Here is a 51,375-nt window from a genome sequence, read left to right as displayed (position 1 = left end):
TTTCCGCTAATTCTCCACGCTGGCCTACACCTCGTTGTCTGTGTCAAAATGTTGTCTTCAAAGACAGCGGTTCATGTGACCAGAGATGAAACTCAGGGGGAGACAATTGCGGACTGTATTGTGGGTAATCTCACATTTCCATTTGAAAACGATGCAGGAGCATCTTCATTGCCCCTGCAGAATGCGGCCTAGAATTGTCTTGAAGAAGAAACAGCACGACAGTTATGTAATGTTAGCTGCATAGCTTCAGGCGAAATTTCTCACCAGGCCCTCGTACTTGGCGGCAGACACTATTTTCTAGACATCTTTACGCACTCACTGCGAGCTCAGAAATGAGAAGAGCGACGTGATACTAACTGGGGTTATACTAGAGACACTCCCCAACACATCTGTGCAAAGCTTTATTGGATTTTCATAGTCGTTTCCATTTCGCGACCGATCGGAGCTTACTTTCTGAACGCCCCTCGTATATTTGTCCAATGAATACCCGTTTATCATCTGCATTTCTTCTTGGTGTAGCAATTTTAATGGCTAGGAGTGTATGTTTTTCTGGAGTGACAGAAACCAATTCACGACTCGAACAGTGATGTTACTTGCATACGCTAATCTGTCACTATTCTGGCGGAATCAGGCAATCGCTGTGTGTCCATCCCAGATTTGTCTTTCTATACATCATTCGTCGAATACGGTTTTATCCCATACGCCTAAAGTATGTGGTTTTTGTCATGACAGTTAAGTGTTAGATTAGATGTCTCCCTTGTTAAAAATTGTCAGTTTCTGTGTTCTCTGCCTTCCTTTAGACAGAATAGATCTTGTAATAACTTCTTATTTGTATATATGTTAGCACTGGGGTTAATGTGGACCATTGTTTCATTTAATAGTTAGATGATGCATCTGTTTGTTGTCTTTTGCGAGATACAACACCCATGCCTGACACTAGCTAGGGCCACCAGCTGCGTGATACCTTTCATTAAAGCATGTGAGCCCGTGGAGTGTGATCTGACTGTCGGCCAGTCCAACCGATGGGCATCATTCTGACTTTCAGAGAGATATGTCAATAACTCACCTGCACCCTCGCAGTACAAATGAACATCTGAAACGCAGAATTGTGTGGAAGTGGACTGTGGACCATAGGAAATCTAATGAAGTAGAAACTGTACGCATGTAAAACGTGATGCTGTCCATGAATGTAAAAAATAGATGGCCAGATAAGGCACGAAGTGAAGCATTAAAAATAATTCGCAAGGAAAGGATTTTTATGGAATAATCTTACCAGAAGTGGTTAAGGTGGAGGAGTGGAGGAGAAAAGTAGCCAGGGAAAACAGATCATACATGATACTGAGTGCAGTATTTATGCAGAGACGAATGGAAAACAATAGGAAGACAAAGATAGTATCAAATCAGTCAAAGGACTGACGACTTAAAAAAAAGGATATCATAGGAACACATTTATCGTCCATGTCTTTTTTTCCATTTTGTTTCAAGGCGTTTATTTTGCTTCAAGTTGTTTCAAGTTGCTGATTTTCTTCAAGGAAACCAGTGTAGTACTAGTGCGATAGAAGATAGGAAAACAACAAATTGCACTGTTTTAGAGACGTAAGCTGTAAATTAGTTGCATGTGATATTACAAATCCTAAGAAATAGTGTCATATCTGTAGACAATGAATAAATTCTCTGTCACTATTGTCAAAATCTTTTGTGTATGAATAATGTAAAGAGTTGTAAACCAGATAATGTCGTACGAACGTACGAGTAATGAGTATTCCTATGGCTGAAGGTCACATATAATGTCTCGTAATAAATTATATATAACGATTAATCAGTTCGTTGTACAACAGACGCAGTATCAGCCAAATTGCGCTTCATATCTGAAACGGCACTGTGTGGAAGATAGCAGTCAATTGGGTGCAGAGGTCGCCCGCCATCAGATATAAAAGGCTTTGTGGACTCTGGTTTGTTGGTCACCGATAATTTCTGTGCGGTAAGTTATTCAGTACATCCTCATGCACGTCCTGGTCTAGTTTACATTCATTATCATAGTCAATTACTTTCGCTCGTAGTCTCGTAAACACTAATTCTAGCCCAACTGTGAAAATCTATTAATCGACTGTGACCGAACTTGAGGCTTTGGTAAAATCATAATTAGAAACATAAATACTGTAGCACCGTTTGAAAATATTACATATAGCTATAAATGGTTAAACAATTTCGTATGTATTGTCTCTTGAGAAATCTGTAGGCAAGCTCTTTGTTTAATCTGTCTCTCATTGATACACATTATCTCTTTAGCGACATGGTGTAATGCTCCTGTGACAGTTGTCAGCAGAAGAAGCTAATAAGCAAGTTCTTAATGTTTGATCATTATGATGAATATAGATTCCCTCTAACGTCTCCAGTAGACGGCCTGGCTGCAGTAAACAGGTGTCTTCCCACTATAAGACATTACAGACAAGTCTCAAAGGCTACAGTTATCAGGAAACTATCTCCCTCTTGTCTTCCTGGACATAGACTGATAAATTATCTTCTGTCTATGAAAACGCCTTCAAATATTACGTAGAGCTTCTAACGAAATACACACCATAATTTTTCACTGTCAACAGTACATTAGGAACAGCGAAGAACAATTTTGATATTGTAATTTTTATAATATATGTTACGCTAATCCGGAAATACGGCTATCGGAATTATCTTGGATTTTCACGTGCCACCTCATTCAAAATTGAAGAGAATGTGCCTAATTTATTGGAGTATATATTTGCACCGAGAAACCTTGCGCAATTGTTTGAAGCCAAGCACAATATACTTGTCAAAAATCGTTGTTTCCGTTTCTCACTGAGCACTGTGTTCGTCTGCTAAACGTTTACCTATCATATTGACAATGAGATTAGGTTCTTAATTGTCATTTGAGTTCACCACACCGTAGACGACTTGGCTGCAGTAAACAGGTGTCTTCCCACTACAAGACATTACAGACAAGTCTCAAAGGCTACAGTTATCAGGAAACTATCCCCCTCTTGTCTTCCTGGACATAGACTGATAAATTATCTCCTGTCTATGAAAACGCCTTCAAATAGTATGTAGAGCTTCTAGCGAAATACACACCATAATAACTCACTGTCAACAGTACATTAGGAACAGCGAAGAACAATTTTGATATTGTAATTTTTATAATATATGTTACGCTAATCCGGAAATACGGCTATCAGAATTATCATGGATTTTCACGTCCAACCGCATTCAAAATTGAAGAGAATGTGCCTAATTTATTGGAGTATATATTTGTACCGAGAAATCTTGCGTAATTGTTTGAAGCCAAGCACAATATACTTGTAAAAAGATCGTTGTTTCAGTTTCTTATTGAGCACTGTGTTCGTCTGCTAAACGTTCACCCATCATATTGGCAATGAGATCAGGTTCTTAATTGTCATTTGAGTTCACCACACCGTAGACGACTTGGCTGCAGTAAACAGGTGTCTTCCCACTACAAGACATTACAGACAAGTCTCAAAGGCTACAGTTATCAGGAAACTATCCCCCTCTTGTCTTCCTGGACATAGACTGATAAATTATCTCCTGTCTATGAAAACGCCTTCAAATAGTATGTAGAGCTTCTAGCGAAATACACACCATAATAACTCACTGTCAACAGTACATTAGGAACAGCGAAGAACAATTTTGATATTGTAATTTTTATAATATATGTTACGCTAATCCGGAAATACGGCTATCAGAATTATCATGGATTTTCACGTCCAACCGCATTCAAAATTGAAGAGAATGTGCCTAATTTATTGGAGTATATATTTGTACCGAGAAATCTTGCGTAATTGTTTGAAGCCAAGCACAATATACTTGTAAAAAGATCGTTGTTTCAGTTTCTTATTGAGCACTGTGTTCGTCTGCTAAACGTTCACCCATCATATTGGCAATGAGATCAGGTTCTTAATTGTCATTTGAGTTCACCACACAGTAAGACGTCAGATTTCCTGATTATGGTTCCGTGTCAAATATTTTACGTTCCTAGACAACTGTTGAGGCGAAGCGCGAGTCTTTTTATGAATAAATTATTTTGGAGTTTCCATGCATTTTAATGACAAGCTAGTTAAACATCTGCATTATTTTAATTTATATCGAATATTTTTTAGTTGCGTATTAATAACATTTCACAGTTTTTTCTGTGTGTGCTACTTTGTAAAAGCTGAGCGCCTTAACACTCTGCCCCCGGCTCTGGAGAAATTATTCTACGTCTTTTCATTCCCCTCTCATTTATCATAGGTAGTTTAACTATTTGATTTTCTGAAAGGACAGTTTTTTTCACCTCTGAAGGTCCCCCTTGTGGCTTATTGTAGCTGAACAATAATTTAATGTATGAAACGAACTTTTTGGGGTTATGTATTACGAATTATTTTCAAACTGTTAGTTAATACTTTCAGACCCGAATTTTTATGGAGGAATAAAATTTTTTCTTTATGTGGTGAGGCTCTTAGGCGATTTTTAAACGATTTTAAAAGGTAAGATTTATACCGAAATATGTATCTGTTTTCGAAATATACTTTGTACACTTGGCTTCATTTTGTGGACTAAAATAACTAATTGTGAAATATTCCCTATTGTAATAAACAAAATTATCATTCAATAATTACCATGCAAATTAACAATATCACTATTCAGTTATACGGTGGAATACAGTCAGCCAACTACAACCGTATATTCTGGTGGTCATGGACTATTGCTCACTGTTACAATGACTTTCTGATATTTTCAGAGTCATGCCAAACAGCTGGCAGCACCTGCACATGGCAAAAAGGTTGAACATTCACAAATGTGCACCTCAGGTTCCCATTGGGGAAAAATACACTGATGAGCCAAAACATTATGACCATTGCCCACTGCCCACAGTGGCGTTGGAAGTCACCTGGTAGCGCTGTGGGCAAGTGACGGGGCAACAAAAGAGTGTAAGCGGAGCAGACACGGATGGGGGATCACCCTAAAGAAGATATGGGTTGCAAATGGGGAAATTGGTTGAGCTACGCGATTTTGACAAGGGGCTTATTATTATTATTATTATTATTATTATTATTATTCTGAGCCTGTGAACGAGTATTTCGAAAACGGTGAAGCTGGTCGAATGTTTACGTGCTACTATCGTGAATATCTACAGAAAGAGGTAGAAAGTTATTGAAACAACCACTAGGTGCTAAATGGTTGGACGTCCACGATCATTCACAGAACGTAGGATTCGGAAGCATTTCCGCTCTGCTGAGTAGGATAGATGGTGATCTGTGGCATCTGTGCCTCTTGTGCACACTCAAGTGTTTCGGTTCACACCGTTCATCATACATTCTTGAACATGGAGCTCCGCAGCAGATCACACCTATGTGTTCACATTGAGACCCAACGACATCGTCAGTTACGATTGCAGTGTGCACGGGACCGTTGGGATTCGACAATCGATCAATGTGTCGGCTCTTTGTGTGAATCAAATTTTTGCTACACTATGTCGATGGTCGTCTCCGTAAACGCCGTCATCGAGACGAACGGCCGGCTGGTGTGGCCGAGCGGTTCTAGGCGCTACTGTCTGGAACCGTGCGATCGTTACGGTCGCACGTTCGAATCCTGCCTCGGACATGGATGTGTGTGATGTCCTTAGGTTAGTTAGGTTTAAGTAGTTCTAAGTTTTAGGGGACTGATGACCTCAGCAGTTAAGTCCCATAGTGCTCAGAGCCATTTGAACCATTTGAACGAGACGAACGGCGGCTCGAAACGTGCAGCGCGGCGCGGACACAGGCTGGCGAGTACAGTATTATGCTATGGGAACATTCTCCTGCGCTTGCGTGGGATCTGTGGTAGCTGACAGGTGCGTTCACGCTTGATTGATGTCATCTTTCAGCAGTATAATTGTCCGTGTCTCGGAGTCAGCACCGTGCTACAGTGGATTGAGGAGCATTATAGTGAACTCACGTTGATGTCTCGACCACCAAATTCGTCTGATGCAAATCCTATGGAACTCATCTGGATCGCTATCGGGAGCCATCACCGCGTACGCAAATCAGTGTCCCGTTATTTACGCGAATTACATGACCTTTGCGTGGACATCTAATGTCACATACCTCCAAAACCTACCAAAAAACTGTGGTATGCCTGACACGCAGAAACAGTTATGTATTTCATTTCAAAGACAGACAAATAAGCTAAACAGGTGGTCATAATTTTTGGCTTATCAGTGTATTTCTGTTGCAGCTGAAACAGTGAAAGTTAATGAACATAACTGTAGCCAATGGGTCTTAAAGGATTAAGAAAGTTTGCAATAAAATACAAGTATGTGAAAATGAAAGTTACCTCTGTAACCTAGAGATCGCGGTGATCGACGTCAACATGGAGGATCTGGGATCGATTTCTAATGTTGTAACAGAGACGGACAGCGTTCTTTCAACCTGAAAACAAAGAATCTATCTGCAGGAAATGTTATCTTTGATTTCGTAAGGCAATATTAACTACTAGGCAGCCGTTGTACTGCCTATATACATCTTCGGTAGCGCCATCTAATGTAGCAATCAGAGGTCGGTGCTCAGACCACGATCCTCTACAGCAGTTACACAAAAGATTTTCTTGTATAAACATTTGGTGTGTCAATGTAAGGCGAGTGTTACTTTACTGTGAATGATTGGAAATTGTTTTATTCCTCATCTATTTCACTGGACAAGTGTAACAAATTCCTATTATCACTGTAGCCGCAACATTTACTGAAACGACCGCCAGTTACGGAAACTAATGTGGTACAGTACAGTAAGCTTTTCGTGATAGGCGAATCAAATAAATTCAAATCATATCCTATTCACTGCTGCACTAGTCAATGTCCCCTTTGTATTTTCTTCTCCCCCCCCCCCCCCACAACCCGATCTCCTTAAAAATTACTATTCTACTATTCCTCCCCCCCCCCCCCCCCCCTTGCCCACCAAACCTTCCTATGTCCCTCTATGTATATGTTATTTCTTCCGCTCAGAAATCTCGACATTTTTCCTTGAATTACTAGACAGATTATGCTATTATCTAGCATTCATATCAGATTAGAAGACTGCTGACACTGAAAGAGGAGTTAAGTATTATTGTAGAAAGATAATCAGTTTCTGCAGCTACACAAGGCGTAACTGGTATGGATGAATTAATACCACCCTCTATTAATTGTGAGTATTCTTTAAGCGGGTTGGGATGTCAAACCGGCCGACTGGGAGCAGGAGGGGCATCACAGAATATTTTAATTTCGAGTGTCCTGAATATAGGATTGATGGCTTCCACTATAAAATATAAACGTTTGAATTGCACAGAGCAAAATACAGTGACGTGCGACAGAAAAATGCTGTGTGAAGAGTGTGGTGCTGCACTTCGGCACACTTAAGACTGAATAACATGCCGTACACTTACTCGAACATATATGTTTTATATACCAAACTCTTCAGAAAGATGTGCGCTACAAAATGGACATATTCTGAAAAATCGATTTTTTTGTTAAATTTTTGATCCCCTTTCTCAAACCCTTGAGGGTGGGGTGGGGGGGGCGCCACTATCAAGTTTCTGTCCCATTTCGGAAATATCGTAGATCCGGGGCTGTATGGGAGTAGGACTTCTGCGCCTAATTGTGCGAAATGGTATGGATGTTGATGGTATTAATTTTTTGACAGGAGAGACGGCAGCCATGTTAGGGTACCTGAGAACTTCGCTGGTAGTGGCAGCTGTGCTGTTGGCGAGCGCCACGGCTGACACGCCTGCCAACTGTCTATACAGCGACGTGCAGGGTAGCTGGACGTTCCACGAAGGTGAAAGAAACCTCGACAACAGCGCCACTTGCGACTCGTTCGGTGAGTAACTTATTCAAACAGGGACTCCTGGCTTACACATAAATTAATGTCAGCAGCATGGTGTCAGTTACAGTTCCTAACTTTCAAGAAAGATTTTGTTCTTTAGTGGACCACTTTATACAGTAACGAGTAACACGTTTGTCACAATATCAAGGAAAACCAAAAAATGTAAGTGCAGAAACAAATAGATCTGTTTTACTGAGTATCACAAAATTTCAGAAATGTTGACAGCTTCTATATTCATTTCTGAAAAATATGTAATTTATGGACGATAGTTAAAGTCTTCTGTGTAATCACCAACTGTCTCCTTTTCAAAAAGATATTTAATGTTGCTATGTGCAACCGTATTGTTCGAATAATCAGGAAGAAACTTGCAATTGCAGCAGTTGTCGAAAGACTTGCTTGTTTCTATGCGCGTACAGTCACTGTGAAGATATACACCATGTACTAAGGAGACCATAATGCAAAAGGATGATATATCTCACCTAAAAATTAGTACATGGAAGTTATCGACATCGCTGATAATGGCTGTCAAGTCTGCTTTTATGAAAAATTTTGTAAGACTAAGGAAAACACGAAAAGTATTCCATTTTCCCAAAATTCTGTTTATAATAGGTCCACCTCTGATCTCAAGTAGAAAACTGCCTATTACATAAAGCTTAAAAACAGAATTATTTTTAATAAAAATGTAGTAAGATGTGTTTTCGCTCCCTACTGTTTATTTGACTGATCACTAGCAGTCATCGATTTAAGTGAATAACAGCGGAATTACTGTAAAAGTGGTATTTCCTGTTGAAGCATGCGTGTCTAAGATCGAGCCTCGTTGTAACCAAATCATCAACTTCTTCCACATCTCAAAATTTCAAGACCCAAGGACGAGAACTAGGCACCAAGAACTGAAAGAATGGATATTACTTATATTACTTGTAGTGGCTCAAGTTCTGGTGCGCTTGGAGCACTGAATCTGAAGTTAACGTAAAGAACACGTGGAATCTGACACATTTGCATCGGAAAGCAGATCGCAAGCTCATCCGAGTTTAAAAATTAGTCGTCACGTAAAAGACCAGTTGCCCTACATCTCATAATCTTCAGCCTGAAAGTCCTTAACTTCATTGCTGAATAGCATAAACTACTTTATAGTCAGAGAATCGTTTCAAGAAATACATCACGAGTACCTTAGCAACACCTCAAAATTTGTTCATGTTTGCATTGTTTGGCAAAGACTTTGCCAGCATTGAACAAATAATAATTTTCTAGGAACCATCTTGGCCTATGACTAAAATAAATTTTGATGAGCAGACTATTAGCTCATGAAACACATCTCAGGAAACTAAATATTAGATGGTCCCCTACGCCTTTCACAAATTTCAAGGTCTTTTGGAATATTACGCGAAGAGAATGTTGCTTTTCAACCTTAAGGAACAAGTATTACTGTATTCAAATCTTTCTGGAAATACTGTCGCGTCATCTCCTTCTTCTGGATATCCCTTAATGGATACAGACGAGCACACGATGCATCTTTATTCTATGAATTGCAGTATGTATCAGCTGATCTGCACTTGGTAGTCGTATACACTGCTTCGTGTTAGCTAATCAATATATTTTTCTTCGTCATTTTCTTCTTTTGCTCTCGATCTTCCCTTCTATGATCACTAGTAGAAGTAGGCCTAAACATTTGGAGTTTCGTAGGTAGGTCCTAAATATACAGACTTTCTTCTTTTAAAGTGGCTAACATTTCTCGCTCGTCGTAATACCTCGGTGGCAGTTGTTCTAGCTGTCTGCAGTGTTTTAAACATCCTGCGGTAAATCTACATTTCAAAGGCTCCGATGTTCTTTCGTATTGGCATGTTTAGTGTCCATCCTTCAGACCCGTGTAGACGTATAGGCCAGATGTAGCATTTACAATCCGAACTCTATAGTGTAAGCCTAAATTTGTACCTGTAAGATTTTTTTTAATTTTATGAAAGTATTACGGACGTTCTCTATGCTACGTTTTATCTCCATGTCACATCTCCAGTCTTCACAGAGCCACATTCGAAGGTACTCAAATTCGTCTACTCTTCGTATTACAGAGCCACTGAAACGCAGATTTGCTTTAGTAAAGGAGTCGGGATGTCTTGTGACAATCACAAAATCCATCTTTTTGGTGTTGATATTTAGGTATTCAGGCCTAGATTCTTGTCGTAATATCCGACTATGTTGATGAGATGCTGAATGTCATCTAAATTATCAGTTTTCAGTACTGTATCATTAGGATGGCGAACGTTGTTTGTAAAAACTGCCTTAACATTTATGCCTTTTTCTAATACCACCAAGGGCTTCCTGAAATATACTCTCTGATGCAAATTGAATAACAGAGGTGACAGTATGCATCTTTGTAGGTCCTCTCTACAGATGTTAACCAAGTCGGTGACTGTTATCAAAGTTACCTGCACTGTCTGATTCCTATACAAATTCTCTATACAGCGAAAGTATTCCTGATCAATATCCATTCTTTTGAGAATTTCCATCTTAGAGACTAGTTCAAATGCTATAAACATTACAGTAACCCGAAGTTCTGACTTGCGGCGGCGGCCTTCCTCCACGCATGGACTCCCAAAACGTCGGTTATTTTAATGTTTTTAGCATTTTTATTTCATAAAATGACGCGGTAGTGCATCCGGAAAGATTTTAATGAGATTTTCTGAGACTGACGTCGGCCGCTGTAACTTACGTATTAGCGCCTGTGTTGCTGTACTATCAGTGGTTTCGGAGAGCTGTTTTATTTGTGTATTTCTCTTTCGGTCTGGCGTGAAGAACCTGTGCAGACTGTGACAGTGGAGCTGTCGTACCCTAACGTGGCCACGGACCAGTACGGCAACGTGGGCACCTGGACGTTGATATACAACCAGGGCTTTGAAGTGACCGTCAACGGCAGGAGCTACTTCGCATTCTCCTACTACATATCGGTAAGCGTGGCTTGCGTTCACTCGTTTACCTCATGCAGTTGGCTACAGCGGCGGCGGTGTACACTGACTGGTGCTTTTGATGTCTCTAGGACAACGGCACCGTGACCAGCATTTGCGACCGCACGTTCAACGGCTGGTCGCATGACGTCACGCTGAGACACTGGTCCTGCTACTACGGCGTCAAGAACTCGCCGGTGGCCAGAAAGGTCCACGAGGATCCTTTCACCGCAAAGAAGCAGCTGGTGAGTGGGCACATACGGCTTTCTTGGCTTTATAGCGTACAGACAGCTTCCACGTATGTGCAAGATAGGGCTAAGTTTCAATGCAACTTTTTCTCGCGTTGCTGGATTCAGCCGCAGGCTCATGCTAAAACAATTTCAAGTTTACGATTGAAAAAAATATACTAATTGCGACTGTTCTACCCTTATTTAACTAATTCTTTTACGAACTGAGTTTCAGATTGTTAAGTCATCAACAATAATTGCTGTCATGGATTAGAGAAGCTTTGTTCTTCAGAGTGCGACTTTCTCAGCGCACTGACTTCCACAGCTCTCGCAACCCCAGAGGGTGAAAATCACAGGAGCTTATCTCAGTTTCTACATATCTACATACATACTCCGCTAGCCACCAAGCGGTGTGTGGCGGAGGGCACAATTCGCGCCAAAGTCATATCCCCCCCTCCCCCCTCTGTTCACTCGCGGATCGCGCAAGGGAAAAACGACTGTCTGAACTCCTCAGTACGAGCTCTTCTTTCCCTTATCTTTGAATGGTGATCATTGCGTGATCTTTGGTGGTAATAATATATGCTCTACATCCTTGGCGAAGATCGGATTTCGGAATTTAGTGAGCAGCCCCTTCCGTTTAGCGCGTGGTCTATCTGTAACTGTGTCCCACTTCAAACTTTCTGTGAGACTTGTAACGCTCTCGCGGTGGCTAAATGTTCCAGTCACGAGTCTTGTCGCTCTTCTTTGGACCTCCTCAATCTCTTGAATCAGACCCAACTGGTAAGGGTCCCATACAGACGAACAATACTCTACGACTGGACGAACTAACGTATTGTAAGCTATTTCCTTTGTTGAAGGACTGCATCTCTTCAGGATTCTACCAATAAACCGCAATCTAGAGCTCGCCTTGCCCGTTACTTGTGTAATCTGATCAATCCATTTGAGATCATTTCGAATAGTCACACCCAGATACTTGACGGATGTTACAGCTTCCAAAGACTGGGCATTTATTTTGTACTCGTACATTAATGGGGATTTTCGCCTTGTTATACGCAGCAGTAGGTTACGCTTACTAATATTGAGAGATAACTGCCAGTCATTACACCACGTATTTACTTTCTGCAAATTCTCATTGATTTGTTCACAACTTTCGTGTGATACTACTTTCCTGCAGACTACAGCATCATCGGCAAACAGTCTAATGCCGCTGTCAATACCATCAACCAGATCGTTTATGTAAATCGTAAAAAGCAACGGACCTATTGCGCTGCCCTGAGGCACACCTGAAGTTACGCTTGTATCTGTTGAGGTCACCCCATTCAGGGCGACATATTGCTCTCTGTCTGTTAGAAAACTTTCTATCCAACCGCATATGTTATCGGATAGACCGTTTGCGAGCGCTGTATATGTTACCCGGCCTCCGGGTTCTTAAATTGATAACATGATCGATTGATTAATTTGACCATGTAGGACAATGCTCTTACTTGTAAGGGATCACTGATTTGCTGGATACTGTGAAAGTTGGGTAGATGTCGCAGCTCAGTTTGCCCTTTTTGCTCGTGATATGCTGCGGACTATGAATGACGGGCAACATGCAGATTCCATATTTCTAGATTTCCTAAAAGCATTTAACACGATGCCACATAGCAGTCTATTAACGAAGATACGAGCGTATGGAATGGGTTCGCAGGTATGTGAATGGCTCGAAGACTTCTTAACTAATAGAACCCAGTATGTTATCCTCGAAGGTAAACGTTCATTAGAGACAAGGGGTTTGTCAAGAGAGTCCCAGGGAAATGTGATAGGACCGCTATTATTTTTGATACACGTAATGATCTGGCGGACAGGATGGGTAGCAATTTGCGATTTTTTGCTGATGACGCTGTGGTGTACGGGAAGGTGTCGTAGCTGAGTGACTGTAGGAGGATAAAAAATGACTTAGACCAAATATATAGTTGCTACGATGAATGGCAGCTAGCTCTAAATGTACTAAATGTAAGTTAAGCTAGTTCTCAAGTAAGCTAGTTCTCAAAGCAGAAAAATTTAAGTTAGTACGGATGAATAGGAAAAGCAAACTTGTAATGTTCGGATACAGCATTAGCAGTGTCCTGCTTGATAGAGTCAAATTGTTTAAATATCTGGGCGTAACGTTGCAAAGCGATGTGAAATGGAAGGAGCATATAACGACTTGTGTAGGGTAGGAGAATGATCGGTTTCGGTTTATCGAGCGAATTTTAGGAAAGTGTGGCTCATCTGTTAAAGAAACCGCGTATAGGACGCTAGTGCGACCTATTATTGAATACTGCTTGAGTGTGTGGGGTCCGTACTAACTCGGATTAAAGAGAGACATCGCAGCATTTCAGAGGCGGGCTGCTAGACTTGTTAGCGGTAGGTTCGAACGTCTTGCAAGTGTTACGGAGAAGCCTCGGGAACTCAAATGGGAATCCCTGGTTGGAAGACAACGTTCTTATCGCGGAAAACTCTTGAGAAAATTTAGAGATCGACATTTGAAGCTGACTTCAGAACGATTGTGTGTGAATTCCTAAGGGACCAAACTGTTGAGGTCCTCGGTCCATAGACTTACACACTACTTAAACTAATTTATACTAAGAACAACACACACACCCACGCCCGAGGGAGAACTCGAACCTCCAGCGGGAGGGGCCGCGCAGTCCGTGACATGACGCCTCGAAGCGCGCGGCCACTCCGCGCGGCTGAGAATCATTCTGTTGCCTCCAACATACATTTCGCGAAGATAAGCTACGAGAAATTAGGCCTCATACGGAGCCATACAGATGGTCGTTTCTCCCTCGTTCGTTTTTGGAACAGGTAAAGAAATTACTAGTAGTAGTACGGGGTACCCTCCGCCACGCACCGTACGGTGGCTTTCGGTGCATGTATGTAGATGTAGATGTAGAAGTCTAATAAGAAAGTCACAAGGAGTAGCAAAAATATTAATATATTCTGAAATCAGAGTCAAGCAAACTGTAATATTGAGTTCAGAGCAGCCTTCACTGACGTCGCACAATGGTAAACGACACACAGCACATGTATTGAAATCATAGATAGATACGCATACGTATGATCAAGCCATAGAGTACTGAACGAAGAGAGCAGGTCAAAGGACAACGGGGGATATTCAGGTGAATCTTACCACACGGCGGGTACCGTTGGTTTGAGCTCTTAGCGCTAGAAACTTGCGCTGGCCGAGCGAACGAAACGGGTAGCGTATTCACGCAACATTGCTATTCCCTGTTCAAGATGATGAACAGTTATACGGCCACTAACTGCAAGGCAGTAAATGATTATAGCAAGACGCGTCCGTGCTGGTGATGAAGCTGGTCCGTCTCGAAGCGGAAACTGAATGGGTAGGACGTGGCGACAACCAGACCTTTTATGGCTTGGCTGTCCCCGCACACTGCAAAGTTCTGAACTCAGAAACTAGAGTTGTTGCCAACCTCCTGGGAGGGTAGGGGCCAACGCCTCCCTGCTGGGACGTACGGGATGAACACATCCTTTTCCCAAGACAGGTTTCCTAGTCTGACTCAGTTCCAGTCATCGGAAAGGTTGTTGTCACTGTGTCTCTACACCACCACGACGAAAAAAAAAACCTTTAAAACTTGAGCCCTTTTTAACTGTTGCGCTATTTTGAGTAAATTTCAGCTCGTCTCGAAATGATGTCAGCCGAAATCTGTTTTCCGATTTAGGTTCCTCTGTATGTTGCGGGTTATTAACATGCTGTTTCTTTCCTTTCGGAAATTTCGTTAACGGTTTAAGACGCGACTGAATTTTCAAGGACCCTTAAATAAAATTAACAAGGTAATTATAGATGCACTAGTGGGTTGTTCGTTACCAAAGGGCCCTGAACGTGTTACCCGATTGGTTGCTTGTTAATCCCTAGTTGACTCGTTACTTGTTTGCAGCCTTCTGTGGCCGCCGACACGCGTGTCCTGCCACACGGCGATCCTGGGAAGGTCCGACGTGTTACAGAGGGAAAGGCCATGACCTGTAGCAAACCACTTGAGGTCTATCAACACTGGACACAGAACCTTCTCCTCACCCTAAATGATCAGATACATATGAGCACATCACCAGTCTTTTCTCGTCTGATGCAGCCAAGAACTCACTTCACCTCCTAAGGTCCTCTTTGTTGTAAAGAACAGAGACTTCTCTTACTACTTTTCTTCCACTCAAGTGACTTAATTATTTTTTTTTGTAGTCGATTTAAAAGCACCTGCAGCTTCATCGTCAGGCGTTGTTGTTGCTTCAATATCATATGCAAATAATTTAAAATAGTAATGACAGCTGAGCTGAAGATGGTAGTAAAATAGCCTTTGTTTCCCGCAATAAAATGTTTCACACTCGAAGTTTCCAATTACCAGTGCTGTGGAAGCAATAGATCCTGTGATTCATTTATTTTTTTAGATATCAAAACGTGTACTGAAACGCGTCAGTAAATGTTGGTATGATACGCTTAATATGTTATTGCTGATGATTCACTTTAGTGTAATCTATATGGTGTTTCTATCGATTTGTGCATATTTGTTGGTGATAATAAGGGTATATCTGTGATTGTGAAGATTGAGCCGCTAGCGCATGTCCTAATTTTCCTCTTTTCTGTAGTTAACTCTGTGTCCTATACTTGTTGTGCCGTATGAATCTGATGGAGTGCTGGATGGGCCACGTGGTAGGAGGGAACGCGGGTCACTAGCGACTAGGACCAGGTCTCCCTAGGGACAACAGCCGGCTTCTAAGGAGGACTAGGCTGCTTGGAGAGTGGCAGTGACCTAGACGCTGACTGTTAGGTGGTCGTTCGTGGGGCCCTGTACTGCCGTGTTCGGCGCCGGCAGGGTACGAGTGGTCAACACTACAGTTTGTGGGCAGGCACGGTGCAGTCCCGGATTCTGCTTAGAAACAACAAGTATGATGAACTGTGTTGGACACTCAGCCAGTGCCGAATAAATTGTTTTTATAAATCGGTCTCTCTGCTCAAAGAACAGGTTGCTGGAATGTTATCATTTTCCGTGGGTGCCTGACTGGTCAGGAGATGTTCATCTCTGCTTTCTCATGGGAAGCCCGGCGGCTGTTTATTGTTAAAAGATTTTGCTTCTTCCCCTGTGGAGGCGGAAGAGCGACAGCCAGACGGCATTCCACATGGAGTGAGAACTTTTCTCTTGCAGGGCGAAAATGTAGCTCACTAGGTGACGTAAAAAGAAAATCTGTAAATGGTAGATCAGGACACCGTTTTCTAGATATCTGAGATGTGATAAAACAGCCCATTGGGTGACATAAAAAGATCTAAGAAGTGGAAGTTTGGAGCTCAGTTTTCTCAGAATTGTATGCACAGGAAGGTGATTCTTTGGGCAACTTCTAAAACTGAAATGATAATTAAATGGACACCCTAGCTGCAAACAGGCGTTGATGTACTTCATTGGGGACATGTTGAAAATGTGTGCCCCGACTGGGGCTCGAAGCCGGGGAGCGTGCAAGGAATAAATCCCTGCAGGCGCACTGTTCTCTGTGCCCTCGGTGGCCCAGATGGTTAGAGCGTCTGCCATGGAAGCAGGAGATCCCGGGTTCGAATCCCGGTCGGGGCACACATTTTCAATATGTCCCCAATGAAGTACATCAACACCTGTTTGCAGCTAAGGTGTCCATTTAATTATCATTTCATTTATAGCAAAGCTGCACGGTCATCAACAATAATTGTTCTTTCGAGAGCAGGTACTACTCTCTTATACACTCCTGGAAATTGAAATAAGAACACCGTGAATTCATTGTCCCAGGAAGGGGAAACTTTATTGACACATTCCTGGGGTCAGATACATCACATGATCACACTGACAGAACCACAGGCACATAGACACAGGCAACAGAGCATGCACAATGTCGGCACTAGTACAGTGTATATCCACCTTTCGCAGCAATGCAGGCTGCTATTCTCCCATGGAGACGATCGTAGAGATGCTGGATGTAGTCCTGCAGAACGGCTTGCCATGCCATTTCCACCTGGCGCCTCAGTTGGACCAGCGTTCGCGCTGGACGTGCAGACCGCGTGAGACGACGCTTCATCCAGTCCCAAACATGCTCAATGGGGGACAGATCCGGAGATCTTGCTGGCCAGGGTAGTTGACTTACACCTTCTAGAGCACGTTGGGTGGCACGGGATACATGCGGACGTGCATTGTCCTGTTGGAACAGCAAGTTCCCTTGCCGGTCTAGGAATGGTAGAACGATGGGTTCGATGACGGTTTGGATGTACCGTGCACTATTCAGTGTCCCCTCGACGATCACCAGTGGTGTACGGCCAGTGTAGGAGATCGCTCCCCACACCATGATGCCGGGTGTTGGCCCTGTGTGCCTCGGTCGTATGCAGTCCTGATTGTGGCGCTCACCTGCACGGCGCCAAACACGCATACGACCATCATTTGCACCAAGGCAGAAGCGACTCTCATCGCTGAAGACGACACGTCTCCATTCGTCCCTCCATTCACGCCTGTCGCGACACCACTGGAGGCGGGCTGCACGATGTTGGGGCGTGAGTGGAAGACGGCCTAACGGTGTGCGGGACCGTAGCCCAGCTTCATGGAGACGGTTGCGAATGGTCCTCGCCGATACCCCAGGAGCAACAGTGTCCCTAATTTGCTGGGAAGTGGCGGTGCGGTCCCCTACGGCACTGCGTAGGATCCTACGGTCTTGGCGTGCATCCGTGCGTCGCTGCGGTCCGGTCCCAGGTCGACGGGCACGTGCACCTTCCGCCGACCACTGGCGCCAACATCGATGTACTGTGGAGACCTCACGCCCCACGTGTTGAGCAATTCGGCGGTACGTCCACCCGGCCTCCCGCATGCCCACTATACGCCCTCGCTCAAAGTCCGTCAACTGCACATACGGTTCACGTCCACGCTGTCGCGGCATGCTACCAGTGTTAAAGACTGCGATGGAGCTCCGTACGCCACGGCAAACTGGCTGACACTGACGGCGGCGGTGCACAAATGTTGCGCAGCTAGCGCCATTCGACGGCCAACACCGCGGTTCCTGGTGTGTCCGCTGTGCCGTGCGTGTGATCATTGCTTGTACAGCCCTCTCGCAGTGTCCGGAGCAAGTATGGTGGGTCTGACACACCGGTGTCAATGTGTTCTTTTTTCCATTTCCAGGAGTGTATAACTTCTAAAACATTTGCCAGGTGGAACATTAGTCCTCTGTTTTAAACAAATATCTCACTGGCCAATATTTAGTGTGTCCATCTGATTGGTGGAGTACTCGTATTCTTTTGAACACTTTTTGTGCGGAGCAGAGAGGAAGATACAATTTTATGGATAATCTGGATGGAGACGAGGAAGCGGACGCTGGGGCTTTAGGGAAATGGAAAAGCGGACATTCTTACGTCGGAGACACGGCAGGAGCTGGTCTTCCATTTCTGAGGGCCAACCCATAACACATGCATTGACGTATATCGGCTGGTAGGAGGTTACACCGTATGTGGGACTTGGCTCTCTGATTCATCACCTATGGTCAGATTGTCGTGCAGCACAAGGTACTGGGGAGAAATTGCATTTCTAACGATTACAAATATGATATACGGGCTGTGTGGCACCACTCTTAAAATATTTTACAAATATTATTTGTATTTGGTGGTAGTAGCAGACAGCGGAAAAAGTCTTCTATGTAATAAATTGTTCTCCTCAGTTAATAGTGATATGTTGAGTGTACAATTACGTGAGTATGGAAGAAATTTATTACAACGAATCGCCACAAGAAAGTTCTAGAACAGCATTGTGATGATATCAGTTTCACTGCAACAATTCTAAGAACTTATTATCGGTACGGTAAGGAGCACTTGTACTGTGATATTTTGTTGCAGATGGAGCAGGAAGTCAGCTTCGTACAGCAGACGCGTCTGGTAAATGAGATAAACAGTGCACAGAAGCTGTGGAAAGCGAAAGTCTACGAGGAATACCTGGGACTGACCAATGAGGAGCTCATTAACATGGCTGGCGGCAAGAGGTGAGTGAATAACAAATTCCGGAAAGCAAACAACAGCAGAGAAAAAATCGAAGAGTAGGAAAAAGAGATAATACTTCCTTTTTTTTACTGTAGAATTCGCGAAGAAATAAAAGAAAATAACGTACGCATCGATGATCACAAGGTACAAAATGAGAAATTCATTAAAATGGTGGTTTAATGACTGGCCAAAAGGTTTAAAAGACACAGTTCTTGTGTTGCGAATATTGGGTTACTTCCAGTACTGCCGGTCGGAGTGGCTATGCGGTTCTAGGCGCTACAGTCTGGAGCCGAGCGACCGCTACGGTCGCAGGTTCGAATCCTGCCTCGGGCATGGATGTGTGTGGTGTCCTTAGGTTAGTTAGGTTTAATTAGTTCTAAGTTCTAGGCGACTGATGACCTCAGAAGTTAAGTCGCATAGCGCTCAGAGCCATTTGAACCAACCACTTCCAGTACTGGCCTGCTAAGCGTGCCTTGCGTATTTTATGGCGGTATTAACGCCGCGATTTAGGTTTCTACTGCCTAACTAGGCATATTGCTCTTAAACCAGATTCATACTTTCACGATGTAGATGAATGAAGATCATTTGCTCCGCGTCCTTGTATCACATCACATATTCCTCGTCGTTAGCATGTTTCCAAATTTAGTGTATGAGACAAAGAGGGAATCTTTAATTATATTGCCTGATATATTACACACTCAGCAGCTGAAAAACCGTGGCTTCTGTCCTGCTGCAGGAATTAAATACTTACAAATAATTTTCATTATAGCACATTTCGTTTCAATTAGAATGTTTTAGGTTCAATTGTGTCTGTTATCAAAGCAGACAGTAAATTATTCAATATACGTTATTGTACACAGTCATTTGATACAATTTTTGAAAACAGTGGGAATGGCCCAGAAATTTGTTGCTATCAACATGTCGTACTCCCGTTTTCCGGTTTTCGCATCTGTTGGTTCGTTGCTCATCATAGGTCCGGTATTTATGTGGCTTTATGTCCATGATAATGGTGCAACGCCATCTTAATCTAGGGGAGAGACCGCCTCCTCCGCTATCTGTCTGTGAATCGTGTAAATGGTTTCCGTGAAGTATTGAAAGCTGGAAGAGTTGTTGGCAGTGTAGAAGCTTTGAAGATATATGTGAGTGAGTGAGTGTGTAGCTCATCAGGCAAGAACATGACACGTGAAAGTCAGGGACCTGGCTTGGGCGTCCTGTCAAGCACACATCCGTAATCTGTCAGGACGTTGCTTGTGCGTTATATAGTAAAGAACGGAAGGAAAAGCGGTAATACATTCTCCAGAGCAGTTTCGAGGCCTCTTCTAGAAGCCGCACCCTGACTGGTTTGCGCACCAGACCAACGGTCTTCGGTCCGAATTGTCGATTCGATCAACTTTAGCTCATCTCACTGTCATGAAAGCTATCTCTATGATTAAGTTTATTGTTAGTACGTGTCATATGCCTCTTTTAAGTAACAAAGCATGGAGAATACGAGCAATGATTGCAGAAATCGTTCTCCTCGGTAAGTTTGACAAAGGTATGTTAATGTTATTTTATCCAAGATAATGATAGTTGATCTCTGTAGTTTTAGATTAAATTACTTGATAAAACACAACAAGAAGTAACTTTTTAAATTTCGTCTAAGACAAGATGTATTTAAGGCTTTCACTCAGCTTCAGCTGGTTCAGTGCAGCTGGGTTATCACAGAACTTTAAATACAGAAGCAGTTTTTTAGTCTACATACAGCAACCAAAAACATTCATCCGATTTCACATAATTATATGTTCTGCACGAAAAAAGATACAAACTTGACGTAAATTTTAACTTTAAGAATGGGACTAAAATACACTCCTGGAAATGGAAAAAAGAACACATTGACACCGGTGTGTCAGACCCACCATACTTGCTCCGGACACTGCGAGAGGGCTGTACAAGCAATGATCACACGCACGGCACAGCGGACACACCAGGAACCGCGGTGTTGGCCGTCGAATGGCGCTAGCTCCGCAGCATTTGTGCACCGCCGCCGTCAGTGTCAGCCAGTATGCCGTGGCATACGGAGCTCCATCGCAGCCTTTAACACTGGTAGCATCCCGCGGCAGCGTGGACGTGAACCGTATGTGCAGTTGACGGACTTTGAGCGAGGGCGTATAGTGGGCATGCGGGAGGCCGGGTGGACGTACCGCCGAATTGCTCAACACGTGGGGCGTGAGGTCTCCACAGTACATCGATGTTGTCGCCAGTGGTCGGCGGAAGGTGCACGTGCCCGTCGACCTGGGACCGGACCGCAGCGACGCACGGATGCACGCCAAGACCGTAGGATCCTACGCAGTGCCGTAGGGGACCGCACCGCCACTTCCCAGCAAATTAGGGACACTGTTGCTCCTGGGGTATCGGCGAGGACCATTCGCAACCGTCTCCATGAAGCTGGGCTACGGTCCCGCACACCGTTAGGCCGTCTTCCGCTCACGCCCCAACATCGTGCAGCCCGCCTCCAGTGGTGTCGCGACAGGCGTGAATGGAGGGACGAATGGAGACGTGTCGTCTTCAGCGATGAGAGTCGCTTCTGCCTTGGTGCCAATATGGTCGTATGCGTGTTTGGCGCCGTGCAGGTGAGCGCCACAATCAGGACTGCATACGACCGAGGCACACAGGGCCAACACCCGGCATCATGGTGTGGGGAGCGATCTCCTACACTGGCCGTACACCACTGGTGATCGTCGAGGGGACACTGAATAGTGCACGGTACATCCAAACCGTCATCGAACCCATCGTTCTACCATTCCTAGACCGGCAAGGGAACTTGCTGTTCCAACAGGACAATGCACGTCCGCATGTATCCCGTGCCACCCAACGTGCTCTAGAAGGTGTAAGTCAACTACCCTGGCCAGCAAGATCTCCGGATCTGTCCCCCATTGAGCATGTTTGGGACTGGATGAAGCGTCGTCTCACGCGGTCTGCACGTCCAGCGCGAACGCTGGTCCAACTGAGGCGCCAGGTGGAAATGGCACGGCAAGCCGTTCCACAGGACTACATCCAGCATCTCTACGATCGTCTCCATGGGAGTAGCGCCTTATCGAAGGTTTATACAACGTACAGGGAAAACGGAAAAATGTTATCCGCTGAGTCACAGCGTGGACGAAAAGGTGTGTTGAATCATCGTGATGGGCCGTCATTGAAGAGTATTGTGGTGAAAAATAAGGCGATGACATCTGTAGAAGTCACTGCTGAACTGAATGTCGCACTCACGAACCATGTCAGCACCAAAAGAACAAGAAGGAAGCTGCATAAACAGGGAATTTGAAGGCGAACTGGAATTCCAAAACCACTTATCGGTGATCAAGGACTATGTGACCATTTTAGCTGATGTGGTCCATTTCATGGTAAGATATTTTTCCCCAGCGGTGATGCCTCGTTTCAAGACGACAGGCCTCCTCTTCATACAGTTCGCATCATACAGGATGAATTGTCGCATCTCCCCTGGCTACAACAGTCACCAGATGTCAGTATTATTTAGTGGAGATCTCAATATTACTTCGGAGGGACGGGAGCATGATCGGTGTCCACCTCCATCATCGTTACCCGAACTTGCCACTATTTTGCAGGAATGAGGGCATAAATTTCCCTTAGGAATCATTCAAGTGCCGTATTTGTTCATTCCAAGGCGACCGAAAGCTGTTTTGAACGTCAACGACTCTCCTACAGCGGTGTTTCCATATTTTTGTCCAACACTGTTTCTGTACCTTGAACAGGTGACTTACAACTAGCGACAAAGTACATTTTTCATTTCGATCCGTAAATTAAAATTTAGAATTCGTTTCTTCAATTCTAGTATGTGGTCACGAAAGTTGTCGTTGGACTGTCGATTTTGGTCTGTAGTAACAATCTTCAGAGCTGTTTAAAATATTTCCTAATGTAACAAAGACAAAGTGGCATATTAGGATATGTTATAAAATGATTTGAAGACGGTGACTACAGGCTGAAATCGATAATCTGGCAGCATTTTTTTTTTTTTACACAGACTGGAATTAAAAGAAACTTCCTGTATTATTGTTGTTGCTCCCGACTATAACCCAGCTTTCAAAGTTTTCTATAGGCTTCCATTTTAATTCGTATAGAATAAATACTCGTGTGAAATCGGACCAACCTTTTCGAAACACCCTGTATTATGTGCACAGCGTATACAACTTCAAATACTTTTGTACTTAACTTGGGCAAATGCTCATTAACATTTTATTGGGCACGACACATCATTGTCCTCATTTGCAGCTACCAGCACAATTTGCACGAAAATACATCTCATCGTTGATTACGAGCGTATAAGAATTGCAGAAATACACATAGGGACACTGATAGAGTATACAATCTCACAACAAAAGTTTGAGATTTTAAAGGGAATATTGACGGATCATGGAAACGTGCAACATTTATGAAGTTTGATATTCTAAAGGGAATATTGACGGATCATGGCAACGAGCAACATTTATGCCCGTTTTAAATTCCATCGGTTGTGAAATACTGCCTCTCCTTTCTCTCGGCTTCTGCAGGATTTCTTCACGTAATTTGATCTTGTTAAATTTAGTTCTTATTATAGGACATCGGAAAAATGACTTGTGTTTGTAGCTTATTGTGATCTTCATGTGCTATAAGACATTTTAAAGATTGTTAACTGCTGCCCACTGAAGCAAAGGGTGAAGCGCAGAGGTTAGCACACTGAACACGCATTCGGGAGAACGACAGTTGAAATGCGCGTCTTACCATACAGATTTAGGTTTTCCGTGATTTCTCTAAATCGCTCCACGCAAATGCCGGGAAGATTCCATTGCAATGGGACGATTGATTTCCGTCCACAACCTTGAAACTTTTTCAGCTTGTGCTCCGTCTCTTGTGACTTCGACGGGACCTGAGCGCTAATATTTCTTCCTTCCACCAGCAGTTAAATGTTGTAGAGTTGGGAACAACTATCACGAAGGTAAAGCGTCTAGTAGGGAACAGGTGCATCAAAGAAATGCATTATTAATTTCTGTTTACAGTTATAGCAGGAAATGAATCAATTGATCATTATGACTCACCATATTTGGCCTAAGGTGAAGATTTATTGGACAATAATTGTTCCAGGACGGCTAATGAATACAGGAACTCTCCTAGCTTCGTTAGACACAGTGGATGGTGGATGTGGTACGTTGCGTTGTCCACTCGACGACATCAGCACATCCGATAACCAGTTGTGAACTGGCTGCTTGGTGTCTCAGATCCATAAGAGCCAACGAAGGACCGTCACTGTATAAAGATGCGTGTCAACATCCTAAAATGATCAAAATATCAGCAGCGACAGACAAAATAGAGATCACTGATTTCCTGTGCTTGAACTCTTGTTTGATTACTTAGTTTTCTTTCTTCTACGGTCACATTTGGCACGTTTTTGCCGTAGAGGATTCTTGAGCAAACTACATTAGCTAGAGAGGTAAACAGTCAGTGCTCGCGCAAATATATTGTATTATAGATAAACCAGTCTCCACACTAATGTCTTCCTAAGTAGCCCATATTACTTCATAGCTGGTTGATGAGTCAGTATGTAGTAGGAGTGGACATCTCCTCAGGTGAGCTACTCGAGGCCTGTAGAAAAACAGCGAATCTCCTCAGGTGTCCTACTACATGACTGTTGTAGGACATGCATTGCCTCAGATCTCCCATTAGAGTCCTACAGTAGAAGTGTGTATCTCCTCACGTCCCGACCTATATGCATAAAACAGGAGTGTGAATCTCCTCAGATCTTCTACTATAGAACTGTAGTAGGAGCAAGCATCGATTCAGTTTTTTTACTAGGGGACTGTAGTAGGAATGTATACCTCCCAGGTCTCCTACAAGAGGACTAGAATAGGAGTGTGCATCTCCTCAGATCTCCTGCTTCAGGACTGCAGTGGCAGTGTGCAGCTGCCCAGGTTCTGTACTAGACGATTGTAGTAGGAGTGAACATATCCTGAGGTTTCCTGTTACAGGAATTTAGAAGGATAGTACTGGTAAATCTCCCCAGCTCTGCTGCTAGATGATTGTAGTGGGAGCTTGCATCTCGTCAGTTCTCCTACTACAGGACTGTAATATGAGTGTGCATCTCCCCAAATGTCCTACCAGAGGAATATAGTGGGAGCATTGATCCCCTCAGATCTCTTACTAGAGGACTATTGTGGTAGTGCGCATATCCTAAGTTCTCCTACTAGAGAACCATAGCAGGAGTGCGCACCTTCTCAGGCTTCCTATTGGAGAACTCAGAAATGGTTCAAATGGCTCTGAGCACTATGGGACATCACACAACACCCAGTCATCACGAGGCAGAGAAAATCCCTGACCCCGCCGGGAATCGAACCCGGGAACCTGGTATTGGAGAACTGTAGCAAGGGCATGCACCTTGTTACATCTCATACTAGAGGACATTATGTGTAGGTATCTTCCCAGATTTCCGAATAGAGGACGATAGTAGGAGTTTGCTTCTCCTCTGGTCTCCTACTTAAGGAACATAGTAGGAGCGTGAATCTCCTCAGCCATCGACAAGGAGGATTTTAGCAGCAGCTTGTATCTCATTAGGTCTCCTGCTAAAGAGTTGTAGTAGGAACATACACATCCTCAGGTGTCCTACTAGAGGACTATAGTAGGAGTGTACATCTCCTCCACATTGTAGTAGGAGTGTGCATCTCCACATGCCTCCTACTAGAGGACTGTAATAGAAGTGTGCATCTCACCAGGCTTTCCCCTATACTAGGAGCATGCATCTCCCCAGGTCTCCTACTATAGTAGCACTAGTGTGCATCCCTCAGGCCCTCTAGTAGGGGACTGTGGTAGGAGTGTGTATCTCCAGTTGTCCTACTAGAGGTCTGTGTATTTTCTCAGGTCCCCTACTTAAGGTCTATAGTAGGAGTGTACACTGTAGCAGGAGTGTGCATCTTATCAGACCTCATATAGAGGTCTGTAATAGAAGAGTGCATGTCCCCAGGTGCCTACCAGCGGACTGTTGTAGGAGTGTGGATCTGCTCAAGTGTCATACTTGTGGACTGTAGTAGGAGCATGCATCTCCACAAGCTTCTTATTAGAGGACTGTAGTACGTATGCATCTGCTTAAGTCTCCTGTAGGACTGTAGAAAAATTGTGCATCTTTACACATATCTCTGACTAGTGAGTCATAACAGCAGGGTGAATTCCACAGGTCACCTACTAATGGACTTAAGTGCACCTACACAGTTCTCCTTCTAGGGGATTATAATAGGGCTGTGCATCATGTTTCCTCCTTGAGGACTATTGTATGACTATGCATTCCTTAGTTCTCCTATTAGAGTACTGTAGTAGGTGTGTGCATCTACTGAGGGCCCCTACTAGACGATTTGCATCTCCTCAGATCTTCTACTAAATGATTCAAACGTTCAAACGTGTGTGAAATCTTATGGGACTTAACTTCTAAGGTCATAAGTCCCTAAGCTTACAAACTACTTAACCTAAACTATCCTAAGGACGAACACACACATCCATGCCCGAGGGAGGACTCGAACCTCCGCCGGGACCAGCCGCACAGTCCATGACTGCAGCGCCTCAGACCGATTGGCTAATCCCGCACGGCGACTAAATGATTGTAGTGGGGATGTGTATTTCCTCAGGTCTCCTACTATAGGAGTGTAGTAGCAGCATGCAAATCTCCTGCTAGAGAAATGTAGTAGAAATGTGCTTATACTCAGGTCTCCTACTCGAGTAGTGTAGTAGAAGAATGCATCTCTTCAGGTCCTCCACTAAAGGACCGTATTATGAGTATGCTTCTCCTCAAGTCTGCTGCTAGAGGACTGTAGTAGGAGCATTCATTTCTTCATGAAGTTCAAATGGTTCAAATGGCTCTGAGCACTATGGGACTTAACATCTGTGGTCATCAGTCCCCTAGAACTTAGAACTACTTAAACCTAAGTAACCTAAGGACATCACACACATCCATGCCCGAGGCAGGATTCGAACCTGCGACCGTAGCAGTCGCGCGGTTCCGGAATGAGGGCCTAGAAGCGCTAGACCACCGCGGCCGGCTGTGTTGAAGTACTGAAGAGTAGATGCACGTTTCTAATACGTGCTGTTGCACCCATCGACTAAGAAGTAATATTGGCTGTGGAGAAAGAGAGAAGTGACCGGCAGTATCAGTAGAACAATATATTTGAATATTAGTCCTTCTGTTTCCCTCTTCTATTCCTTTTGTGACACGAGCTCTCCTCCAGTCTATGCCACTGATAATTAACGCACTCTTCTGCAAATGGTGAAAGCTGTCACGCTAAAACCTCTTACATTCTTCCAGTTTATTGGCATTTCTCTTTTGCCCGTAGAGTTCATTGCGTTTCACTTTTTTGTAAAAGAGGGACAGGTGATACGTTTTCCATATGTTCGGATATTTCATGTATTTTCTCTAAGGGTCGAAAAGGGATGCGTCTGGTGCTAGTCAGGTAAGCAATCACTGCAGGGAACATACAACCGTTGAAACAGCGGCCCAGTCTTCAATTGCACACCACACGTCAAGTAAGATGGAAGAGGACAGTGTATGACACTCAACGACTGCACGTCAAGGGATGGCTTTATGACGGTACTTGGAACTGAAACCGATAATCATGATCACAAAATAAGAGTGAGACTTAAGACTAAAGAAAATGGTTCAAATGGCTCTGAGCTCTATGGGACTTAACAACTGAGGTCATCAGTCCCCTAGAACTTAGAACTACGTAAACCTAACTAACCTAAGGCCATCACACACTCCATGTCCGAGGCAGGGTTCAAACCTGCGACCGTAGCGGTCGCGCGGATCTAGACTGAAGCGCCTAGAACCGCTCGGCCACTCTGGCCGGGCTAAAGAAAAATACCATTTTGTAAGAGGTAAAGGGACGCAGCTGATGTCTGCGACGATCCTCGGCTCCAGAACGTCAGAAGATTCAGCAGGTATTGAGGAACCTTGGCGGGCGATGATTTGATGGCTGCCTTGTGGAAATATATAGGGGAAGAGATTGATGACTGCTTTACTAAAAGCAGACGTCAGATAGCAAGGCACATTCAAATCGTGACTATGGCGCTCATATTCTCTTTACTTATGGTTCACGCAGTAAATCAATTACAGAAAAGAAAGGGAAATAGCAAAGCTCCACATTTTGGCTCAAATGGACCAATCGGAAACGATCAGTTGCCGTTTCATTCTCTTCCAACGGCGTAAGTTGCTCCTCAGTTAGCTTGATGAGGTTGAGTGCATCCTTTTCGGGCGCGCGGAGTGGCCGCGCGGTTTGAGGCGCCATGTCCTGGATTGCGCGGCCTCTCCCGCCGGAGGTACGAAGGCATGGGTGTATGTGTTGTCCTTAGCGTAAATTAGGTTAAGTTAGTTTAAGTAGTGCGTGGGGACCGATGACCTCAGCAGTTTGGCTCCTTAGGAACTCACACATGTTTGATCATTTTTTGCTTCGTTTTCCAGTCCTTCCACCAAGAAAAACTCCCTGACAGCACCGACAATCGAACCCAGGTCCATCGCACAGATGCGCTGACCACTGAGTTACGGAGGCGGACTACACAAAAGAAGCAGAATTTAATTTTCGGCGTCGCTTTCTGTACAGACTCTCATAACTTGATAGGCGTCATTTGGTTAGGGCAGGAAAGTGACACTCCAGAGTTGCTATACAAGGAGAGTGGGAAGTGAGGAGGATGTGTGACGTTTGGTTGCAGCACGTGGCTGGCCCAGTGGCCGGAGCCTGCCCCAGTGACGGCGGAGCAGCGGCAGCGCGCCTCCTACCTGCCCAAGCAGTGGGACTGGAGGGACGTCGACGGCGTCAACTACGTGTCGCCCGTCAGGTGAGTGTCCGTGGGTCTTGCTTGTACAGCAACTAGCTGTGCCCGGCCACGCTTTGCTGTGGCTCAGTCCGCTTAAATGGAAAAGAAAAAGCACACGTTTCTTATATGTACCAGGGTTTGATACATGTCCCAGTCTCCTTCTCTCCCCTGTCTCTGGGCATCTCCTCCTCTCTCTTTCTTTATCCATGTCTTTCTCCCCTCCACTCTTTCTCTGTCAATCACCCCTTCCCCCTCTCTGTCCACCTTCTTTTTCCCCTCCACTCTCTCTCCATCTCATCCTGCCCCCTCTCTCTCCTCTCTCATCCATCACTTCGTCCACGCTTTCTCTGCCGATCTTCCCCCTCCCCCTCTATCTCCTCCTTGCCCCTCTTTCTGTCCATCTCCTGCTTCCCGTTCTCTATGCCCACTTCCTCCCACACCTCTGTCCATTTCTTCCTTCCTCCCCTCTCTCTTGACCTTTATGCTTGTTTATTGCTATTGCAAATTCAGATTCTGTAATAATATTCTAATCATAATCCAATAAGCCATAAGCATAAATTTCCTGTTTGCTGACAACGTTTCACTATTGTATATTTTACAACGTTTCCCTATTGTTAAACTTATATAAATTTATGTATTACATATATTTTAAAAACAGATAAATGAAAACAAACGCGTATTCCAATAGCACGTTGCTTCAAAATTTCAAAGTAATCGGCCAAGAACTTTCGGAATTAACGACTTTGAACAAACTAACATTTACATTTGTATAAATTTTATCACATACATATTACATATACACGAGAAGGAGTTGCAGTAGCCAAGTAAAAACACCTGAGTATTCGAATGTAACATTGTGTCAAAATTTCAAAGCAATTCATGAAGAACTTTAGGAGATTAAGAGATTTTGTAGACACGAACATCTACGTTTGCTCTTATACGGAAATTGTAACTGTTCCTAATCGCAAATCAAAGTGAGCCTTCAACCTTCAAGGCCTTCTTCGAAATTGGACTACGTACGCACACACATTCACGCAAACGCAACTCACACACAATATGACCACAGTCTCTGGCAGCTGAAACCAGTCTGGCTTCGGCTGACAGAGACTCTGGCCATATTATGTGTGAGTTGCGTTTGGGTCAGTGTGCCTGAGTATGTTATCTAATTCTTTTCCAACAGTCTATTTGTTGCCCCCACCTGCGACTGAGCATCTCCGATATACGGTGAGTAGCAACTATCCCTTTCATGATATTGTTCAATTCCATCCTGGATTTTCCATTTCATATCACACACACACACACACACACACACACACACACACACACACACACACACACATGGTGTGTATTACAATCTCTAAGACCTCTCTGTATAACCTTTCATGACATCCTGATATCCGCCTGTGAAACATCGGCTACCACAGGACACCTTATACCAAAAAGGTCAGAAAATATCCATGAACAATTTTCCAAATTTTGTCGGTACCGCTTCATTCCTTGTACTGTCGAGTAACTGGGTTAGAGTCACGTCTTGTCGCCTTGTAGACTGGGACAGGTCAACGAGTCGTGTGGCTGGGATGTCGTCAGACCTCGCACTTGCCGCGTGGGATTAGCCGAGCGGTCTCAGGCGCTGCAGTCATGGAGTGTGCGGCCGGTCCCGGCGGAGGTTCGAGTCCTCCCTCGGGCATGGGTGTGTGTGTTTGTCCGTAGGATAATTTAGGTTAAGTAGTGTGTAAGCTTAGGGACTGATGACCTTAGCAGTTAAGTCCCATAAGATTTCACACACATTTTTTTGAGACCTCGCACTTGCTGTCGATGTGACTGTCCGCTGACTTAATTGATTCTGGAGGAGGAACTTGGCAGAGATGCACGAGAAGGAAATAGTCACGAGAGCTTAAAATCACGCGAGCGCTAATGTTTGCAGGGACCAGCTGCAGTGTGGTAGCTGCTTCGCGTTCGCCGCGGCCGGCATGCTGGAGGCGCGCATCCGCATCCAGACCAACAACACGCAGCAGCGCGTCTTCTCGACGCAGGACGTGGTCAGCTGCAGCCCGCTCGACCAGGGCTGCTCCGGAGGGTTCGCTTACCTCGTGGCCGGCAGATACGGAAAGGTTCGTATCAAAAAAATACCTGCACCTGTCAGGCAAAATCACTGTGAACATTGAGGCGATAATTCTACCGCCGCACCAGCTTGAAGATACGTTTGGTAAAACACCGTGTCCTGCTGCGCGAAGTAATGAGCAACTGCCTGCTGCACGTCCTCGTCAGACAGGAATCGTCGACTCTTCAATGCCTTTGTTAAGGGACCGAAGACGCCATAGTCGCATGAGGAGAAATCAGGACTATAGAGCGGTTGATCGAGTGTCTCCCACTTGAATTGGCGTTACATCCGTGTTACGACATCTGCGATGTGAGGACGCGCCATATCATGAAGAAGCCGCACCCCTCATAGCGTGGAACTTGGAGCACTATTCCACAGCGGTGGAATGCTGCCCCATACACATTCTTCACTCTCCGAGTGATGTCTAACGGCGTCCGTCTATCGGCAGGCGCCACAAGAACACGAGCACATTGGTTCCGTTTGGTTATAACATCACCTTAGTTGACGTTTCCGCAATTACCGCATGCACTTCTGAAAGACACGAATACCAAATTAAACCCTTACTTAGATGTCGGTGCTTATATACCTGTACCGGAGTCAGGTTACATTGCATGTATGCTGCATAAACGCCCTCAAATGGAAGCTTTTTGCTCGTCACTTAAGTTTTAATTTTGTTTCTTTGCTTTGCTCTTTTTAATTTTTGTATTTAGTAGTAACTTTGCGTTTTGTCTTTTCTGTATTTATCGTTCTGATGATGTCTCATTAGAGCAGAAACGGCTAAACTGTTGTAAGTCCACTCCATACGATCAGGACACTTGCGAATAACTCATATGAGTATGAAGGGGCGATCGTATTTACTTTCTTAGGAGAGCGCTCGCCATGTTGGAAATCTGGGTTCGAGTCCCGGTTCGGCAAAAAACTGCATTTATTGCGTACAGCTGACATCAATCCAGATTCGCAAAATGTGAATCCATTTCGTCATTGGAAGGAAAAAGAAGAAACTGGATTTGGGGGCTTATCAAAGAAAATACCTCGGCATTCATCTTAAGTGAGGCAGGGATACTATGGGAACGTAAACTGGGGTGACGGGACGGGCATTTGAACTTCACTCCATCCGAAGCATTGCCGGGTGCCTGAGCCAATGCAAAGCATCGCTCGATAAAACACTTTTTGGGAAGCCGTCGTTTGTCTTGGGGGGGAATTTAGAAGCGCAGATTGAGCTCCATACAACCAGGTAACGCTTTGGTTAACAGTGACTGATTTTTTGCAGGACTACGGACTGGTGGAGGAGGAGTGCAACCCGTATGTGGGCAACGACACCGAGTGCTCCACGGTGAGGGAGTGCGACCGACACTACACGTCCGAGTACGGATACCTTGGAGGTGAGGCAGCTCAAACATCTAGACAAAGACATTTTCAACATTTCGCGGCCCTGTCAGCAACTGTATAAATATTAATTTCAATTTTAATAACCAGCGCATCGGTCGCGAAGTGGGGCCGAGGCAGTTTCAGATAAGTTTTTACAGTCTGACGATAATTTGTGGATTTGTAGTTTTAGCTTGACGATGCCCACTATAGAGAAACGGTAGTTACTTTTATTCTGAAGAAAGTTGGGTTATCCCGACTGAAATCTAGGTAAACATTGCAACCGAGGCTGTTGGTAATTAAAATTAATCTAGACAAAGCTTTTGACAATGCTTACGAGAACAGATTCTTTGAATTTTTTAAAAAGTTTTTAACTTTTTTAGCCATCAGACTTCTGACGTGTGACTACTGCTAGTACTATGCTAGTTACGCCCCAATGTCTTAACATATACCATATCAGCCTTCCCTTTCTTCTTGTCAGTATTTTCCGTACTGGTATGTTCCTTTCTCCACTAATTGGTGGAGAACCTCCTCATTCCTTATCTCACCTGTTAACTTATTTTTCAACACCATTTTGCACTGACACATCTCAAACGTGTCAGTTCTCTTCTTTCCCACTGTACATACCATGTCCTGTATACCATGTCGGGCTCCAACGTACAATCTCAGAAGTTTCTTCCTCAAATTAAAGCCGATGTTTGATACTAACGGACTTATTTGGGCCAGGAATTCTCTCTTTGCTGTACTAGTCTATTTTTTATGTCCTCCTTGGTTCATCTGTCATGTCTGTAACTTGTACTGAAACCAGACAGGAATTCTAAGAGTGAAAGAAAATGAGATATAGGCAGTATAGGGGGAGTGAGAAATGGTTATGGAGTAAAAGGGAGTGAAGTATCGTTATGCTCCCTCTCACCCCAATATTTAATCTGTGCACTGAGTAAGCAACAATTTAAACTAACATCTGTTCATCTGTCACTATATGTGATTGTTTTGGATTTTCTGATGAAGACCCCTTAGTCGATGTCGAAGTCAGATCAAGATAAATCTTCTTGAAACCGGTTGGCTGTATTATACAAACCACAACTAAGAGATATTTGGAGAGGGGATTATAGTTCCGGTGGAAGAAATAAAAATTTGAAGGTCTACTGATAACACTGTAATTCTGCTGGAGACGACAAAGGGCTTGTAACATCAGTGGAGCGGAATGTGTAGTGACTAGAGGGCAGGTTATTAGATCAAAATTCTTGAAAGATAAAGAAATATGTGTCGGACTGGGACTCGAGTCCAGTAGCTTACGGGTTCAAGTCGCAGTCTGGCCCACGGCTTTAATCTACAAGTTTCAAAACAGCATACAGCTATTTCGTTCAGGTTATATGAGGTACACCAACAAAATAAAACTACGAGCATTCAATGTAGGCAAATTAAATCATGTGATGCTAAGGGAATTAGACATTGAAAGTAGTAGATGAATTCTGCTATTTAGTGCAATAAAATTACGGCAGAAATAAAGAGACGTAACAACAAACAATTTTCTAATGAAGGGAAATGCCAGTGTCTTTACATTGCAAATAAATTTAAGTTTTAGAAAGTTTGTTCTGAAGATATTTGTATGGAGTGTAGACTTACAGGATAATGATGAATGGACGATAAACAGGGCCGACAAGAGGAGGACAAAACTTTGTAAACAGGAGCTACAGAACAATAGTCATGAATTTGTGTGAAGATAGAACAACTAAAAAATAGATACTTAATCGAATCAAGGGAAGAGAGGCACACCGCACCGTTTGACTAAAGGGAGGGATGGATTTGATAGGAAATATTCTGAGATATCAAGGAAAATTGAATCTACCATTGTAGAACTGTGTGAGTTTGTCTCTGTGTGTGTATGTCTATTTATAAACATATTAGGTACTAAGAGAAGAAATAAATTACTCTATGCATCGCTCAACCAGTATGTATTGCAATAGGGTGGGAAATGTAGCAGCCATAGTTTTCAGTCTTAACGGTATTCGGCCATTAGTCATGTAGAGAACTGAATCAGTGATAAAATCACATCTGCTTCGTACCTCCTGTTACTCCTCAAAATAATTGCCTGTATGTGAGTCTGTGTTTGATCAGAGAGTTAAACCTAATTCACTGCAGTTAAAAGAATATGATATCCCTGTGTGTATGTTACTAAAGGTTTCAGTGTTAAATAACGTATAAGCGAATAATGTAAATGGTCTTTGTGTAGGAATATTTTCATTTAGAAATATGTTGTATCGTCAACCAAGTGACACATTTCACATTATAGCCATAAATGTGAAGAATCGTCGATGGAAATGACAACAGGAAACTAGCAACTAGTACAAACAATTAATTACTGCGCAAAGTCGTTTTCGTGTAAAGTATGAAACAGTGAAAGATTTTTATTTGCATTTAAATCATTTTTATGTACCTTAAGGCGGACTTTTTATTGATGGTGACTCCCGTTCATTGGATGACTTTGTCCATTTAGAGAAAGTTTCACCCAGACGCTTGAAATTTCATTCCACATTTCACATGAATCTGTGAAAAGGCGTCGGTGGAATTTTTTGTCATCAGTTGTCAGTCTACTGACTGGTCTGATGCAACTCGCTACGATTTGCACTCCTGTACTTCTCTCTTCATTTCATACACCTAGCATTCTCAGTTATATGTTGTATTTATTGATTCAGCATGTAGGAAAGACTCAACATATAGGAAAGTCAAAATAACTTTCAGTGAAGTTAAAGGCAACGGTGGTAACATTAAGAGTGGAACGGGAATTCCATTGTTAAATGCAGACGAGAGGGCGGACAGGTGGAAAGAGCAGATTGAACGCCTCTATGAGGGGAAGATTTCTCTAATGTGACAGAAGAAGAAACAGGAGTCGCTTTAGAAGAGGTAGGGGATCCAGTATCCGAATCACAGTTTAAGAGGGCTTTAGAAGACTTAAGATCAAATAAGACACAAGGGATAGATGATATTCCATCAGAATTCCTAAAATCATTGGGGGAAGTGGCAACAAAACGACTATTGACGTTGGTGTGTAGAATGTATGAGTCTGCTGACAGAACATCTGACTTTCGGAAATATATCATCCACACAATTCCGGAGACTGCAAGTGCTGACAAGTGCAGAAATTATTGCAGAATCAGCGTAGGAGCTCATGTATTCAATTTGTTGACAAGAAGAATATACAGAAGAATGGAAAAGAAAATTGAGGATGTGTTTGGTTCAGATGGCTCTGAGCACTATGGGACTTAACATCGATGGTCATCAGTCCCCTAGAACTTAGAACTACTTAAACCTAACTAACCTAAGGACAGCACACAACACCCAGCCATCACGAGACAGGGAAAATCCCTGACCCCGCTGGGAATCGAACCCGGGAACCCGGGGGTGGGAAGCGAGAACGCTACCGCACGACCACGAGATGCGGGCTAGGATGTGTTTGGATGACAATCAATTTGGCAGAGGCAATTCTGACGTTGCAATACTAAAGAAAAATCAAGACACCTTCATAGGAGTTGTCTATCTGAACAAAGCGTTCGACATTGTAAAATGGTGGAAGATGTTCGAAATTCTGAGATAAATATGGGTAAGCTGTATGGAGAGATGGGTAACATACAATATGTACAAGAAGAATTGCATGATCTACTGAACGGAATGAACAGTCTAATGAGCGCAGAATGTGGATTGAGAGTAAATCGAAGAAAGGCGAAAGTAATGAGAATTAGCAGAAATGAGAACAGCGAGAAACTCAATATCAGGGTTGATAGTCACGAAGTAGACGATGTTAAGGAATTCTGCTACCTAGGCAACAGAATAATCAATGGCGGATGGAGCAAGGAGGACATCAAAAGCAGAGTAGCACTGGCAAAAAGGGCATTCTTGGGCAAGAGGAGTCTACTAGTATAAAACACAGGCCTTAACATGAGGAAGAAATTTCCGAGAACGTATGTTTGGAGTACAACATTGTATAGTAGTGAAACATGGACTGTGGGAAAACCGGAACAGAAGAGAATAGAAACATTTGAGATGTGGTGCTACAGACGAATGTTGAAAATTAGGTGGATTGATAAGAAAAGGAATCAGGAGGTTCTGCACAGAATCGGAGAGGACAGGAATAAGTGGAAAACGCTTACAAGGAGAAGGGACAGGATGATTGGACATCTCTTAAGATATCAGGGAATGACTTCTATTGTGCTAGAGGGAGTTGTAGAGAGCAAAAACTATAGAGGAAGATGCAGATTGGAATACATCGATCAAATAATTGAGGATGTTGCTAGCAAATGCAACTCTGAGATGAAGAGGTTGGTACAGGAGAGGAATCTGTGGCGGGCCGCATCAAACCAGTCAGAAGGCCGGTGACTGAAAAAAAAGACTGTTTTTATCTCTGTATTCGACTACAATCTTTGCCCCGTACAGATCCTCTAGTATGCTGTTCACTGATGTCCTGACCTTGCCCCTTATCCCACTTGTTTTCTACGTATTTCTTTTCTCGTTTATTCTACGGAGAATCTACTCGTTTTTTATCAGTGCACATAATTTTTACCATTAATCTGTAGCGCACACTTCGACAGTCTTCTTTTCTCTATTAAACACTAAACACTGTTAAAAACTAAACCACTGCAGCAGGCTGGTCATACAATAGTTGATGCTGTGATTTTCAGTCTGAAGACTGGTATGGCGCAGCTTTCGATGCTAGAATTTCTCTGCATAATTTTTGCAACCTACATCCATCTGAACCTGTTTACTACTGTCAGATCTTTGTCTCCCTCTACAATTTTACCCCTCCACCTTCCCACACACTTACCCCTGTCACCAAATTATCTGTTCATTGATTACATTAGATTAGATTAGTTTTTCGTTCCATAGATTCGTACTGAAGAGATATCCTCGTGGATGTGGAACATGTCACTTTCTTTTTTAAGCTGAAGTAACAATACTAATAGTATGAGTATATACAATACATCATTTTTTAAGCTGAAATAACAATACTAATTGCATGAGTATATACAATACATAATTTGTTTCTATTAAGAAATTCGTCAATGGAGTAGAAGAAGTTAGCCACTAGTAAGTCTTTCAGGCTTCTTATAAACTGATCTTTATTTGTAACTAAATTTTTTATGTTTGCTGGCAAATTATTGAAGATGAGTTTTCCTGAGTAGTGGGACCCTTTTTGAACTAAAGTAAGTGCTTTTAAGTCCATGTGCAGATCATTTTTGTTCCTGATATTGTATGTATGAACTGAGCTGTTTGATGGAAAAAGTGATATATTATTTAGGACAAATTTCACTAAGGAGTAAATATAATGAGAGGCAGTAGTTAGTATACCCAGTTCTTTGAAGAGGTTTCTACAGGACGTCCGTGAATTTACTCCATAAATAATACGTATTACACGCTTTTGGACTCTGAAAACTTTTGTTTGACTTGAAGTTACTCCAAAACATTATTCCATATGGCATTATGGAATGAAAGTAGGCAAAGTATGCAACATTTTTCATTTTTATGTCGCCTATGTCTGTTAACACTCGAATTGCAGATAGAGGTTTGTTTAGACGTTTCTGCAGTTCTGTGGTGTGCTCCTCCCAACTGAATTTGTTATCAAGTTGTAATCCCAGGAATTTAAGACTGTCAACCTCTTCTATCTGCTCTTCTTCATATTTTATGCATATGCTGGGTGGAAACTTCTTACAGGTTCTGAATTGCATATAGTGAGTCTTTTCGAAGTTTAATGTCAGTGAGTTGGCTTTAAACCATTTATTAATGTCCATGAAAATATAATTAGCAGATCTTTCTAGAACTACACTCGACATACTATTTATTGGAATACTTGTGTTATTGCCAGGATGTGTCCTATCAACTGATCTCTGCGTTTAGTGAAGTTGCGACATCTATTGCTTCCCTCGCAAATGCGATGCAGATAGCCGATCTACCTATTTTATCTTCAGTACTTATCTGTAACATAACATTTCAAAAAGTTATTTTTTTCTCGTCTGTACCTTCTGTCGTACACGTTTCACTTCCGTACAAGGCTACATTCCAGTAAACACTTCTGAAAAAAGACTTCCGAACAATTTAAATTTTTAGTCCATGTTAACAAACATTTATTTTTCGGAAACGCTTTTCTTGCAACTGCCACCCTACATTTTGCAACCTCTATGGTTCTACGATCGCGTGGTTTGCTACCCAGCTAGCAGAACTCACCTACTACTTTCAGTGTGTCGCTTCCTAATCAAAATTCTGTCAGCATCGGCTGATTTTGTCTGACAACATTTCCTTGTGTTGTTTTTAGTTTTGCTGATACTCATCTTACAACCTATTTTCAAGATACTAGCTATTCCGTTCAGCTGCTCATCCAAGTCCTTTGCTGTCTCTGACAGAATTAGAGCGCCATCAACAAACCTCATTGCTTTTATTTCTCCTCCCTCAACTTTAGTTACTTTCATTCCAACAGTTACACTGTTGAATCACAATAAAACGAACAGCGATCGCATCAACAGCAGAAGTGCGAGGTTCCCACATTTCCATCACGATTAACACTGAGAGCGACATAGATTTACATCGTTTTATTTACTAAGCGGAGCTTTAGCTCGACTTGAGACACGACACAACATAGTGAGAGATCGCTTGCAGGCTACTACGGCGGCAGCAACGAAGTGCTGATGCAGGAGGCTCTGGTGCAGAACGGCCCACTCGCTGTCGGCTTCATGGTGTACGACGACTTCCGCGCCTACGAGAGTGGCGTCTATAAGCACGTCGAATCCACCACCCGCTCGAGCTTCAATCCTCTTGTGGTGAGTACCTCCCATTTTTAATGTGTGCCTCCAATTTTCTGGGTATTTCTCTAGAAATAAAGGACTACGAGTACATTTAGTGGTACTGACGCTGGCTGAAAACGAAGCTCACAAGCAAAATATTAGTCAACTCCATTAAAAGAGCACACTGGTTACTTTGGAGTTTTGTAGTAGGTGTAGTACTGGTACCAGACAGTCACGTGACCTTCCACTGCTAACATATATTCTCTCTCTTTCCAAGCATGAATCCCTACTTGAGGGGTCTGCTGTGATGGTGAACCGGATGTGGCGAGTTAATTTTAAGAGGTGGCCGGATGCCCTTCCTGTCGCCTCACTGCTAACATAGATTACCCGATCAAAATTATCCAGACACCCCAGTGCAATGCGGAATTGACCATTACATGCCACGAGAGGCTGGCCTACCAGCTTAAAAGGAGGCGAGAAGTATTTGTCAGTAGAGAAGTTGTAAGAGCAGAATGGGTTGGTTGGTCAGGACTAGCCATAGGATCTCACCTGAGAAATAAATACATCATAGACACTTCAATCCTTCTAAAGCTACCCAAATTGATTGTCGGTGGTTTGATTGTGAGATGGAAACGCGAAGGAACAACCACGGCTGAACGGAGACCAGGATGATCTGTTGTGCTAACGAACGGGGACCGTCGAACATTGCGAAGAGCACTTGTAAAAATCGTATGGCATGGGTGGCAGGAATCATTCCTGTGTTCCAGATTGCTACCAGCACTCCAGACAGCACAATGACTGTGCGTAGGGAGTAAAAAACAAAAGGGATACAATGGTCGAGCAGCTGCTCATAAGCCACACATTTCTGTAGTTAACTGTAAGCGAAGCTTGATGTGGTGTAAAAAGTAACACAACGAGACAGTTTATGACTGTGATTTGGTGCTATGATTCAGTATATTTTTTTCGAACTGAGTCGCCAGTGTTGTTATTGGTTTTATACGGCCCGCCACGAATGCCCATCCTGTGCTAACCTCTTCATCTCAGAGTAGCAGTTGCAGTCTACATCCTCAACTATTTGCTGCGTGTGTTCTAACCTTTATCTTCCTTTAGAGTTTTTACCCCCTACAGCTTCCTCTAGTACCATGAATGCTGCTCGATGCTGTCTTAACAGGCGTCCTACCGTCCTGTCCCTTCATCTTTTCAGTGTTTTCCACATATTCCTTTCCTCGCCGATTATGCGGAGACTCCTCATTCACGCTTTACCCTGTGGCAATCCGAAGGAGGGGTTTTGGTTTGGCAAATGTCTGGAGAAAGTTATCTGCCATCATGTATAGCGCCAACAGTGAAGTACGGAGGAGCTGGTTTCACGGTATGATGATGTTGTTGTGCTGTCCTTACTGCGCTTAACAAAACGCTAAATGCGGAAGGATATGAACCCCTTTTTACAGCACTGTGTAGTGCGTACAGTAGAGGAACAGTTCAGAGTCAAAAGGGCTCTGAGCACTATGGGACTTAACTTCTGATGTCATCAGTCCCCTAGAACTCAGAACTACTTAAACCTAACTAACCTAAGGACACCACACACATCCATGCCCGAGGCAGGATTCGAACCTGCGACCGTAGCGGTCGCTCAGTTCCAGGGGCTGTAGCGCCTAGAACCGCTCGGCCACTCCAGCTCGCAAATCAGAGTCGATGACTGCATCATCATGAAAATGCATCCTGTCTTAAAGCAGCAGCTTTGAGACAATGTGTTGGCGGTAGGTAACACAGCTGAAACGGACTTAAATGCTCAGAATACCAACCTGTACACAGCTAGAATTTCGACTTCGCTCAAGACCCCAGCGTTCAACACGGTTGCAGTTCCTGAGGAAGCATGGGCTGAGATTCCTACACATCATTGGAAGTGTTCCCAATAGAGTTCAAGCCGTCATAAAGGCGAAGGGTGGACACTAATATGTGTCCGGATACTTGTGTAAGTCATGACAGGGAAATGGTATGGAGTCAGCCCAGTAAAATGAGTCGACGGAGATGTGACAGAATGGCACACAGGAGCCATCATGTTTGGCCGTGCCTTTGACCACGCCATGAATGAAGCTCCGTGACTTGGTGTATCGATGCCCACTGTCCAACTGGTAACAAGATGGAGGGCTCTATTTTTGCACAAATTGTTTCATAAGTTGTCAGTGCTTCAGGTACCCAGTTTCTATCGGAACCATTTCTTTACTGAACAGCGTGGTCGTAAGTCCAAGCAACTCATTTCATTTGCCAGGAATCTTTCATGTGCTATCTCAGAGGACTTTCCGTTTAGTGTTATGAGCTGGTGTGAGAGTGAGGAACGCTTTCACACATTCCGAACATATTTCGACAAGTCAGTTACAGTGTGCGAGATTTTTTCATCAGGACGTCTCGTGATTAGCAGAGTGGCACCATTGCATCTCTGCTCAACAAAGTTAGCCACTGGCTTACAATATCGGGGTGGTGTATGTTCGATTTTTAGAACAGTAGATTCTGACTACATTATCACAGAGTACAATATTAATAAAGACGGAACTCTTAACATTTTTCGAAGACTCGAGAATCTTTTTTCCAGAGAGCCAAAGATCGTTCATAAAGTGCAAGATACACTGCCTTGCCAAAAAATATTAAGTACCTGAAAGACATGCTCGGATGTCAATGTGACTTCCTACAAGTACACATGATCGACGACATGTAAATAGAGTTCAAGTTCTCTATGATAGGAATCACAGTTATGAGGATGTAGTGATGCTGTTAACGTTTAGTGTTGTTACCGGGCTTAGTACAGTATACTAGTATAAGGGGTACGGGCAGCGTGAGACGTTGAGTAATGCCTGTGAGGGATCCCGAAGATGCTGTATACTCCAGTGAAACAACGTTATCATCACCTGAGAAAACGTAAAACGTGTCTCACTGTGGGTCTTCCATTTGGCTTGCTCGCTGAATCATGCAATATATAGATTAGTGGAGAAAGTGAAATGAAATGATCATGTGGCATTATTGGCCAGGAGGCTCCATCCGGGGAATTTCGGCCGCCGAGTTGCAAGTCTTATTTCACGGGACACAACATTGGTTGACTTGCGTGTCGGTGACTATGAATGACAATACCCAGTCCACTAGCGGAGAAAATCTATAACCCGGCCGTGAACGGACCCAGGCCCACCGCTTGGTAGGCAGGCGCGTTACCACTCAGTTAAGCAGTAGGCATTGAGAGTAGAGGACAAAATATAGAAGGGGTCTCACTGTGGGTCTTCCATATGGCCAGCTGATTGAATAATACAATATCCAGATTAGTGGAGGATAGTGGACAAAATATAGAAGGGGTCTCACTGTGGGTCTTCCATTTGGCCAGCTGATTGAATAATACAATATCCAGATTAGTGGAGGATAGTGGACAAAATATAGTAGGGGTCTCACTGTGGGTCTTCCATTTGGCCAGCTGATTGAATAATACAGTATCCAGATTAGTGGAGAGTAGTGGACAAAATATAGAAGGGGTCTCACTACGGCTCTTCCATTTGGCCGGCTGACTGAATCGTGCAGTATCCAGAGCATTCAGATGTGACAGGGGCCTTACACTGGACTACAATGGAACATGAGGGCAGACGCACTCGTCGTCCACGCTGTGGTCGACCACATCTGACCACCACGAAGGGGAGTAGTCCTATAGTGCAGCAAGTGTATCATAACACCTTCACACCTGCGCCTGACATCCGAGAACAAGTAGTGGACTCCCTGCAATATACTGTGTTATCCCACACCATTGGCCGACAACCAGCAGCAGACAGACTGGGGAATTACTACCACACGTGTAGGCTGCCGGTAACATCATTAGGCAAATGACTGCCAAAGGAGTTGTGCCGTGGCCCGGAAGCATGGGCTGCTGATGAATGGCGTTGCATTGTGTTCAGCGATGAATCAAGGTTTTTTTTTTTTTACCACCCAACATCTCCGCCCCTGGTAACTGAATGGTCAGAGCAGCGGAATGTCATACCTAACGGCCTGGGTTCGATTCCCTCGGGTCGGGCATTTTATCCGCTCTGGGACTGGGTGTTGTGTTGTCCTTATCATCATCATTTCATCCCCAACGGCACGCAATTCGCAATTGGCGTCGACTCCAAAGACTTTCACCAGGCGATCGGTCTACCCGCCAAGAGGCACTAGCCAGACGGCATTTCCATTTCACCATCCAAGATAACCTTCGTCGGCGGGTATGGCGGCGACTGGGAAGAGAGCCCATTCTTGCAGTGTTTTAGAGAGACACAGCAGTATTACTACTAGCACATAGGGAGCTAATGGACGTGACTTCAGGTCACAGCCAGTAGTGACTGAGAAAACTTTTACGGTACAATGGTATGCCATGGACTCCCTGCGTCCTCATGCGTTACTTCCCATACGACAGTATCGAGGTGTCATTTTTCAACAGACTGCATGATGTTGAGGTACTCCCAATGGCCAGCAAGATCCCCAGATCTGTCCTTGACAGAGCATGTGTATGACCAGCTCAAATGTCATCTCCGTCCCAGTGCCAGTATCCAGAATATCAAGGACCAGTTACAACAGCTGTGGCCCAACTTGCCTCAGGAAAGGATGCAACGGCTTTATGACTTCCTTCCCAACTGAATTAGTGAATGCATGTAGGCCAGAGATGGTGCAACGTTATACCGATAAGTGGGATTATACTGACAAGATATTTGTAAATATGACTCGATTTTGTAATCACTGAAATAATACCACATACCCTCTCAACACAAAGTTTCATTTCGTTTCCTTCTCCACTCCTGGGCGCTTCATTCTTTTTATCAGGCAGTGCAATTACACTAACTCTGATAGATAACCGAGTCTTTGCAATGTAAACAAAATACATGTGTCATACAATATATAATGCAACAAATTTTTTTCGGTCAATTTCAGTTGAAAAAAAAATTCCTACTTCAGGCCCTTTAGTTTCATGAAGTTTCGGCAGGTGGCGGCGCCATAAATAGCCTTCAAAATGGCATCTGTAACGGAGGTGATTTTCAAACAGAGAGCTGTCACTGAGTTTCTTTTGGAGGAAAACCGGAGCACTGCAGATATTCATAGTGCTCCCAAAATGTCTAGGGAGACCTGGGAATGAACAAAAGCACGGTGAGTCTTTGGGAAAGGTGTCTGTCCCTATAGCAACAAGGTCGCGTAAACTTGTCGATCTCACGCGTGATTCCCGCAAAGTGTTCGTCACCACAAAAAAAGCAGACGAGCTTCTCCATGACAAATCAACACCTCACAAAAGTCTACGCACCAGAGAGGAGCTCACTAAATTTCATTAGACCGTTGTTCTTCATCCATCCTACAGCCCGGATCTCGGAACTTCCGACTTCCACTTATTTGGCCCAATGAAGGATCTACTCGGCGGGAAGTAGTGCGCGTATGATGAGGAGGTTATTGACTGCAACATGACGTTAACTCCGACGTCGACCAGTAGAGTAGTACCATGCGAGCACACAGGCTCTCCAGTAAGGTGGCGTAAGGCCGTCGTATTGAACGGATATTATGTTGGAAAATAGGGTTTTGTGCCCAAAAGTGTGGGAGATAATATGGTGTATTGAAATCCTGAATAAAACCAATGAAAATGTGTTACATTATTTATTGCACACCCCTCGTAGATGGTTCATACTACTTTGAACTATAGAGTTTGGCACATGTTAATACTGCGTCGAACTTAGGCTCACAAGAATAAAGTGTTATTAAATAAGCTGATTATGTTGATATAAAAACGTCTTTCGTACAATAAACAGATGTAAATCGTGCATTGCTACCGGTGATGAATGTATTATACCTTTTTAACCAGGTGTTACCCATGTAAGTGTCAATATAATTGCTGGAGTTAGTTTTCCATTGTTTGGGCTTCTGCTGTGATGTTAACGCAACGCTGCATCTATTTATCCCGCCATTCCGGCGATATAGTCACAGGCTCGGAGGATGGCAATAATGTTATTTGTGTGGCACGTAGTTCTGCTTTCGGCTGCTGCTGCTCCAAGAATCGCAGCAAACACGCCACTTATGAATGGCTGTTGCTCTGATGCAATAAATAAGTACCCAACCCAGAGGATACCACGCCATTAAAACCTTCGTTACGTTAATATACAATTACAGCTGTAACCTTTCTTATGGACTTAGGTCTTGATTTGGAGCGCCGTTCCGTTGTTTATATTACTATTTACGATAACTGTGGCTGTGTTCAGCGGTACCGATTTGACCTCTCGTTAGTTGCAGCCGTAGCTGTCGCTGTATATTGCGTTTCGCCCAACGACGTAGCGTCCCTCTTTTCCGCACGCTGCGGCGCAAACCTGCTTAGTTTGTGGTTGGCTGCTGCACGAAATTAGTGACCATAGACTGCCTAGATTACATGACTTTTACTAAAAACAATAATTTTCATTAAAATTACAGTAAATAATTGATTACAGGTAACTGTGACGAAAACTACCCTTCTAGAGACCGTCTGTAGACTGGTACAAGTTGGTTTCAAATGAAACAAGTGATATAAGTTACATGATTTTTCCTCTCATCACTGGAATGATATGCGGGTTGGCGACAGGAAGGGCTTTTGGCCATCCTCTACCACTATCAGCAACTCCAGATTAACAGCCTGAGCCGTTGAAGACACAACATCAAGGCCAGGGAAAAGAAAGGTAGCGAAACCTGCTTATGACTTACTTATCTGCGACCGATTCGTGCAGGTATAAAGATAGCCGCTACAGGAATCAATGATATTCACGAGAATTATCGCGCAACTGCGATTGGAATCAACGTAATTATGAAACGTTAAATCAACTATGAAGTCAACGTCTCTGTCGTCAGCAGCGGTCCTCTTCAGGTCTATTAAAAGTTCAGTCGCTTTGAAGAAAACCATTGCAAAGGCGGTCGAAACGACGTCTTTATAGTATCAGGATGGTGCATAAGTTGGTAGCGTTTTTCCGTAAGTTTAAAAAACACAACAGATACACATAACCGAGACTTTAGTCATCAATAGTATATTCTCTTTCACTATGTGCAAGCAGTCTGTCAACACTCCGATAACTTTTGCATTCCGCCACTGTAGAAATTAGATGGTTTTGAGGCGAAGAACTCGTCCAGCCATGGTCGGACCGCATTTTCATCCGGAAGGTCCTTGAAAGTTGTTCGATGGACAAAGTGAAAACAGAGGGCGCAGGATCAGGTAAATGAGGTGGGTGCGGAATGACTTCCTATACCAACTCCTGTGCAGCACAGCGTTTTTTGTCTATCTAGCAGAATGCAGGCGGGCATTATCGTGGAGTAGCATCACTTCAAGCAGTCTTCCTGATCATTGTTCTTGGACTACGTCTGCAAGACTTCTCTGTTGTTGATAATAAATGTCAGCAGTAATGGTTTCACTTCGGGGAAGCAATTCGTCGTACACCACGTCGTCGCTGTTCCACAAAATGCATAGCATTATCTTTTGTGGATGCTCACAGGTCTTTGTACAGGGAATTGCTCCTTCGTTTGGATTCAGCCATTGCTTTCTTTTCCTTGTGTTAGCACAGAGACACAAAAAAAAAAGTGTGAGAAATCTCATGGGACTTAACTGCTAAGGTCATCAGTCCCTAAGCTTACACACTACTTAACCTAAATTATCCTAAGGACAAACACGCACACCCATGCCCGAGGGAGGACTCGAACCTCCGCCGGGACCAGCCTCACAGTCCACGAATTCAGCCCCCGAGACCGCTCGGCTAATACCACGCGGCACAGAGACATCATCTTTCGTCACAAGGAACTATACAGGATAGGAACGGTTGGTGTTTTCACGAGTCAACTGATGACAAGCAAGCAGAGATGCACGTATGGACACCCGCTGATTTCTGTGATTTTGACTTAGAGGATGCATTACCCATACAGCGGGTTTTTTAACCTTCCCCATTGCATTCAAATGCCGCACGATGGTGGAATGATCACAATTCATCACATTTCCCAGTTCTTGAGAACACTGACGTTGATAATTGAGAATTAATGCGTTTAAACCATCTTCATCAGACCCCAAAGGTCTTCCTGAAAGTAGACAGTTACTAACGTCGAAACGACCCCCCTTAAAAAGAGAAAAAGCGTTTACTAGACGTGCTCTGCCCAGAGGCATTATTCCCATACATGGCGCAAATGTTTCTAGCCTCCTCCGCTGCTGTCACCCAACCATTGAACTCAAACAGAAGGACGTGTCAGATGTATTCCTATTTCTCCTATTGGTAGTAGAGCTCCAGTCCCTATCTCTGATGACAAAATAAGAAAATAGCTGCAGTGAACTACAATTAAAAATGGTAATCAATAAATAAACCCACAACAACCGAAATACAATATGTAAACAAAACCGCTACGAACTTACGCACCAACGTAATATTTTTAGTATTACATAATGGGTCGGCCCCACACTCAAATGGATTCCATTCAACTCGACACTGGTTGTGGAAGCTTACACTCTTAAATCATCTTAATAGTTACTGTCTGAGTCTCTCTGCGACGGCATGTCTGCAATCGAAATATTTAAGTAGTACGTATTATGTGGTACAGCTAGGGCGGTCTAGAAACAATGGAATGAAAACTAAGCAAAAGCTGTTTGAGATTCGTGTGTGGCACCGTACTGATTTCGTTGGTTTTAGTAGCTAGTGAGCGTCTGAGCACAATAGGGAAGCCGGCTGGAGTGGCCGTGCGGTTCTAGGCGCTACAGTCTGGAACCGCGTGACCGCTACTGTCGCAGGTTCGAATCCTGCCTCGGGCATGGATGTGTGTGATGTCCTTAGGTTAGTTAGGTTTAAGTAGTTCTAATTTCTAGGGGACTGATGACCACAGCAGTTAAGTCCCATATTGCTCAGAGCCATTTGAACCATTTGAACGATAGGGAAACGAAAATATTTAGCCGTGTCTGATAACGGACAGACGTGTCTTGGAAGATAGGTGCATCATTCTCGCAGAGAGCTGCGCTTGTTTCTCAGAACGGCATTTGAAGGATCCGTGTAAAGGTTGAGATTTATCCAATTTCAACGTGGCGAGTAAATCGAGAAGAATTGTTCTGAAGATGTCGCCACTAGGATTTCATTGTCATATTCAGGACAAGTGTTTGTAATAAATATTGCAGCGTCTGCTGTTTTCCTCTATCTGTTGATCTTGGCTGTAGTACTTGTGTTTGTGGCTGCAAATGTACGTGAGAGCTCGTTGTTTCATCAGAACGATGTTCGGTTTATGGCCTGTAAATCAGTGCTCCTCTTTCGTTTGTAATTAGGCGAATTTTCTTATGATGATACGTACCAGATTTTTGCCAGTGTTTGAGAGGACGCTTACTTTGTCGCACAGCCTGTGAGCCACGCGGTGCTGCTGGTGGGATACGGAGTGGACGAGGCTTCGGGTGAGAAGTACTGGACCATCAAGAACAGCTGGGGCGGCGAATGGGGAGACGCCGGCTACTTCAAGATCCTGAGGGGGACCAACGAGTGCGGCATCGAGAGTCTCGCCTTCGAGGCCACCCCCATCCCGGCCTGAACAGGCTCCCAACATGGCGACTCAGCACGGGCCCCTGTGTGACTGCACACAGCACGCCTCATGAGTGATGAAACCTGGCAGAACAGCCACACTAGTGCCTCGCTTAAGACATGTAAACAAAGCAGTGACTGCTTTTTTTTTTATCAGGACGCCACATTCAGCGTTCCTACAAGTTACATCTTGTGTCTAAGTGTATAATTCTATCAATTATAATAAAATATTGCCACAGAAGTACCAGTTTAATTTGTTCACTTTTTTTACCTGAGTTTTTCCTTTATTTTCTCGCTCTCATTATCTTCAAAATCAACAGAGATTTTTCTGCACGTTAACTCCATCATTGGAACCAGAATACAATACTTTCAATTAATCGCATGTCCAATTTCACTTGCTTTTGATACATCGTAAATAGGATATAAGACATGAATGAAATCTATATAAATTATAAATTAAAGTCTCCCACTGTGTTTTCCTGTCTTTATGTGAATGCTAACCTGAGAAAGTACTGTAGGGATTTTGATATAGTTTACGTTAATAGGCAGACTTGTTCACGATGAACATTCCTATATATCACCATAACTGATCAGCCAGAATGTCATGACCATCAACCTACTATCGATATAAAACCGACCAAGCGATGGTAGCGTCACCTGGCGAGGAATGACAGCTAGTCAGACGCACGCACGGTGCATGTAGTACAGGTGAACAAGCTTTCTGTGTGTAGAATGGGGGAGGCGCGCTATCTGTCTGAGTTTGACTGAGAGCAGATTGTGATGGCCTGGAGGCTCAGCACAAGAATTTCGGAAACTGCACGAATTTTCGGGTGTTCGAGGAGTGTTGTGGCGAGTGTGTTCACCACGCGGCGAAACCAAAGTGCAACCATGTAGAGGCGTCTTCATATTAGGTACATTGTGGTGCCACCTACTGCCAGGTACTCCGTATCAGCGACCTCAGTAGTCATTATACATCGTGAGAAGGCAGAAGGGGGCGCTCCGCGGAACTCATGGACTTCGAACGTGGTCCGGTGATGGGGTGTCACTCGCGTCATACGTCTGTAAGCGAGATTTCCACACTCATAAATATTCTTAGGTCCACTGTTTCTGATGTAATAGTGAAGTGGAAACGTGAAGGGACACGTACAGCACAAAAGCGTACAGGCCTACCTCATCTGTTGTCTGACAGAGACCGCCCACAGTTGAAGAAGGTCGTAATGTATAATAGGCGGATATGTCTCCAGACCATAACACAGGAATTCCGAATTGCATCAGGATTCACTGCAAGTACTATGACAGTTAGGGGGGGGGCGTTAGAAAACTTGGATTTAGTGGTCGAGCGGCTGCTCATAAGCCACACACCACGCCGGTAAATGCCAAACGACGCCTCGCCTGCTGTAAGGAGCGTAAACGTTGGACGATTGAACAGTGGAAAAACGCTGTGTGGAGTGACGAATCACGGTACACAACGTGTCGATCCGATGGCAGGGTGTGGGTATGGCGAATGCACGGTGAACGTCACCTGCCAGCGTGTGTAGTGCCAACAGTAAGATTCGGAGGCGGTGGTGTTATGGTGTGGTCGTGTTTTTCATGGAGGGGGCTTGCACCTCATGTTGTTTTGCGTGACACTATCGCAGCACAGGACTACATTGATGTTTTAAGCACCTTCTTACTTCCCACTGGCTGGCCGCTGTGGTCGAGCGGTTCTAGGCGCTTCAATCCGGAACCACGCTGCTTCTAAGGTCGCAGGTTCGAATCCTGCCTCGGGCATGGTTGTGTGTGGTGTCCTTAGGTTAGTTAGGTTTAAGTAGTTCTAAGTCTAGGGGACTGATGCTTAGAGCAAATTTGACCTTCCCACTGTTGAAGAGCAATCCGGAGATGGCGACTACATCTTTCAACACGATCAGGAGCACCTGTTCATAATGCACGGCCTTGTGAGGAGTGGTTACACGACAATAACATCCCTGTAATTGACTGACCCGCACAGAATCCTGATCTGAATCCTATAGAACACCTCTGGGATGTTTTCGAACGCCGATTTCGTGCCAGGCCTCACAAACCGACGTCGATACCTCTCCTCAATGCAGCACTTCGTGAAGAATGGGCTGCCATTCCCCAAGAAACCTTCCAGCATCGGATTGAACGTATGGCTGCGAGAGTGGAAGCTGTCATCAAAGCTAAGTGTGGACCATATTGAATTTCAGCATTACTGATGAAGGGCGCCACGAACTTGGAAGTCATTTTCAGCCAGGTGCACGGACACTTTTGATTACATAGTGTATATTCTATCGAATGAAAGCAGATGCCAGACGGAGATTCAATGGAAGAATTCTCAGGAAGTATAGTCCACTCACGAAGGTAGTAGGTTAGTACTTGAGTCTTGTTCATCGGTCTGGGACCCTCAGATAGGACTGACGGATGAAACAGAGAAGATCAGAAGAAATTCGGAACGTTTCGTCACCGCTTCGTTTAGTAAGCGCAGCATCGTCTCGCAGATACTCGCGTAACTCCAATGGCAGACGCTACAGTACTTCTATTCCCACTTACGTGCACCGCAAGCTACGTCACAGTGCAACCCGGAGGCTAAACAAAACAGGAGTGCTTTACTGATGAAATTTAGAGTGTGTATGTTCGTAAAAGAGCCAACTAATATACATTTCCTGGCCAAAAAATGGAACCCGGGAGACACTGCGGAATGTCAGTGAAACTTCCTAAAAGTACACACCAGCGGCGGATGCGTATGATTAGACACTGATT

The 51,375-nt window shown here is 43.9% G+C and overlaps 1 protein-coding gene and 1 non-coding gene across 2 annotated transcripts; both read left to right on the top strand.

Annotated features, from left to right (window-relative positions):
- Positions 1 to 1,952: 1,952 nt before the first annotated feature.
- On the top strand, positions 1,953 to 48,871 carry LOC124624978 (dipeptidyl peptidase 1-like). Its single transcript, XM_047149142.1, has 10 exons — positions 1,953 to 1,981; positions 7,680 to 7,856; positions 10,653 to 10,804; positions 10,894 to 11,046; positions 18,893 to 19,035; positions 28,748 to 28,873; positions 30,777 to 30,963; positions 32,224 to 32,335; positions 38,964 to 39,124; positions 48,443 to 48,871. The coding sequence occupies exons 2-10, from the start codon at positions 7,694 to 7,696 to the stop codon at positions 48,626 to 48,628; spliced, it is 1,383 nt and encodes a 460-aa protein (XP_047005098.1). The 5' UTR covers positions 1,953 to 1,981; positions 7,680 to 7,693; the 3' UTR covers positions 48,629 to 48,871.
- Trnap-ugg lies at positions 16,551 to 16,625 on the top strand. Its single transcript has one exon. It is a non-coding gene; the product is annotated as a tRNA-Pro (tRNA).
- Positions 48,872 to 51,375: the final 2,504 nt, after the last annotated feature.

Source organism: Schistocerca americana, chromosome 1, assembly GCF_021461395.2.
Source record: "Schistocerca americana isolate TAMUIC-IGC-003095 chromosome 1, iqSchAmer2.1, whole genome shotgun sequence".
Taxonomy (NCBI): domain Eukaryota; kingdom Metazoa; phylum Arthropoda; class Insecta; order Orthoptera; family Acrididae; genus Schistocerca; species Schistocerca americana.
Note: the sequence above shows the minus strand (reverse complement) of the source record. Positions and strands in the feature narration are given on the sequence as shown.

What these genes read in the sequence shown, in the direction of transcription:
- LOC124624978 (XM_047149142.1), top strand. Translation starts at nt 7,694, where the DNA reads ATGTTAGGGTACCTGAGAACTTCGCTGGTAGTGGCAGCTGTGCTGTTG. An exon ending in AACATGGCTGGCGGCAAGAG is followed by an intron (nt 19,036 to 28,747) that starts GTGAGTGAATAA and finishes GTTTGGTTGCAG; the next exon opens with CACGTGGCTGGCCCAGTGGC. An exon ending in CGAGCTTCAATCCTCTTGTG is followed by an intron (nt 39,125 to 48,442) that starts GTGAGTACCTCC and finishes TTTGTCGCACAG; the next exon opens with CCTGTGAGCCACGCGGTGCT.